The sequence below is a fragment of the Manihot esculenta genome, chromosome 18 (assembly GCF_001659605.2).
Source record: "Manihot esculenta cultivar AM560-2 chromosome 18, M.esculenta_v8, whole genome shotgun sequence".
Classification (NCBI taxonomy): Eukaryota; Viridiplantae; Streptophyta; class Magnoliopsida; order Malpighiales; family Euphorbiaceae; genus Manihot; species Manihot esculenta.
In genome coordinates, this window is record NC_035178.2 from 29,259,114 (window position 1) to 29,331,202 (window position 72,089).

Here is a 72,089-nt window from a genome sequence, read left to right on the forward strand (position 1 = left end):
AAAGAAATAATTTGTTTGTATAAGTGCCCTGTCTTAGATGATTTTTAGATCTCATTCTTGCTACGAGCTTGGACACATTATCCTTTTCAATGTAACCCTTTGACAATTAGTCCAGTCTGAGCTGCATACCCTGCTGGGATAGGGAGCTCAACCTTTCAATGTTTTCCTTTACTCAGTTCATCTTTGTTAAGAATTTGTTTATCGTGATTTGATCCGAACTGGGAGCGCGACTCTTTGCTCTCGTTCATTTTTTATATGTTCTGCATTTTTCAAGTACCTTCATATGGGGAGTTCAGCTCTTTATTATTTCTTTCACATTTTGGCTTTATTCAGCTTGGTTGTCCACATGCTATGAGTCCATCCAGCTAGTGAGCCCGTCTTCTTGACGAGTTCATGAGTTCGGATTAATGTTTTCGGTTTTTAAGTGTCTTGGGCCTTTTAATGAGGTCGAACTCGCTTTGCTGCTTAACGTGCTGAGCTAAATACAGGCTGTGCTTCAGCGCGTTTGCTCATGCTTTTGTTCTACCTTACTATTGTTATTTATCTTTGTCGAGCTTTCTCTTTCTAGCCCGGTCGGGCGGCGCTGGTGGTCATTGTCTAGGTCTAATCACCTTCTTTAGTCCAGCGTAGCTAAGCTCAGGATTCAGTCTCATTGGCCTTACTGTTGCTTCTAGGCTCTTTAGCCTTACACGAGATTCAGGCTCGTTGGCCTTACTGTTGCTTCCAAGCTCTTTGGCCTTGCATGGGATTCAAGCTCGTTGGCCTTGCTATCGCTTTGAGGCTCTTTGGCCTTGCACGAGATTCAGGCTCCTTGGCCATACTGTCGCTTCCAGGATCTTTGACCTTGCACGGGATTCAGGCTTATTGGCCTTACTGTCACTTCCAAGCTCTTTGGCCTTGCATGGGATTCAGGCTCGTTGGCCTTACTGTCGCTTCATCCACTCATCTCAGTTTTGTGGTGCTGGGGGTCATTTTCCAATGCCAGTCACTCACCTCACTGAGGCTTTGTTTGGGATTCAAGCTCTTTCGGCCTTACTGTTGCTTCGTCCATTCAGCTCGATTTTGTGGTGCTGGTGGTCATTTTTCGATGTCAGTCACCCATCTCACTGAGGGCTTCTATCCCTCTCAGCTCAATTTTTTGGTGCTGGCGGTCATTTTTCGAGGCCAGTCACTACCTCATTGAGGGCTTTTAATGCATGTTCTTCCTTTTTAAGAGATGATTGAGACACATAATTGACATAGCGGTTGTCGAGACCAGTCAAAAATAATCAATTCAGTTATCAACAATATAAATACTGTAGACAGTGGTGAAAGGATCGTATCAACAGGGAATTGACACTTACTTACCTCTCTTGTTAGGACCGAATAAAATAAAATAAAGTGCAAGTACATATAAAGTAAAAATGGGGGTTTTGAAATTGATTTGATTATACTAATAAAAAGAGCAATTAAAAAGAAAGCAGATGGTAAATTAAGGATGTAACAATAATGGTAAAAACTCTAGTTGAAGATTCAAATTCACTTTAGTTGATGGGATTGATCATTGACTCATATGTTCCTTTGCTGGTTCAATAAATTGGCCATGGAGATTGAAGAAGCTTCTCACCTCCATTATCTCTCCTTAGATTAAATCAATTAGGGAATGTCCTCCAATTAATTACTAATTAATAAGTTGCCAAAGAACGTCTTTGAGCCTTAGGCCTTTTACAACAGTCAATCGCATTAAGAAATAGAGAGAACCAAATCTAGTTACCCAAATGTATGGAGACAACACTAGATCATGCAATTCCCTTAGTTGTGCACCAAGTGTTCTTCTGTTTGAACAATTTAAGCAATTACAGACTAAAAATCATTCAAACTAACAATATATTACTTTGCATGAAAGAATCAATGTAGATCTTAAATAACAAAGCAATAATGTCTTAAAGCATGAAATCACAAGAATACTGAATAACAAAAGATTAACAATCAAGTCCAAGTCTCTCAATCCACAATACAACTAAAGCTTCACTTGTTCTTCAACTAGAATGAAAAGGTTTCAGCCACTCATGGCTGAACCAAAAACCAAAAAAAGAAAGGTAGAAGAAGAGAAGAAGAAGCCGGATGGGAGTCTTGCGCAGATGATGTTGCAAAAATGTGAGAGAGGAAGAAGTCTCTTGCGGCTGGCCTTGTGCTCTCTTTTTATAAGATTAGATGCTGCCCTAGGTCTCCCTTGCTTCCTAATTAGTGTAGAGGCTGCCCAAGTTGCTGCCCAAACTCAACTTGCTGCCCGAGTTGTTGCAGAAGAGGAAAGAATCGGACTGCAAGGCTTTCAGATGGAAGGTGGCGTGCAGATGGTCTTCAGAATAGGAAAGGAGCGTACCTTGCGCTGGAAATGGAAGGAAAAGTGATTCAAGGCTGCCAGAAGAGGAAGATGGCGCGCGTAGGTCTTCATAAGCCAGGTGTGCGCGCGGCTTGAACCGGATCAGGAAGGAGAGGCGCACAGATTGTGTTCTGCAGAAGAGGCAGGTGCGCAGGTGCTTCTGAATAGGAAGTATGAGTTGTCCAGATTTCCTATTTAGGTGGAGCCTCTTTTGAATCTTGAATCTGGACTAAATAAATGCCAAGTGCATTGAGATCTCCTTCCTGGATAGAGAGTGGTGCGCTGATCATGCTGCAGAAGAAAGTTGGCGCACAGTCATTGAATGCAGAAGGGAAAGTGCATCTATCCAGTCTTTCCTTTTTAGGTGGAGCCTTCGTTTGAATTTTGAATGGCTGAACGTAGGAGAGGCAAGTGTGCCTTCATGAGATCTTGCTGCCTAAATTGGAAGATGTGACTGCTGCAGTATGTCCACATCTTTGAACAAGGAAAGAGAGATCTGCGATTCGAATTTCAAATAATCTTCTGACTAAGCTTTCCTTATTTGCTTTTGCCTCTGCACTTTCCTCATTTGAAGACTTTCCTTTTCTAAAAACTTGCCTTATTTGAAAACTTTCCTTTCTTGGCACATGTTCTAAATAAGGTAGGAAAGATTCTGCAGTTTAAATTTCGGACAGTTTGCTAATTGTGCTTTCTGACTCTTTCCTTATTTGGCACTTTCCATATATGAAAACTTTCCTTATTTGGAACTTTCCATATATGAAAACTTTCCTTTTCTGGAACTTTCCATATTTGGCACTTTCTAGCAGTTTTAAGAGCATTTTCTCCAGATTGTCTTTTCACACCTAGTTTCTGCAAAACATGAACAAAACCACCAAATTAAGTAGAAAAGGTGCAAATAAACATCATTAAGATCATGATAATATGGCCTAAAATATGCTGTCAATAATGATAAAATAATATCTTGTATTTTATTCATGTTTTTCACAGTACAAATGTTCTCAGAGTACAGGATATTATACAATTTGTTTTTTAAGGAAAGTACCTCTTCAGATGTTGGATATTCCAAGCGTGCTGTTTCGGGTACCCTTGTAGGTCTTCAATCTGATATACTCCAGGCTTGACAACTTTAGTTATTCTGAAGGAGCCCTCCCAGGTCAGTGCTACTTTCTCCACTGTTGCTCTTTTTCCTGTGGCTTCTAATTTTCTCAGAGCTAGGTCCCCCTCCTTCCGACTCCTTTCCTTGACCTTCTGATTATAATAGCGAGTTGCCTTTTGCTGGTAAGCGGCTGTGTGGACTTGGGCCTCTTCTTTGATTTCCTCTAGGGCATCCAAATTGCTTCTCAACTTGTCATCGTTGGTGTCTTCATTGTTGAACTGGACACAGTGAGAAGGAATTTGCAGCTCGATGGGGACTACTGTCTCTGTGCCAAATGCTAGTGCGAACGGTGTCTCCTTCGTTGGTGTCTGAGGGGTAGTCCTAAATGCCCATAAGATGCTATTGAGTTCGGCTGCCCAATTCTTCTTGACCCCATCTAGTCGATTTTCTAATCCTTGAAGGATAGCTCGATTCGTGACCTCCATCCAGCCATTAGTTTGAAGGTGGGCTACCGAAGAGAACTTGTGCCAGATGCCCATGTTCCTTGTGAAATCTTTGAAGGTCTTGTAGTTGAACTGCTTGCCATTGTCTAATATAAGCACCCTCGATATCCTAAATCTGCAAATGATGTTGCCACATACGAAGTCTATCATTTTTCATGTAGTGATGGTGGGAACAGCTTCAGCCTCCAGGCACTTTGAAAAGTACTCAACCACTACTATCACAAACTTCTTTCATCCTGTGGTCTTAGGGAAATGACCCAGGATGTCTATGCCCCACTATGAGAACGGCCATGGGCTGGATATGCTAGACTAGGGTGTAGCTGGGATGTTGATGGCGTTGGCAAACCTACATACATCACATCTCCTCACAAATTCTTTTGCTTCTTTTTTAACCGTGGGCCAGTAGTAGCCCTGTCTGAAGATTTTGTTTGCCAATGTGCCTGCTCCTTCTTATGCTCCATAGATTCCCTGATGTATCTCCTCCATCACCTTGGTTGCTTATTCGGGGCTTACACATCGAAGTCAAGGACTGGATTTCCCTCTTTGATATAGGGTCCCCCTTACTGCTTGATAATTGGCAACTCGAGCTGCAATTTTCTTTGCTTCGACTTTATCTTCAGGAAGCTTCCCTTTTACTAAATACTCCAGTTATAGGGTCATCTAGTTCTGCCCTTTTTCAATCTGCATTATTGCAACAGGCCTCTGAAAGGTGGGGATGTTGATGTGCTGTATGTACACTTCATTTGAAAGTTGTTCTAACTCTTCTTCAGAAAAGCGGTTGAGCAGGTCTGCTTCTTCATTCTCTTCTCGAGGTATTCTCTGATATTGTACAATAATTCCCTGCTCATCGAGCTCAGCTTCTATAGCATTCACCTTCATTAGGTACTTCTGCATAGTGGGGTCCCTTGCCTGGTATGCCCCCGTTATTTGATTGATCACCAGCTAGGAATCCCTGCTTATTTTGAGGTCGGTTGTCCCCACTTTCATTGCTATCAGCATCTTGTTTATTAAGGCTTCATATTCTGCCATGTTATTGGAAGCAATAAACTCTAATTGCAACGTGTAATAGACCTTGAACCCTTCTGGTCCTTTCAACAGTATCCCAGTGCCACTGCCCTTAGTGCTAGATGCCCCATCTACAAACAATCTCCAGTTGAAGTACAGAGAGGGCTGCTTTTCACCCTCTTCTCTTGCCACACCTGATGACTCTCTGCTGAGCTCTATCTGCTCTTCATTGAAGGAACATTCTGCTATGAAATCAACAAGGGCTTGAGCTTTGATGGCCGTTTGAGGTCGGTATTCAATACAGTATGGACCAATTTCAACAGACCAAGCGAGCATCCGACATGATGTTTCCGGTCTGTGAAGTATTTTCTTCAAGGGCTGATTGATAGATTATAATTTAGACCATTTTATCATGATGATATTGATGTTAATTTATACTTTCTCTAGCTAATTTTGTGATTTTGATCTTATTCTACAGAAAATGATGTAAAGAGACAATTTGGTGAAAATGCCCCTAAAACTGCCTAAAATGGAGCAAATGAGAGCAAGCATGCCAAGTGCAACTTGAAAGGAGCCCAATAAGGAAAGTAATTTGAAATTAAAATTTCAAATCCTTAAGAGAATTCAAAATTTAAAATCAAGATTCAGCTCATTAAGGAAAGTGCAAAATAAGGAAAGTGGCAAATAAGGAAAGTGCAATCTGCAGAGCAGTTTGAAATTCAAGATCTTCAAGAATCCTTCTCCTTATTGAAGAAGCCAAATCTTTTGAAGATGCACATTCAAATTTGAAATTCAAATTCAAATTGCTAAGGAAGCCAAAGGAGTCACACATGTCACACATGCCACCTCAAGTCTTGCACATTCAAAATTCAAAATTCAAAGAGAGGCTCCACCTCATTAATGCAAGATATGGGCGGCATGGGCAGCATATGGTTAGCCAAGAATTCAACTTGGGCAGCAAGTAAGGACTTAGGGCAACACTTTCAACTATAAAAAGACACATAAGGAGCCTCCCCATGCTTTTTCTACTATCCCTTGGACACACATACGAGATTGCAAGTGGCATCATCTCTTCTTCTACCTTTCTTTATTTTCTTATTTTGTTTTAGCCATGAGTGGCTGGAGCCTTTAATTCTAGTTGAAGATTAGGTGATACTTTGGTTGTTTTATGGATTGTGAGATCTGAACATACATTGTTATCTTTGGTTTATTCAATATTTGTGCATTTTCATGCTTGATTCCATTATTGCTTTGTTACTATGATCAATGTGGCCACTTGATTCTTGATTGCAAGGTAATATATTGTTAGTTTGAATAATTTTGAGTCTGTAATTGCTTGGATTGTTCAAACACAAGAACACTTGGTGTAAAAACTAAGGAAGTTGCATAATCTAGCAATATCACCATGCAAGGTAATATATTCTTAGTTTGAATAATTTTGAGTCTGTAATTGCTTGGATTGTTCAAACACAAGAACACTTGGTGTAAAAACTAAGGAAGTTGCATAATCTAGCAATATCACCATGCGTTTGGTGCAAAAACTAAGGAAGTTGCATAATCTAGCACGTTCCTTGGCAACTTGTTGATTAGTGATTAATTAGAGGACGTTCCCTAATTGGTTTATGATTAAGGAGAGACATAGTTGTGAGAAGTGTCTTCCATCTCCATAACTAATCTATTGAATCTATCAAGGGAAACTAAGTGTCAATGATCAATCCCAACAACTGAGGTGGATCCAATTCTTCAACTAGATCTTTCTCATTATTGATTTCTCTTTATTTTTATTATTCGCTTTATTTTATTACTTTCAATCTTGGATTAATTGAATCAATATCAAAACCCCCCCATTTTTACTTTTAATGTCAGTTTATTCCGTTTTCAGTTTATATTGCTTTCAATTCTCTTGCTTTCAGTTAATTCTCTTGATCTTGACAAGGAAGATAGGTAAGTTTTCAGTTCCCTATGGATTCAATCCTTTCACCACTATCTGCAGTCGTAATATTGTTGATAACCATAAAGGTTATTTTTGACCGGCTTCGACAAGCGCGAGTCACTGATCCATCATCACCACTCCCTGATGGCTCTCAAGGTAGACTCTTAACTTCCTCACTACCAACAGCAGGGCAAATACCAACTTCTCAATGTTCAAATATCTGACCTCAGCATCTTTGAGTACCTTGCTGACATAGAAGACTGGCTTCTGCTCTCCCCCTTCTTCCCTTACTAGCACAACATTTATGGCTTGTTCTGAGGCCGCTAGGTAAATCAAGAGTTCTTCCTAGGCTAACGGGCTACTGAGCACATGCGGTGAGCTGAGGTATGTTAGTGTATATGCCCTAGGCCATTATCTTGGATCTTTTTGTATGTTGTTTTGGTTATTAATAAAAGAGGTTTTTATCATTATTATTTGTTTGCATGTTACATAATAATGATATCATCCCTGGTTACTTATTATTATGTTGATAATAATAAAATATAACTAGTATGATTATTGATTGATAATCATGAGATGATTATGTATATGTTGATATAATTCAATAATCATAGATACTTGTTAGAGAACAAAGTATTGGATGGACCCGAACTAAGATCACTACATGGGTTATTGTCATAAGTGAATCTCAAAGTAGTTATGTCTTAATCCTTTGACTTGAGATTGTCATAGTTTCCAACATGAGGACTATTATATTTTGACATAACCAAACATTGTCTTTAATCGGACAATCATAAAGGTTATGATTAAGCATAATAGAAATTATGTAGAGAATAATGAACGATCAATATAGGATTTGTCCTTCTCTCTGAGAGAGATATCTTCTGGGCCCCTCGATAAGTGAGACTGAGAAATGCATGGCCGTGCTCAAATGAATTGATAGTGTGATCAATATCATTTAAATTTATCAGTCTACTTAGAGATCGAGAAATCATAAGTTTGAACATTATAAGTTTAACATTAACCATGACTTATGTTCAAACTAGATATCGTGTGACAAAGGGATTAATACATGTTCTATTTATTAGGCTTTATTGGACTATTGATCCTCATATTAGTTGGGTAGTCATAATGTCTTGCTAGAGGCCACTTATGACTTATGGACCTTGTGGGACTGGGCCTATTGCCAATTAATGTGAGCGTATTGGGTCACACACAAAAGAACGTTGTTGATGTGCTATGTCATATTAATGGGCTAAAAGCCCAAAGCCCATCAATATAATTAATAATAATAAAGTGTTGTTATTATTAATCATTAATATAATTAATAATAATAAGTGTTATTATTATTATTATTAATTATTAATATAATTAATAATAATAAAGTGTTATTATTATTAATCATTTGTTATTATGAGATAATAATATTTAAAAGATCTGCAGTCTATCTGTAACTGTTACAGATAAAGGACTCTATCACATAAGATATTTGAGTATCTGTGAGATTGTGATAGTGGGATGAACACAACTCCTTTTAGGAAAAAGAGTTGTGGGATGAACACAACTCCTTTTAGGAAAAGGATTTGTCTGAAAACAAAAGACTGAAACATATAAATACTCCTTCTACGAATTTAAAAGTGATGATGTTTTTGGAAAATTCAGTCTAAAAAGGCTACAGATTGTGGAGCACATAATCTATCCATCTCTGAGAGAGCTAGCACTCTAGAAGGATAGAAGACGTTCGTGTGGATACCATAGAGGGTGTTCGTTTGAAAAAGCAGCACCATCAGTCCAATATTGTATCTTCTCGACGAGATTAATAGGTTAGTCTCATATCCTTCTTGTGAATTAAATGAAGCACTCGAATTCTGAGAAAAGGAAATAAGAGATTTTTTATTTTTCCGCTGCGCAATTTGGGTTGCAATAATCTCGGGATTTTCCAACAGTAGTATCAGAGCCTACCTGTGCTTTTCGTTTAAATTAATTATGCCATGATTGATATTATATATGCGATATATGTTTATTAGCATGGCATGATAATTATGGATGAATGATTGGATCATTTAGATAATTTTAATTTTTGTTAGAAAAATTAAATTAATAAAAAGGAAAAAAAAAATTGGATTCACGATGAATAGTCATGGTGAACCCAGAAAACGCTGAGGACCAGCCATCACATGTGAAGGCCACAGGTGAGCACGTGGTGGTCCCACCACTGTTGCATGCTCTGTTGGTCAGCTACCGAAGCAATGGTGGCCACTGAGTTCCTTGGCCTGTCTTTTGCCCGTTGATCGAGACAATAATGGTCTCAATCATCTTCCTCTCTAGCGAAAGAAAATCGAGAGGAATGTGCCTCTCGATTCCACCGGGGACTTGACTCTCTGAGTTGGCTCGAAGTCCTGACCGACGCGCAATCGTTGCGCAATCTGCTAGACTTCGACTGGCGACAGATTATGAAGCTCGCTGGTGCTGTTTGATCGCCCGGAAAACGCGCAATGGTTGCGCGATCTTCTGGTCGACGGGACGACGGCAGAGCGGGATGTTCGGTGGGCTAATGGCAGGAGCTAAAGCTTCTTCATGAGAAAGAAGAAGCTCTAAATTTCAATTTTGCCCTTGAATATATATATATATATTAATAAGAAAATAAATTTTAAAAATTATTTTCTTTTAGTCTTTAAATAAGATTTAAATGACTATGTAAAATAATTTTATTGTTTTGTCATATATTAGTATGAGATACTATGCATGATAGTTTATATATATGTATGCATACATGATACTATAATATATATATATGCAAGACAAAATAATTAAAAATTAAAAGTTGAACCCTCACTCTAAAATTTTAAGTATTAATGCCACCCATATATTAAATACCTATCAAGACTAAGATCACCAAAATGCAGACTTTGCCAAAGCAAAGTGCTTAGGTTATCTTAGTAAGGTAGGATGAGTAATAGTTACTCATTTATTTAATTTTGGTTAAGCTTAATTAGGCTATCAAAACGGTTTGGGCCTAAGGCATTAGATGGGGTATAACATGCAATTTGACATATAATGTCAAACCTCATAATCTAAGAGTTACATTAGATGTAATTGGTAAGGAAGTTACCTACCTAAATAACTTAATTCTAAGCGTCATGCCAAAGTTGACTTAGAATTAGGTGAAATATGGATCTTAGCCCACTAAAATATTATTATTTTTGAGGGTTATATTTTAATGGAAAATTATTATCACCTCAATATTAATTTACTAAATTGATTATATTTGCATATTTTGTAGACAATTATGGCTACTAATAACAATTCCACCTTATCACAACGATCCATCCTTGAGAAGGATAAACTGAAAGATAATGGGCCTAAGGGACGAGGCAAGCCTAAATGGCAATCCAAGGTAAAAGTTCCTAAGGAAATAGTTCCTAAGGAAGGAATCTGCTTCCATTGTAAGGATTCAAGACATTGGAAGAGAAATTGCAAACTCTATTTGGATGAGTGCAAGAAGAATAAGAGTAGTGAGACTACGACTTCAAGTATTTATGTTATAGATATTAATTTATCTATTTCTACTTCATGAGTATTAGATACCGGATGTGGCTCTCACATTTGTACAAATGTGAAGGGTCTCAAAAGGAGTAGAAAACTGAAAAAGGGCGATGTGGACTTACGTGTAGGCAATGGAGCATGTAATACCCGGCTAGACTCCGGTATCGAAATTTCTACCGCCCGGTGGAATCTCGGATGTTGAAAACCTCTAGAAAGGTAAAATCATGTTTTTATAAAATGTTTTAATGTATTTTATGGTTTTACGTAAGAAAGGAATTGAGTTTTGAATGAAAAAGACTATGGAGGCATTTCCAGGTTCGGCCGCCGAACCTTCAGTTCGGCCGCCGAACTTGCATGAGTTTTGGAGGCACTTTAGGCTGCCGAAGGGTGGTTTGGCCAGACCCTATATAAGGGCTCCATGGCCGAAACGGGCGAGTTTTCTCCCATTTTTGGCCAACGGTGAGTCCATGCTCTCCTATGGTCGTTTTTGATGCTTTTCCTCCAATCTTTCAAGTTTTAACAAGTTTTATCTTGGTTTGAAGATATTTGAGCAAAAAGAGCAAGTTTTGGAACTTGGAGAAATAAGGAGCGAGATCTTCCCCATCTCCGAGTTGGATCGTCTTCTCTCTCGATCTTCAAGAGGTAAGAGTAGATCCATACTTCTTTTCATGTTTTGGTTAAGTTTCATGAAGTTTCTTGGGGTAGAAATGCATGTTTAGGTTTATAATGAGTTTTTGGCTTTATGTTATGTTTATGAGCAATGTGGGTTGTATGTGTATGTTTGATGTGTATTAGTTGGGGTTTAAGTTAGTTTGAGACCCCTATGTGCTTGTTGGCTTGAGTTTGCTTGTTGTAGAATAGGTAAATGCATGATTGAATGGGTTGGGAGGCATTTGTGCATGAAAGAGGCTGAGTTATGCCCTTTGGAAGAACTCAGGTTCGGCAGCCGAAGGGACTTTCGGCGTCTGAACCTGCCTGTGGAAGCAAGCCTTTGGCTGCCAAACCCTCCCCCAGAAAGCTGACTTTCGGCTTTGGAAGGGAGTTTCGGCCGCCGAAGGTTCCGCCGAATATGCATGAGTTTCGTCTCTAGAGGGAACCTTCGGCCGCCGAAAGTACCGCCGAAGGTGCATGACTTTCGGCTCTGGAGGGCCTTTCAGCCACCAAACCTGCCGCCAAAAGTGCCCTATTTAGCCCTCCTTTGCATGTTTTCTATGATGGTTTGAAGGTGTTTTAGGGGATTTTTGGGGAGTATTTTAGAGTCATGTTCATGTATGTTTGGTCCCTCATTTGAGTCCACCAGTGTAGGTTCGGACTCGAGGAACCGAGGACCCCAGCAGTGAGATAGCTGCTCTAGTGTCTTGTCAGAGCTAGCCTAAGGTGAGTGGAATAACTCTTTATACTTTAAAGTAAATAAATCAGTTCTTAGCATGATTCACGCATCATGAATGCCATGAGATATATTAGGGTGCTTGCATTAGAATTCACGAATATGTTGCATTGCATAATATGTTGATGATGTGGATGAATGTTGGATGATCCTTTGCCCTCACTATGATATGACATGTTATGAGATGGTAATGATACGGTGAAAGACCAGTGAGGCCCATTCTACGCCCCTGGCACTACGTAAGAGAAAGACCAGTGAGGCCCATTCTACGCCCCTGGCATTAATGGAATGCTATGTTATGTTATGCTATGTAAGATAAAGACCAGTGAGGCCCATTCTACGCCCCTGGCACTATTGGAATGTGTAGAGGGCTATAGGTGACAAATTCATCCTTGATGTGATTTGTCTGTGATGTGATGCATTCCATGATACCATATGTTTTAAATATAATGTTTTATTATTCTGCTCACTGGGCTCTAGTAGCTCACCCCACTCCCTTAATTCCCCAAGTTTGCAGGTACGGGATAGACCAGGAGGTTAGCTAGAGTAAAGTCATGGTCATGTAATAGCTAGAGGTGGACATAATAAATATTGAAATGTAATGTTTAGTACAGTAATGTAATGAATATCATTAAATAGTTATGTAATGTAATGGTGTTATTGAGGATAGAATTGTGCTTGACCCTAGTATGTTGTTAATCCCTTTTGAATACATTATTTCAATGATGTTTATGTAAACCAAACTTAATAAATATTATGTTACCCCATTGGAGCATTGTTGAGGACTCCAGTGTGGGGTTGATGTTTATGTATATGAATAGTGCATGCACAGGTTGAGTTTGGTAAATGAATGAGAAAATTCAATTTTTTTATGTAATTGTTGATCATGTATGGGATTAAATAGGTTTATAGGAAGTATGTCAGGCTTGCTACGGGTCTCGATGGCCTTATGCCGATCTGGATCCTAGCGCCGGTAGCAGTCCAATTTCCGGGTCGTTACAGATTGGTATCAAAGCCCTAGGTTCATATGGTCGGACCTAGAGTGTCGGGCTCACAGATGTTCTAGAAGGTCAAGCACAATAGGAAAATCATGTCCACTAGGATAGGATGTAGAGTCATGTCTTGAATGATGATGTGAAATGCCATGATTATATGCATGTGCATTAATGATATGCTATGTATCTTATGCGGGTTCATGTGTTTGCACATGAACCATTTGATGCTAATGTTTATGTGATGGGTGTTGTTTTTCAGTAAGCATGATGAGAGAAACTCGTCGATCTACACGATTGACTGGAGTACCACCCCAAGATGAGGGCACAGATGCCCGTCCTCCCGCATTGCCTAGGGCAAGGTCCTGCAGGTCTAGTAGGGAGAGAACATCAAGGGACCCTAGAAGGTCTTTTGATGTGAGCAGAAGAGGAACAGTGCAAGGAGGAATGTCAGAGGATGTGGGGGATGAAATGGATGTGGATTAGAGGAGGGATGGCAGTCTTGGAGTGAGTATGTCGGAAGAGGATATGGGAGAGTCCCAAGGAGGCACTCAGGCCTTGGGATTTGTTCGGCCACCCTAGTACCCACCCTTTTCACAGAATCCCGGGTATTCGATGGGAGGTACATCGGATTACCCCAGCTTTAATCCTTACCCTTCTCACATGCCATACCCACCTTTCTACCCACCATACTCGCAGTACCCTATGTACCCACCCCCATCTTTCTATCCAGGTACAGTAAACCCTACCCCAGGGGATATTGCACCTCCTCCACCATCAGCAGAACCTACTGTCCCAGAAACCCAAATGCCTAAACCTAGCTCATCTGGAGGGAGCAAGGTCAAGATGACTGATTACATGAAGCTGGGTGCTCCCCAGTTTGAATCTGGTGATGACCCGTTTGTGTACCTTGAGAGGGTCAAGATGATTACAGATGAGATAGGAGCTGATGATAGTAGAGCCATTCAGATGGCTGGGTTCACACTGAAGTGCAAGAAGGCCCGAGAGTGGTTTAAAAATTATGTGAACCCGAGGTTGGATAGCCTATCATGGGAGGAGTTTGCGAATGAGTTTGCAGGATGGGCTTTCCCTGACAGTTCAAGAGAGTTGAAGATGATTGAATTTGAGCAGTTGAGGCAGACAGATGAGATGAGTGTGGATGAGTATACATACAGGTTTTTGGAGCTATTGCCGTTTGCCGGGCAAAATCTGGACACAGATCAGAAGTAGTCAATGAGGTATATCATGAGGCTCCATTCCAGGTATTCCTCCTTGATCCAATCAGTAGAGAGGGAGAGTTTCTATGCCATAGTGGATATGGCTCGGAGGATGGAGGCTAGTGAAATCATCGAAGGGAAAGTCAAGCAGTCAGTAGCACAGCCTTCTGGTTCCAAGACCCCAGGTGGGGGAAGGTTAGACCCTTCTTCTCTGAGTTCAGGCAGTAAGAGGTGGGGCAGTACCACCAAAAAGTCAAAGAAGAACAAGTTCTAGAACAAGATCAAGTCAGGTCTGGGATTAGGAGTGGCTCGAGCTCAGGTGCAGATAATGCAGCATGTGTGAAATGTGGGAAGCCGCACAAGGGAATATGTCGGTTTGGGATCACAGCCTACTTCAGATGTGGGCAGGAGGGACACATGACACGGGAGTGTCCTAGAGCTGCTTTTGTAGCACAGTCCCAGCAGACAATTTCTGGTAGTGTGGCTCAGCCAGCAGCTCCAACCGCGACTCAGGCTAGTGGCAGAGGTAGAGGGAGAGGGGCAGCCTCTTCTTCAGCAGGTTTCAGGGGTGAAGGTCCATCAGCTCCAGCACGGATCTTCACGATGACTCAGCAGGAGGCAAATGCATCGAACACAGTGGTGTAAGGTAATCTCATCATTGGTTGTTCTGATGTTTATGCCTTAATGGACCCTGGTGCATCACATTCTTTTATTGCTCCGAGAGCCGTTGAGAGGTTGGGGTTGATGGTCTCTGGGTTAGAGTGTCCCCTATGGGTCAGTGGACCCAAGTGTGACCCGTCAGTGGCAGAGTCAATCTGCCAGTGTAGTGCAATTTTTGTGGAGGGAAGATGCCTTTTTGCTGACCTTGTGGTTCTAGATTTGACAGATTTTGATGTCATTCTAGGGATGGATTGGCTATCTACCCATGGTGCTACCTTGGATTGCAGAGACATGGTAGTCAGGTTCAGATGTCAGGATGGGTCAGAGGTTGTCTTCAGAGGAGACAGGAGGGGTACACCTAGAGGTTTGATATCAGCCCTACAGGCTCGTAGGCTGCTCAGGAGGGGTTGTTAGGGTTTTCTAGCTCATGTGAGAGAGCTGGATAGTCATGTTAGAGAGCCCGCCGCAGTGCCAATGCTCAGAGAGTTTTTAGATATTTTCCCAGACGAGCTGTCAGGTCTACCACCTGCTAGGGAAATAGAGTTTGAAATTAAGTTAATGCCTGGAACTAGACCGATCTCTATCCCTCCCTATAGGATGGCACCAGCAGAACTGAAGGAGCTTAAGGAGCAGTTGCAAGAGATGGTAGATAAGGGCTTCATCCGACCGAGTACCTCACCTTGGGGTGCTCCAGTGCTATTTGTGAAAAAGAAAGATGGATCCCTTAGACTTTGTATCGACTACAGGCAGTTGAATAAGGTCACTACCAAGAATAAGTATCCGTTGCCAAGGACCAACGATCTATTCGACCAGCTAGAAGGAGCAGGTTGTTTCTCCAAGATAGATCTGAGATCCGGGTACCATCAGCTGAGGATAAGAGAAGAGGATGTACCGAAGATAGCATTCAGGACCAGATATGGGCACTATGAGTTCCTTGTGATGCCGTTCGGGTTGACCAATGCCCCTGCAGCATTCATGGATCTCATGAACAGAGTTTTCAGTTAGTACCTGGATCTCTTTGCTATTGTCTTCATAGATGATATCTTAGTGTATTCCAGGAATGCAGAGGAGCATGCCCATCATCTGAGGTTAGTTCTGCAGACCTTGAGGGAACATGGCTTGTATGCCAAGTTCTCCAAGTGTGAATTCTGGCTAAGGAGCATTTCCTTCTTGGGGCATGTAGTGTCAAAAAATGGAATCGAGGTAGATCCCAAGAAAGTGAAAGCTGTAGCTAACTGGCCTAGACCCACTACAGTGACAGAGATCAAGAGCTTCTTGGGTTTGGCAGGTTACTACAGGAGGTTCGTTCAGGACTTCTCTAAAATTGCAGCTCCCATGACCAGATTGACTAAGAAGAACCAGAGATTTGTGTGGACCGACCAGTGTGAAGAGAGCTTTGTAGAGCTAAAGAAGAGGTTGACGTCGACACCAGTGTTAACTCTGCCAACGAGTAATGAAGACTTCACGGTTTTCTGCGATGCGTCCCGTGTGGGACTAGGTTGTGTACTGATGTAGAATGAAAGGGTGATTGCTTATGCTTCTAGGCAGCTGAAGAAGCACGAGTTGAATTACCCTACACACGACCTAGAGATGGCAGCAGTAATTTTTGCACTCAAGATGTGGAGGCATTACCTCTATGGGGTAAAATGTGAGATCTTCACAAATCATAAGAGCCTGCAGTACATCCTGAGTCAGAGAGAGTTGAACCTAAGGCAGAGAAGATGGGTAGAACTGCTTAGTGACTATGATTGCAAGATTCAGTACCATCCGGGTAAGGCGAATGTTGTGGCAGACGCCCTAAGCCGAAAATCACTTGGCAGTCTATCTCATATTTCAGCAGAGATGAGACCAATAGTGAGGGAGTTCTTTGAACTCATCAATGGAGGGTTGCAGTTGGAGTTGTCTGGTACAGGTGCTTTGATAGCCCAGATGAGAGTAACACCTGTGTTTCTGGAGCAGGTGGCTCAGAAACAGCACGAGGACCCAGAATTAGTGAAGATTGCCAGGACTATTCAGTCAGGCAAGAATCAAGAGTTCAGATTTGATAGCAAGGGGATCCTCCGCTATGGGAATAGATTGTGTGTACCAGATGACGTAGGGCTGAAGGGAGACATTATAAGAGAGGCTCATAATGCCAGATACAGCGTTCACCCTGGAGCCACCAAGATGTATCAAGATTTGAAGAGAGTTTATTGGTGGCCAGCTATGAAGAGAGAAGTTGCACAGTTTGTGTCAGCCTGCGAAGTATGTCAGAGGGTGACGCTGGAACATCAGAAGCCGGCTGGAATGCTTAACCCACTACCTATTCCAGAGTGGAAATGGGAGAATATAGCTATGGACTTCGTGGTGGGGTTACCGGCAACGTCCAACAGATTAGACTCCATATGGGTGATTGTGGACAGACTGACCAAATCTGCTCACTTCATTCCTGTCAGGAGTGGCTATTCCATGGACAAGTTGGCGCAGGTGTATGTTGATGAGGTTGTCAGGTTGCATGGGGTCCCTGTTTCAATAGTGCCTGATAGAGGACCCCAGTTCACCTCCAGGTTTTGGCGGAGTCTGCAAAATACTATGGGTACCAGGTTGGATTTTAGCACTGCTTTCCATCCACAGACGGACGGACAGTCAGAGAGGACCATCCAGACAATAGAGGATATGCTTAGAATGTGTGTGCTAGATTTTGGCGGTTCTTGGAGGCAGCATCTACCTTTGGTGGAGTTTGCCTGCAATAACAGTCATCATGCTAGCATAGGGATGGCTCCATATGAAGCTTTATATGGAAGGAAGTGCAGGTCGCCTATCTGATGGGAAGAAGTTGGAGAAAGGGCCTTGGCAGGGCCTGAGCTAGTAGAGATTACCAGCAGAATGGTGCCCATAATCAGAGAAAGAATTAAGACTGTTGTGAGCAGGCAGAAGAGTTATGCAGATATCCGCAGAAAGCTGGTAGAGTTTCAAGAGGGAGATTTGGTATTGCTCAGGGTGTCTCCAATGAAAGGGGTGATTCGGTTCGGGAAGAAAGGTAAGCTAGCTCCACGGTACATCGGACCCTTTGAGATCTTACAGAAGGTCGGGAATGTATCGTATAAGCTGGATTTACCTACTTCAATGGAGAGAAATCATCCGGTTTTCCATGTTTCTATGTTGAGGAAATTCGTGTCAGATCCGGGCAAGGTTCTTAGTGAACCTGATGTGGAGATCTAAGAAGATCTCACTTATGTTGAGCAGCCAGTGCGGATCATAGACACCCATATCAGAAAGCTAAGGAACAAGGAAATCCCGATGGTGAAAGTCCTTTGGAATCACCACAACATTGAGGAGTGTACCTGGGAGACACGGGAGTCCATGCTCCAGTAATATCCTCACCTCTTCTAAGGTGTGTTATATGTGCTTTGTATGTGTGTTGATGTTTTATGCTATGCATGTGTTGTTTGATGAACATTCGGGGATGAATGTTCTTAAGGGGGGGAGAATGTAATACCCGGCTAGACTCCGGTATCGAAATTCCTACCGTCCGGTGGAATCTCGGATGTTGGAAACCTCTAGAAGGGTAAAATCATGTTTTTATAAAATGTTTTAATGTATTTTATGGTTTTACGTAAGAAAGGAATTGAGTTTTGAATGAAAAAGACTATGGAGGCATTTCCAGGTTCGGCCGCCGAACTTGCATGACTTTTGGAGGCACTTTAGGCTGCCGAAGGGTGGTCTGGCCAGCCCCTATATAAGGGCTCCATGGCCGAAACGGGCGAGTTTTCTCCCATTTTCAGCCAACGGTGAGTCCATGCTCTCCCATGGTCGTTTTTGATGTTTTTCCTCCAATCTTTCAAGTTTTAACAAGTTTTATCTTGGTTTGAAGATATTTGAGCAAAAAGAGCAAGTTTTGGAACTTGGAGAAACAAGGAGCGAGATCTTTCCCATCTCAGAGTTGGATCATCTTCCCTTTCGATCTTCAAGAGGTAAGAGTAGATCCATACTTCGTTTCACGTTTTGGTTAAGTTTCATGAAGTTTCTTGGGGTAGAAATGCATGTTTAGGTTTATAATGAGTTTTTGGGTTTATGTTGTGTTTATGAGCAATGTGGGTTGTATGTGTATGTTTGATGTGTATTGGTTGGGGTTTAAGTTAGTTTGAGACCCCTATGTGCTTGTTGGCTTGAGTTTGCTTGTTGTAGAATAGGTAAATGCATGATTGAATGGGTTGGGAGGCATTTGTGCATGAAAGAGGCTGAGTTCTGCCCTTTGGAAGAACTCAGGTTCGGCAGCCGAAGGGACTTTCGGCCGCCGAACCTGCCTGTGGAAGCAAGCCTTTGGCTGCCGAACCCTGCCCCCGAAAGCTGACTTTCGGCCGCCGAAGGTGCCGCCGAACATGTATGAGTTTCGTCTCTGGAGGGAACCTTCGGCCGCCGAAAGTGCCGCCGAAGGTGCATGACTTTCGGCTCTGGAGGGCCTTTCGGCCGCCGAACCTGCCGCCGAAAGTGCCCTGTTCAGCCCTTCTTTGCATATTTTCTATGATGGTTTGAAGGTGTTTTAGGGGGTTTTTTGGTAGTGTTTTAGAGTCATGTTCATGTATGTTTGGTCCCTCATTTGAGTCCACTTGTGTAGGTTCGGACCCAAGGAACCGAGGACCCCAGCAGTGAGATAGCTGCTCCAGTGTCTTGTCAGAGCTAGCCTAAGGTGAGTGGAATAACTCTTTATGCTTTAAAGTAAATAATCAGTTCTTAGCATGATTCACGTATCATGAATGCCATGAGATATATTAGGGTGCTTGCATTAGAATTCACGAATATGTTGCATTGCATAATATGTTGATGATGTGGATGAATGTTGGATGATCCTTTGGCCCTCACTATGATATGACATGTTATGAGATGGTAATGATACGGTGAAAGACCAGTGAGGCCCATTCTACGCCCCTGGCATTAATGGAATGCTATGTTATGTTATGTTATGCTATGTAAGAGAAAGACCAGTGAGGCCCATTCTACGCTCCTAGCACTATTGGAATGTGTAGAGGGCTATAGGTGACAAATTCATCCTTGATGTGATTTGTCTGTGATGTGATGCATTCCATGATACCATATGTTTTAAATATAATGTTTTATTATTCTGCTCACTGGGCTCTAGTAGCTCAGCCCACTCCCTTAATCCCCTAGGTTTGCAGGTACGGGATAGACCAGGAGGTCAGCTAGAGTAAAGTCATGGTCATGTAATAGCTAGATGTGGACATGATAAATATTGAAATGTAATGTTTAGTACAGTAATGTAATGAATAGCATTAAATAGTTATGCAATGTAATGGTGTTATTGAGGATAAAATTGTGTTTGACCCTAGTATGTTGTTAATCCCTTTTGAATACATGATTTCAATGATGTTTATGTAAACCAAACTTAATAAATGTTATGTTACCCCATTGGAGCATTGTTGAGGACTCCAGTGTGGGGTTGATGTTTATGTATATAAATAGTGCATGCACAGGTTAAGTTTGGTAAATGAATGAGAAAATTGAATTTTTTATGTAATTGTTGATCATGTATGGGATTAAACAGGTTTACAGGAAGTATGTCAGGCTTGCTATGGGTCTCGGCGGCCTTATGCCGATCTGGATCCTAGCGTCGGTAGCGGTCCGGTTTCCAGGTCGTTACAGAGCAAGAGTTGCTGCCATAGCTGTAGAGACATATGAACTGGTATTGCCCAATGGGCTTTTGTTATTTTTGAACAATTGCTTTTATGTTCCTACTTTGAGTAGGAATATTATTTCAGTTTCTGTTTTGGACGATGAAGGTTTTTCATTTCTTATTAAGAATAAGAAATGCTCCATTAATAAAGATGATTTGCTTTATTGTATTGCAAATTCATGCGATGGCCTTTATGTCCTTAATCTAGATAATTCTAGAGACAACAATATCTATAACATAACTTCTAAGAAAACTAAACTAAATGAGTTAAACCCAACATATTTATGGCACTATCGTCTTAACCATATAAATGAGAATCGCATATCTAAGCTCCATAAAGATGGTTTATTAGATTCATTTGATTTTGAATCATTTGAAAATTGTGAATCTTGTTTGCTTGGTAAGATGACAAAGAACCCTTTTACTGGACAAGGTCAAAGGGCTTCAGACTTATTGGGCTTAATACATACAGATGTATGTGGCCCACTAAGCATTAGTGCCAGGGGAGGTTATCAGTACTTCATTACATTCACTGATAATTTCAGTAGGTATGGCTATGTCTACCTAATGAAACATAAGCATGAATCTTTTGAAATGTTTAGAACTTTTCAAAATGAAGTACAAAATCAACTTGGTAGAAGTATTAAAATGACTTCGATCTGATCGAGGTGGTGAATATTTGAGCCAAGAGTTTGATGAATATCTTAGAAATTGTGGAATTGTTTCACAATTGAGTCCTCCATGAACTCCACAATGGAATGGTGTTTTTGAAAGGAAAAATCGAACTTTATTAGATATGGTTCGATCTATGATGAGTCAAACAAATCTCCTTTTATCATTTTGGGGTTATGCCTTGGAAACAGCTGCATTTATTTTAAACCGAGTACCATCAAAAGCGGTTGAAAAGACACCATATGAGTTATGGATTGGCAAAATGCCCAGTTTGTCTTTTCTTAAGATTTGGGGTTGTGAGGCTTATGTGAAACGCCCAATTTCAGATAAGCTAGCTCCAAAATCTACCAAGTGCAATTTTGTGGGGTATCCTAAGGAAATCAAAGGATATTATTTCTATATTCCCTCAGAGAACAAAGTGTTTGTTGCTCGAAATGGTACCTTTTTGGAAAAGGAATTTATCTCTCAGAGATTCATGGGAGTGCAGTGCGACTTGAGGAAACTCAAGCACCACAAGAGAGCATTGAACTGCTTGTAGAACCGCTTCCGAAACCACAAACAGTTGCGGAAATTGAAAGGGTGACACAAGTCCCACACAGATCTGATAGGACACGTCATCAACCTGAGAGATATGGATTTCTCATGACTGATACTCGTGAACTTTTGCTCATTGATCAAGATGAGCCTACTACCTATCAAGAGGTTGTGTCAGGTCTAGATTCTGAGAAATGGCTTTCTACCATGAAATCTGAATTGCAATCCATGTATGACAATCGAGTTTGGTCATTAATTGATTCCCTTGAGGGTGTTAAGACCATTGATTGCAAATGGGTTTTCAAGAAGAAAACTCACATGGATGGAAATGTGCATACCTACAAAGTAAGGCTTGTTGCAAAATGTTTCAAGTAAACTCATGGTATAGACTATGATGAGACCTTTTCGCCAGTAGCAATGCTTAAGTCGGTTAGAATTCTCATTGCCATTACTGCGTACTATGATTACGAGATATGGCAAATGGATGTCAAAACAGCTTTTCTTAATGGAAACTTGCTCGAGGATGTGTATGATAGAACATATTTTAGTCCTTTTTATCTTGATATTATTGATGATTATTTACATGATTTCTGATTATTTCAGTACTCTTGACATTATTTTGCAGAAAATGGTGAAAAAGGACATTTTGGAAAAAATACCCTTTAAACTGCCTTAAATGGAGCAAAGGAGAGCAAGCCTACCAAGTTGAATTCAAGTGAAGCTAAATAAGGAAAGTTCTAAATAAGGAAAGTGGCAAAGAAGGAAAGAACATTCAGCCAAAGCAATTTGAAATTCGAATTTCAAATCTCCAAGTAGTCTTTTCCTTATTCAAGAAGCCAAGTCTCGAGTTGCCACATATGAAGAGCCAAATAAGGAAAGTATTTTGAATTTCAAATCTTCAAGATTTATATTCAAATTTTGAATTTCAAAATCCAGCTTATCAAGGAAGCCAAATCCAAAGATCACATGCTTGTTACCTCATGCCTTGCACATTCAAAATTCAAATTGCAAAGGAGGCTCCACCTTCCTTATTAGTGCATGGGCAGCAAGGAGAGTGTGAAGGCAACTCTTGGGAACCTTGGGCAACATCTTGAAGACATTTGGGCAGGAAACAAAGACCAAAAGACCCACTCTTGCACAAATCACACATGCCCCACGTTTTTCCCTTCACACATGTGCATGGATGGCACATCTTGGACCAAGGGCATTTTGGGCAGTCTCTGAAAATGTGGGCAGCCTCTTGAAACCCTAAGACAGCACCTTAGAACATATTTAAAGATCTCAAAGAGGCCATCCATAGCAGATTGGACAGCAACTCCTTCTCCCCCATCCGGCCAAGCAAGGCACACCATCTCCATCTCCAATTTGGTTCATCTTCCCTTGTGTTCTCCTTTTATTTTCTGTTTTGTTTCAGCCATGAGTGGCTGAAACCTTTTATTTTAGTTGAAGATTGGTTGAAACTAAGGTTATTTTATGATTGTGAGATCTGAACATAAACTATTTGTCTTTGATTACTTCAATATTCATACAATTTGGTGCTTGAATCTATGATTACTTTGTTGTTATGATCAAATTGGCCACTTGATTCTTGATTGCAAGGTAATTGATTGTAAGTTGGGATAATTTTCAGTCCGTAATTGCTGGAATTATTCTAACATAAGAACACTTAGTGTAATAACTAAGGAATTGTATGATCTAGCAACATCTCCATGAGTTTGGGTAGCTAGGATTGGATCTCTCTATTTCTTCATGCAATTGACAATTGTTTTGATGCCTAAGGCCCAAGGACGTTCCTTGGCAATTTGTTAATTAGTAATTGATTAGAGGACGTTCCCTATCATAAGGATAGATACGGTGGTGAGAAGCATTTTTCATCACCATAACTAATCTATTGAATCAATCAATAGAACATAAGTTTCAATGATCAATCCAAACAACCAAAGTGGAGCCATCTCTTCAACTAGACTTTTCTCATATTGAATTTCTCTTTTATTTTAATTATTTGCTCATTTAATTGCTTTCAGTAGTTTGCTAATCAAATCAATCTCAAAATCCCCCCTTTTTACTCTTATTGCACTTTACTTTTGTTCCGCTTTCAGTTACTTACTTTCAGTTGCGCTTTCAGTTAATTCTCTTGGTCTTGTTGAGAAAGATAGATAAGTTTACAATTCTCTGTGGATTCGATCCTTTACCACTATCTGCAGTTGTAAAATTGTTGACAACCGGAAATGTTATTTTTGACCGGCTTCGACAACCACGAGTTAAAAATTGGCGCCGTTGCCGGGGAATTTAACTCATTTATTTTTCTTTCAGAACCTGATCTGTAACCCGAAGAACACCATATCGCAGATCTGAACAAAAATAAAAAATAAAAAAAAGGCACCACCGAATCTGCCTCTGAAGAAGTCACGATCACAGATCTGAATCATGGATGAGGTAAGTACACATGCCACTTCTGTAACAGCCCGGAAACCGGTACCCTGCCGTAACGGCTCCAAACTGTTCGGCGCTAGGATCCAGATCGGCTTAAGGCCGCCGGGACCCGTAGCAAGCCACTAAACATGCTAAACCTCGGGTCTAATCCCATACATGATCAAACTTTTCGTACTAATCTTTAAAACTTGTTTTACCTAACTTGGCTTGATCTATGCGCGAGAACATAGAACCTCATACCCGATGGGTCATCAAGCTAACCTTAAAACCACGTCCGCTTGGGTCAAGGGATTGAAACCCTTTCCTCCCTCACGGCCGTTCAAACTCATAGCATAAAACAATTCACATCATGAAAACCTTTCATAAATCGTTTTAGAATGATCATGCATAAACCAAGGGATTCAACCAAACACTAGGGCAAAGCACTACTCTATCCATTCATGACATTCACATGACATTACTAAGCTTTTCTTAACTTTACTCTATCTCTATTCAACATAGTTCTTTCCATTCATAATCTTTATATACATCATGACTTTCTCTTTACAATCATGTCCATTAACTAAACTAGTCAAGCATACAAAACAAAGCATAACATCTCTTTATATCCATAAACATATACATACCACTATAACAAAACTAAGCTAAGCTATTACAACCAAGCCCATGCTTATACTCTGATACTTCCCATAGATGACTCTGACTTGACTTTAGCCCTGCAAAACTGGGATTAGGGGAAAGGGATGAGCTAAAAAGCCCAGTGAGTAGAAACAGAGAAAACAGTTCATTAATTACATGCTTTCATGAAATGCGCCATATCACAACTACTGCACAACAATCCTTTTCACTCCCGCTTGAGTTCACGCTAGCAATCTCTTCCTCTCGCGGGTGATTTTAGAGGGTTCTCGAAACGTCCTTCCCCTCAGGGTTAGACATGACCCCAACATTCCCTCTGTCATAACTCGGCTCCGAAGGAGCTCTCATTGGGCTTTCCTACATGTACTCGCCCGACTAACAAGGACTCAATGATAGACTTACAGGCTATTGAGGTCGCCTTGGTCCACCCATCTTATCATATAATCAACAATTTATGCAATGCATCACATTCGTGAAACTAGTGCAATCATCCTATTACATATAAACATGATGCATGAGCATGTTTTAGGCATTTGATTTTATTAAAATAAAAGATTAAGTTAGTTCTACTCACCTCTGGCAGACACTGAACTGACTCTGCAACTGCTAACACTGATGGCCTCCTCGATCCCTCGGGTCCGATTCTACACAGGTGGACTCGAATGAGGTGCCAAACACACTCTAAACAACTCATAAACAACTCCCCAAAAACCCTCTAAAACATCACTTAAACATGCATAGAAAACAACCTTGAAAAGGCTGGACAGGGCACTTTCGGCGGCACCTTCGGCGGCCGAACCCTCCCTCCAGAGATGAAACTCGGGCACTTTCGGCTGCACCTTCGGCGGCCGAAAGTCCCACTCCAGAGACGAAAGTCAGGCACTTTCGGCGGCCGAATCCTTCCTTCGGCGGCCGAAAGTCTGCTTTCAAGCCAAAACTCAGCTTTCGGGGGCAAGGTTAGGCGGCCAAACCATGCATCCAAAGGCAGGTTCGGCGGCCGAAACCACCTTCGGCAGCCAAACCTGAGTTCTTCCCAGAAGGGCAGAACTCAGCTTCTCATGCATTCAAGCCTCCCAAACCTTCCAAACACCCCAAACCTTACATACTCTCTCCCAATCATGCATACTCACTCCCACATGCATAAAGGAGCATAAACTAACATAAACTCCTCAACACAAACATATATAAACATACATTATCATACATTGGGCATAAAAACCCACATAAACCTAAACATGCATATCTACCCATACTCAACCATCAAATCTCTTTAAAACTTACTTAAAACTTCATTAAACATGAGGGAAAACAAGGATCTACACTAACCTCTTGAAGATCGAGGGTTGGTGCGACCCAAAGCTTAAGGTGTGGAGAACCCAACTCTTCAAGTCTTCAAGCTCTCCAAACCTTGATCCAAGCTTGAAAACTCTTCAAAACAACCATGGAACTCATGAAAACATGAAGGAGATGAAGAAAAACATGAAAACGGCCAAGGGAGGACAAAAACTCACCTGAGCTCGAGAATGGGGAGAAAACTCGCCCATTTCCGATCTGAGGGCCCTTTATAGGTGGCCTGCTGAACCACCTTCGGCAGCCTAACATGCCCCCTAAACTCATGCATGTTCGGCGGCCGAACTTGAGGTTCGGCGGCCGAATCTTGGCTCGTTCAAACAAGACTTTCGGAGGCCAAAAGCGCTCCCGAAGCCTTCCCATGTTCGGCGGCCGAACTTCACTTTCGGCGGCCGAACCTGGCAAACGCCTCCTTGGTCTTTTCTTTTCAAAACTCAATTCATTTCCATTTAAAACCATGAAATCAGTAAAAACATTTTAGAAAGCACATTTTACCCCTCTAGACGCCTCTGGCATCTTCAGAATTCCATATTCCAATGGAGATTCCGCCGGAAGGTAGGGATTCCGATGCCGGAATCTAGCCGGGTATTACATTCTTCCCCCCTTTAAGAACATTCGTCCCCGAATGTTCCACAAACAAATAGGCATTGCATAAAACATAACAACAGCATACATAACATGCAAGCGACAAGCAAGCAAAACTTAAAAACCTCTCTCCTAAAAGAGAGACACAGGTACTGCTGGAGTAAGAACTCCCGGGTCTTCTGGGCACACCTTTTCCCAAAAGAAACACCTTAACAATACCCCAACCTTCTCCTGAACTCCACACGCTTCTACTGCGCTACTCTGATCCTTACTCTTCTCTTCATCTTAACCAACTGGCTTCTTCTCACTGCTAACCCAAAACTAACTCTAACTCTCACAGGTAGTACCCGGATTTAAGATCTATCTTGGAAAACAAACAGCCTCTGCTAACTGTCCCAATAGATCATCCATCCTGCATGGGAATACCTGCCCTTGGTAGTGACCTTGGTCAACTGCTTACAGTTATTACAATGTCTCAAGGATTCATCCTTCTTTTCCCACCACCACACTGGAACAGTCCAGGGTGAGGTACTAGGTCGGATAAAACCCCTGTCTACCAAGTCTCACCTCTACTCTGACTACTACCTCTCTCTACGCAGGCGCCATCCTGTAGGGAAGGAAAGAAATGGTTCTGGTTCCAGACACCACTCCTACTCCAAACTCTAACTTCCTGACAGGTGGTAAACCTGACAACTAGCCTGGGAAAACAACTAAGAACTCTCTAACTACTAACACTGAGGCTGGTTCCCCGACCTGACTGCTAAACCCTCAAACAAGAGCTAGAACCCTCTGACAACCCCTCCTATGTACCCTACGAACTTGATAGGCTGACATCAGACCTCTAGGCATCCCTACTGTGTTCCCTCAGAAGAAAACCCTTGACCCATCCTGTCCTATGAACCTGACTACCTTGTCTCTGCAGACCAATATAGCACTACGAGTAGAAAAACCCAGTCCAACCCTAAACTGACGTCCAGACAGTCAAGTCTAAGACCTCAAATTCGGGTGGAAGGCATCTACCCTCAACTGTCACAGAACTGAATCGGCAGACTGACTCTGCTCCAGATGAATCACACTCGAGTCCACTGACCCAAAGAGAACACTCTAGCCTAGAAGCTATCAACTCAACCTCTCGATGGCTCCTAGAGCAACTAAAGAAAGAGAACCACCAGAGTTCACAAAAACACACATCAGAACATTCCAAAGTGAGCATACCTGGCACCACTGTGTTCGATGTGTCTGCCTCCTGCTGAGCTTGGGTGAAGATCCGAGCTGAAGCTGACGGACCTTCTCCACGGGAACCTGAGGAATGAGGGGCTGACCCTCTTCCTCTGCCTCGACCACCAACCTGAAACATGGCTGAAGCTGCTGGCTGAGCTGCTCTACCTGAAGCTGCTTGCTGGGACGGAGCCAACCTGGGCGCAGTGGGACACTCACGTGCTATGTGCCCCTCCTGTCTGCACCTATAACATAGATTAGTCCCATAATGGCAGACTCCCTTGTGCGGCCTTCCGCACCTCAAGCATTTTGAACTGTCTGAGCCAGAGCTCGAACCACCACCTAATCCCAGACTAGACTTCAACCGACTCCACAACTTCTTCTTCTTCCCCTTCAGGGTTCTGCCCCACTTCTTGCTTTTCGTGGAGGCTGTACTCAAAGTGGAGGGATCAATCCCTCCCAAACCTGAGATTCTGGAATCCCGAGTCTGAGCATCCTCCTGAAAATCTCCCAAACTGACATCCCTTCTCTGAACATCCATCTCCACTTCCCTCACACTAGCTGACATCCTTCTTGGAGCCATGCCTTCTCTGCTTGCATCAAAAGACCTCCCCGGGTCCCTTGATGTTCCCCATCTGCTGACTCCCCACGACTGCGCTCTTGGCAGAGCAGGGGGAAAGGTGTCCATACCTTCCCTCTCAGATGGATCTCCAGTCGATTCCACAGATCGACGAGCACCTCGCATTCTGGCTCCTCTGAAGAACAACACACAAACATACAAACAAGCATTAGCATCATACGGTTCATATGAAAACACATGAACCTACACATACATAGCATATCATACATAACGTAACATTAATGTACATGCATAACTCATGGCATTACACATCATCAAACAAGACGGGACTCCTCATCCGATCCTAGTGGACATGATCTTGATCTTTCTTAATGTGCTTGCCCTCCTATAACATCTAGCACAACCTCCTTCCGATGTGCAACACACCGTACTCTTGAGGCCCTAAGCTCTGATACCAACTGTAACAGCCTGGAAACCGGTACCCTGCAGTAACGGCTCCAAACTGTTCGGCGCTAGGATCTAGATCAGCTTAAGGCCGCCGGGACCCGTAGCAAGCCACTAAACATGCTAAACCTCGGGTCTAATCCCATACATGATCAAACTTTTCGTACTAATCTTTAAAACTTGTTTTACCTAACTTGGCTTGATCTATGCGCGAGAACATAGAACCTCATACCCGATGGGTCATCAAGCTAACCTTAAAACCACGTCCGCTTGGGTCAAGGGATTGAAACCCTTTCCTCCCTCACGGCCGTTCAAACTCATAGCATAAAACAATTCACATCATGAAAACCTTTCATCAATCGTTTTAGAATGATCATGCATAAACCAAGGGATTCAACCAAACACTAGGGCAAAGCACTACTCTATCCATTCATGACATTCACATGACATTACTAAGCTTTTCTTAACTTTACTCTATCTCTATTCAACATAGTTCTTTCCATTCATAATCTTTATATACATCATGACTTTCTCTTTACAATCATGTCCATTAACTAAACTAGTCAAGCATACAAAACAAAGCATAACATCTCTTTATATCCATAAACATATACATACCACTATAACAAAACTAAGCTAAGCTATTACAACCAAGCCCATGCTTATACTCTGATACTTCCCATAGATGACTCTGACTTGACTTTAGCCCTGCAAAACTGGGATTAGGGGAAAGGGATGAGCTAAAAAGCCCAGTGAGTAGAAACAGAGAAAACAGTTCATTAATTACATGCTTTCATGAAATGCGCCATATCACAACTATTACACAACAATGCTTTTCACTCCCGCTTGAGTTCACGCTAGCAATCTCTTCCTCTCGCGGGTGATTTTAGAGGGCTCTCGAAACGTCCTTCCCCTCAGGGTTAGACATGACCCCAACAATCCCTCTGTCATAACTCGGCTCCGAAGGAGCTCTCATTGGGCTTTCCTACATGTACTCGCCCGACTAACAAGGACTCAATGACAGACTTACGGGCTATTGAGGTCGCCTTGGTCCACCCATCTTATCATATAATCAACAATTTATGCAATGCATCACATTCGTGAAACTAGTGCAATCATCCTATTACATATAAACATGATGCATGAGCATGCTTTAGGCATTTGATTTTATTAAAATAAAAGATTAAGTTAGTTCTACTCACCTCTGGCAGACGCTGAACTGACTCTGCAACTGCGAACACTGATGGCCTCCTCGATCCCTCGGGTCCGATTCTACACAGGTGGACTCGAAAGAGGTGCCAAACACACTCTAAACAACTCATAAACAACTCCCCAAAAACCCTCTAAAACATCACTTAAACATGCATAGAAAACAACCTTGAAAAGGCTGGACAGGGCACTTTCGGCGGCACCTTCGTCGGCCGAACCCTCCCTCCAGAGACGAAACTCGGGCACTTTCGGCTGCACCTTCGGCGGCCGAAAGTCCCACTCCAGAGACGAAAGTCAGGCACTTTCGGCGGCCGAATCCTTCCTTCGGCGGCCGAAAGTCTGCTTTCAAGCCAAAACTCAGCTTTCGGGGGCAAGGTTAGGCGGCCAAACCATGCATCCAAAGGCAGGTTCGGCGGCCGAAACCACCTTCGGCAGCCAAACCTGAGTTCTTCCCAGAAGGGCAGAACTCAGCTTCTCATGCATTCAAGCCTCCCAAACCTTCCAAACACCCCAAACCTTACATACTCTCTCCCAATCATGCATACTCACTCCCACATGCATAAAGGAGCATAAACTAACATAAACTCCTCAACACAAACATATATAAACATACATTATCATACATTGGGCATAAAAACCCACATAAACCTAAACATGCATATCTACCCATACTCAACCATCAAATCTCTTTAAAACTTACTTAAAACTTCATTAAACATGAGGGAAAACAAGGATCTACACTAACCTCTTGAAGATCGAGGGTTGGTGCGACCCAAAGCTTAAGGTGTGGAGAACCCAACTCTTCAAGTCTTCAAGCTCTCCAAACCTTGATCCAAGCTTGAAAACTCTTCAAAACAACCATGGAACTCATGAAAACATGAAGGAGATGAAGAAAAACATGAAAACGGCCAAGGGAGGACAAAAACTCACCTGAGCTCGAGAATGGGGAGAAAACTCGCCCATTTCCGATCTGAGGGCCCTTTATAGGTGGCCTGCTGAACCACCTTCGGCAGCCTAACGTGCCCACTAAACTCATGCATGTTCGGCGGCCGAACTTGAGGTTCAGCGGCCGAACTTGAGGTTCGGCGGCCGAACCTTGGCTCGTTCAAAGAAGACTTTCGGAGGCCAAAAGCGCTCCCGAAGCCTTCCCATGTTCGGCGGCCGAACTTCACTTTCGGCGGCCGAACCTGGCAAACGCCTCCTTGGTCTTTTCTTTTCAAAACTCAATTCCTTTCCATTTAAAACCATGAAATCAGTAAAAACATTTTAGAAAGCACATTTTACCCCTCTAGACGCCTCTGGCATCTTCAGAATTCCATATTCCAACAGAGATTCCGCCGGAAGGTAGGGATTCCGATGCTGGAATCTAGCCGGGTATTACATTTGCCTTTTTATGTAACAACCCGGACGTGATCCCCGGCACTGTTACCGTTCACGGCCCAGGGCTATCCCTCGCCTGGCCCTCTCGCCACCATAAAGCATAGGACATTGATCAGTTGGGCGTCCTACATATGCATAGGTCCCATATGGCCTTGGTGGCTGAAATGCTTGAACCTGTTGAACTAGTCCTATGGCCAAATCTTTCATAAAAGATGTCAGTTCAGAAATCTGAGAAGAAGTTGTAACAGCCCGGACGTGATCCCCGGCACTGTTACCGTTCACGGCCCAGGGCTATCCCTCGCCTGGCCCTCTCGCCACCATAAAGCATAGGACATTGATCAGTTGGGCGTCCTACATATGCATAGGTAGGGCTGAGCAGATTTCGGTTTAAACCGAAAAAACCGACCGAACCGAACCGATTTAAAATTTTGGTTCGGTTTTTTATATATTTTGGTTCGGTTCGGTTTTTCATTTTAGAAATTTCGGTGATTTCGGTTCGGTTCGATTTTAGATTCAAAAATTTCGATTAAACCGAACCGAACCGAAATCACCTATACTACGTCATTTTGAAATATACTCTTATAAGCGTTTGCCCTAAATCTAAAAGATGTGCCATTGAGAGTAGAGACGCAGAATCCACGCCGCCTCACTCACCCCTCCCGTCACACCTGTGCCTCTTCTTCTCTGAGCACTGAGCTCCACCACTTCCAGCGGGTCCACCGTCCACCGTCCAACCTCCACTCTCCTCCCGACATCGACCGATTAACCATCGCGGCTAACTCGGGTCATCGATCTTCACTTGCAACGCTGAGTCGCCGACTGTCGTCGCTCTCCACTGTAGCTCTCTATTCTCTCTCTCTAGTCTCCACACAATCTTCGGCCGTCGCTCTCCACGCAATCTCCGGCCGTCGCTCTCCACGCAATCTTCGGCCGTCGCTCTCCACACAATCGTCGGTCGTCGCTCTACAGGTTAACATATGCCTTAACTATCTGCTTGTAGCATATTACATTGTTAAGAGTGTTGGCCAATTAAGGGATAGCTTGCTTCTCTTAAGACCTGTTCATATGTTTTAGATTTATGGTTCCCTCCTTTAAGTTCAACTAGCTTTGCATGGCTCAAATTCTTATTCTCCCATGCCAATCATTTTCTGTCCATAACAAACGCTTTTGTGTTATGCTACATTATTTTCAGAATTATAATTTAAGAGATGATGATGGTGCTACAGTGGGCAGAAATTTGGAGTGTTCTTCTGGTTTTTAATTTTTATGGTAGCTTGTTTTCTATTTTGATGAGCTTATTCATATGTTATATCCTTTTCAAACGCTGGGGTTCGCATGAATATATGAGTTGTTTGATTTTTTATTTGTAAAATTTAAAATTAAAATATTTTAATAGAATTTTAGAATGAATTTAAAAAAAAAATTGAAAATTGGTTCAACCGATCGAACCGACCGAACCGAACCGAACCAAATCGGTTCGGTTCGATTCGGTTATTCCTCTTATTCGGTTCGGTTCGGTTTTTGTAAAATTCTACAATTCGGTTTTCGGTTTTTTCGGTTCGGTTCGGTTTTGAACCGAACCGACCGAATGCTCACCCCTATGCATAGGTCCCATATGGCCTTGGTGGCTGAAATGCTTGAACCTGTTGAACTAGTCCTATGGCCAAATCTTTCATAAAAGATGTTAGTTCAGAAATCTGAGAAGAAGTTGTAACAGCCCGGACGTGATCCCCGACACTGTTACCGTTCACGGCCTAGGGCTATCCCTCGCCTGGCCTAGTGGCGAGAGGGCCAGGCGAGGGATAGCCCTAGGCCGTGAACGGTAACAGTGCCGGGGATCACGTCCGGGCTGTTACAACTTCTTCTCAGATTTCTGAACTGACATCTTTTATGAAAGATTTGGCCATAGGACTAGTTCAACAGGTTCAAGCATTTCAGCCACCAAGGCCATATGGGACCTATGCATATGTAGGACGCCCAACTGATCAATGTCCTATGCTTTATGGGAATAGTCAGCCTAGACATACATTTGGAGGATTCAATGACCAACCAGTTCATGCATTTGGAGGATACTATGAACAGCCGAGACATGATCCCTACTTTAACACATACAATCCAGATTGGGGAGACCATCCGAACTTTAGTTATGCATGGGATAACGACTGCCATAATTATCAAGGATATCAAGCCCAACCAGAACTTCCAAATTCCATCCAGCACCTTGAAAAGATGATGGAAACAATGGTAAGTTCCATGCAAAGCATGTGAAAGGACATAGGACAATTGGCCACCTCAATGAAAGCAAATATGTTAAGAAGAGAGCAAGAGCTTCAAGATGTCGAGGATGATGATGAAAATTGGCAAGTACAAGAACAAGCTGCTGAAGAAACACAACTAGAAAACTGTTTGTCCACATAAACTGGTCAAACAGAACCTGTTGATAGTTTAGATATCATTGATTGTTTGAGTAAAGATGTTTGTTATGTAAATCAAGATGATATACTAAATGATGATCTTTGCAGGAAAGAGAGCCAGAAAGAGCCAGAATTGAAAGAAACTATTCGTTGCATCCAACAGGTGGACTGCAGCCATGCACAGAATGAACAGAAGCAGATCGCACCACTTCAGCTTGGTGCGTAGATCAACCTTGCATAGTCAGAGAGCATTCTAGGCACGCCTCTTCAGCTTGAACCGCAGGACAGTCATCCCTTTCAGGTAAGTCTTGCGCAGAAGGAGGAAACTTAATCCAATTCTACCATTCATCCAATGCAAACAGCCCATGCTCACAAGGAACAAGTGGAAGTTCAATAGCCCAAACCAAAGGACCATGCAAACCAATGCCTTCCCAAACCTCCAAATAAGGTAGAGTTTGTTTTGCCTGAATTAAGTACTAAATTACAGCCACCTATGGAGAAATATGAATTGAATTTGGAAGTGCTCAAAAATGCAAACATGAGAGCTAGAGGCACACCGCATCTGAAAGAGCATAAGCTAATCATGTTACTTCATGAGTACATGGAAAAAGTAGGATGGGTTATGACCAAATCAAAAGGAGTGCTACACTTTTCACTCAATGCAATTGGGACCCTTTTTCCTTCCCCAATTACTTGAGCCTTGATCAAGTGGATCACACCATGCACACCACACCCAGGGGAGTACTCAGTTTCTTTTGCATTTTAATATTTCCTATACATTGAGGACAATGCATGATTTAGGTGTGGGGGTGCATATCTGAACTTTTATTTTCAGTCAGTCTTTCAATTTTAGTTCCATTTTTGCATTTTTCTTTCTATCAATTCTATTTTTGCGATTTTCTTAGTTCTGAATAGCCACAGTTGAAATTTTTTTCATTTTTTGCTTTCAATAACACACAACCACAGTCTTCTTCTTTTTTATTTACTCTACTCAAACTAATGAACTATGTTGGATGAGCTTTTCTTTCCATGACCCCATTGATGTGATGACTCTTTAAACTTATGTTGAATCAATTGCAGTGAGTTATATTCATGTTTGAGAATTGCCTTTTGAATTGAATCTTTGAGTTTGCCATGGTGAAAAATATATTGATAACACTCATTAGAGAGAATGAATTGAAAATTGTGTGAATGAACTTAACATGACTTATTTTAGTAATTGGTGTTGATTTACCCAAATCATTGAGAGAAAGAAAATTCAGCAAAGGCAAAGACCTCATGAGCACAAATTCATAACTATTCCAATGGTTGAAAGACTATGAACAGAGCTAGTAGCCACTTGGACAGGTAACTGGGGGTGGGTATCACCAATATGTACCTTCACGTCAAAAGGTTGGTGACTTTTTCAAGCAAGATATAAGTGCAAAAGACTGAATAAAGTACTTCAAGGTAAGGGCAAGTCAATCCGAAAGCTAAAAAGAGTCTTATCTGAACAAATAATATGTGCATGTATGATCTCTCTCTTGAGTAAAACAAATCCTAGCCATGGTAAGTAAAGGGAGACAAGGAAAGAAGGTGAGTAATCTTCATTCATGTATTCTTCACTGCAATGATTCAAAATAGGTATCTTGAGTAAGAGCTAAGTGGACATAAAGGACCTAGAGTAAAGAAAGCTTATTTAACTATGTTTATTTGCTTGAGGACAAGCAAAAGGATAGGTGTGGGGGTATTTAATAGAACATATTTTAGTCCTTTTTATCTTGATATTATTGATGATTATTTACATGATTTCTGCTTAATTTAGTACTCTTGACATTATTTTACAGAAAATGGTGAAAAAGGACATTTTGGAAAAAATACCCTTAAAACTGCCTTAAATGGAGCAAAGGAGAGCAAGCCTGCCAAGTTGAATTCAAGTGAAGCTAAATAAGGAAAGTTCTAAATAAGGAAAGTGGCAAACAAAGACCAAAAGACCCACTCTTGCACAAGCCACACATGCCCCACGTTTTTCCCTTCACACATGTGCATGGATGGCACATCTTGGACCAAGGGTATTTTGGGTAGCCTCTTGAAACCCTAAGACAGCACCTTAGAACATATTTAAAGATCTCAAAGAGGCCATCCATGGCAGATTGGACAGCAACTCCTTCTCCCCCATCCGGCCAAGCAAGGCGCACCATCTCCATCTCCAATTCGGTTCATCTTCCTTTGTGTTCTCCTTTTATTTTCTCTTTTGTTTCAGCCATGGGTGGCTGAAACCTTTTATTCTAGTTGAAGATTGGTTGAAACTAAGGTTTTTTTATGGATTGTGAGATCTGAACATAAACTATTTGTCTTTGATTAGTTCAATATTCATACAATTTGGTGCTTGAATCTATGATTACTTTATTGTTATGATCAAATTGGCCACTTGATTCTTGATTGCAAGGTAATTGATTGTTAGTTGGGATAATTTTCAGTCCGTAATTGCTGGAATTATTCTAACATAAGAACACTTGGTGTAATAACTAAGTAATTGTATGATCTAGCAACATCTCCATGCGTTTGGGTAGCTAGGATTGGATCTCTCTATTTCTTCATGCAATTGACAATTGTTTTGATGCCTAAGGCCCAATGACATTTCTTGGCAATTTGTTAATTAGTAATTGATTAGAGGACGTTCCCTAATTGATTTAATCATAAGGAGAGACATGGTGGTGAGAAGCGTTTTCCATCACCATAACTAATCTATTGAATCAATCAAGAGAACATAAGTTTCAATGATCAATCCAAACAACCAAAGTGGATCCATCTCTTCAACTAGACTTTTCTCATATTGAATTTCTCTTTTATTTTAATTACTTGCTCAGTTAATTGCTTTCAATAGTTTGCTAATCAAATCAATCTCAAAACCTCCCCTTTTTACTCTTATTGCACTTTACTTTTGTTCTGCTTTCAGTTACTTGCTTTCAGTTGCGCTTTCAGTTAATTCTCTTGATCTTATTGAGAAAGATAGATAAGTTTACAATTCTCTGTGGATTCGATCCTTTACCACTATCTGCAGTTGTAAAATTGTTGATAACTGGAAATGTTATTTTTGACCGGCTTCGACAACCGCGAGTCAGTGTACATGACACAACCTGAGGGTTTTGTAATCCCTGAGAATTCTGGAAAGATTTGCAAGCTTTAGAGATCCATTTATGGATTGAAGTAAGCTTCTCAGAGCTAGAATCTTCGTTTTGATGAGACAGTCAGGGACTTTGGATTCATAAAGAATGAAGATGAACCTTGTGTTTACAAGATGGTTAGTGGGAGTGCAGTTGTGTTTCTAGTCCTATATGTGGATGACATATTACTCATTGGAAATTGTAATACCCGGCTAGAGTCCGGCACCGGAATTCCTGTTGTCTGGTGGAATCCGGGGTGTCGGAATTCTATAGTTCTGTTTTACTCCGTAGTGTGATTTGTGTTGATGTGTTAAGGTTAATGGAAATGAGTTTTGAGGTGAAATGAACCAAGGCAGAGGAGCCAAGTTCGGCCGCCGAAGATAAGTTCGGCCGCCGAAAGTGCCCAAGGTTCGGCTTCTGAAATTCACGTTCGGCCCCCGAAGGTTGCATGGTTTCGCATGCGTTTGGGCAGCCGAAGCTGAGTTGGCTAGTGAGCTTTTTGCCAAGTGTTGGCCTCAGATTCTTGCCATGGAATGACCACGTCTCTTATGACTCATCTGTACATGTTTTTGGTTGTTCTTACAGCAGTTTGAGGTGCTTGCAAAGGTGTTGAGAGTTGAGAGAAACAAAAGTTACGCTTTTGAGATTTTGAGAGGTTGAAGAGAGGTTGATCTGTTTTTCCTTTGTTCAGTGTGTGTATCTTCCTGTTTCCAGAGGTAAGGGCAGTTTTAGACCCTGTTTATATGGTTTTTGAAGAGTGAAGAGTGAAAGGAAGGAGAAGCATGCTTAGGTTATTCATGGTAGTTTTTGATGATTTATGTATGTATACATGTTGCTGTGTTATGTTTGTTTTGTTGTTTGGGGTTATTAGCTAGTTTTGGACCCCTGTGAACATATACTTGAGTATATGTGTGTTGAATACGTGAAGGATGCATGTTAGAAAGTGTTGAAGGGAAGGAGGAGATGGTTTGCCGTTGAAGCTGAGTTCTGGATGAACTCAGGTTCTGCAGCCGAAGGTTCATTCGGCCGCCGAACCTCCTGCATGGTGGCTTAGGCTGCCACAGCTTGCCCCCGAGTGTTTTTGCATGTTCGGCTCTGTTTGGGGGATTCGGCCGCCGAAGGTGCCGCCGAAGGTGCTTGAGGTTCGTCTCTGGAAAGGACATTCGGCCGCCGAAGGTGCCGCCGAAGGTGTCCTGTCCAGCTTTCTTTTGCATGCTTTGCATGGATAGTTGAGTGAGTTTCAGGGGATTCTTGGGGAGTTTAAGAGAGGTATGTCTACGCTTGTTTGGTCCCTCATTTGAGTCCATCTGTATAGGTACAGACCAGAGGAACCAGAGAGAGCAGCAGTGAGTACTGCTCCAGAGGTTCAGAGCCTGCAGAGTCAGTCAGTCCAGATAGCCAGAGGTGAGTGGAACTAAACTTATGACTTTTAATGAACCACAAACTACTTTTAGCATATCTCATGCATCATGTTTATGCCATAGGTTGATTGCATTAGTATTCACGAATATGTTGCATTGCATCGTTATTTGGTGATGTGAGTGAATGCTGAATGATCCAATAGTCTCAGACAGGAAGTCCAGGAGCCTTTGACTACGTCCTGGCAGGTATAGCAAGTCCAGGAGCCTTTGACTACGCCCTGGCAGGTATATAGTAAAGACCAGGAGCCTTTGACTACGCCCTGGCAATGGTAAGTACACTGGTGTTATATACACATATACATATATGACAGGAAGACCAGGTGCTCGATTCTACGCCCTGGCACAGAGTTACTGGGACTTTGTGGTGACAGGTTTACTCTTGATGTGGCTTGTCTGTGATATGGTGCATTCCATGAGATCATAGTTTACTGAGATGTTTTACTGTTCTACTCACTGGGCTATAGAGCTCATCCCACTCCCTTAACCCCAGTTTTGCAGGTTCAGTGTACAGTGTACAGGGACAGTCCAGCAGAGTACAAGAAAAGTAAAAGAGATCTGTAATAGCTTAGAGTGGACATGTAATATTAAAGAGGTGTAATAGTTGTTGCTTGACCTAGTGATGTATGTTTTGTACATGATCTGTATATGTATGTATGTTTTCCTGTATGTGAAAACCAGGCTTAACAGGTATGAGTTAACCCATCTAGAGCAAGCTCTAGTCAGGGATACAGAGTACAGAGTACATGAGTACAGAGTACAGAGATAGTGCATGCACAGGTTAAGCCTTAGTTCAGCAAAGAGTTTTATTTTTACAGAAAATGTATGATCATGTATGAGATTTACAGGTACACAGAGAGTATAGCAGGCTTGCTACGGGTTCTGGCGGCCTTAAGCCGACCTGAATCCTAGCGCCGGTGACGGTCCATTTTGGGGTCGTTACAGATTGGTATCAGAGCCCTAGGTTCATATGATCGGACCTATAGAGACAGTGTTGGGCTCAGACAGGGTAGAAGTGGTCAAGCACAATAGGAAATCATGTCCACTAGGATAGGGTCTTGAGTCCTATCTGCTATGATATGCCATGAGTGTTGTATGTGTATGATTGTTATGTGATGTTTATGTGCTAAAGTGGTATGTTATATGTTGTGTTTCCAGAGTAAAGATGCGAGGAACTCGTCGATCAGCTCGATTGACTGGAGTCCCACCAGAGAGTGAGAGACCAGCTGCTCGTCCTCCTGCATTGCCAAGGGCAAGGTCTCAGAGATCTAGCAGGGAAGGTACGTCAATAGACCCTAGAAGGTCTGTCGACGAGAGCAGAAGAGGAACAGCTAGGGGAGGAAGATCAGAGGAAGAGAGGGAGGCTATGGAGACTGATCCGTCTATGGATGAAGGTATGGGAGAATCTTTAGGAGGTGTTCAGGCCTCAGGATTTGATTATCCAGCTGTGTTTCAGGAGCCAGAGTATCCGATGGAGGGTATGTCGGAGTACTCTCGCTTTGACCCATATCCTACATACATGCCATATATGCCATATCCTCATTATTACCCAGCACATCCACCATATCCTATGTATCCACCTTCCCCTATACATCCAAGTGCAGCACACCCAGAAATAAATGAACCAGCACCTCCACCACCACAAACAGAACCAGTAGCCCCTGTTGTTGACAGACATGAACCTAGCTCATCTGGAGGTAAAGTCCAAATGACGGAGTACTTGAAATTGGATGCTCCTAAATACAACACAGGAGATGATCCATTTGACTACCTCAGAGCAGTTAGGATGATAACTAGTGAATTGGGAGCAGATGATAGGAGAGCCATTGAGATGGCAGGTTTCACAATAAAATGAAAGAAAGCTAGAGAATGGTTTAAGAATTATGTGGAGCCTAGAATGGACAACATGTCATGGGGAGAGTTCGCCAATGAGTTTGCAGGGTGGGCTTTTCCTGATAGTTCGAGGGAGATGAAAGTAATTGACTTTGAACAGTTGCGACAGACAGATGAGATGAGTGTTGATGAATTTACAGATAAGTTTCTGGATCTGCTTCAGTATGTGGGTCAAGCCTATGATACTGATCAGAAGAAAGCAAGAAGATATACCATGAGACTTCATCCTAGGTATTCTTCTTTGATCCTTCCAGCTGAGAAGGAGAGTTTTCACTCGATAGTGGACGCAGCCAGGAAAATGGAAGCTAGTGCCAATATTCAGAAACAGTCAAAGGCACAGGCTTCGAGTTCTAAAGCCCCCACACCAAGCAGTAAAAGATGGGATAGAGCAAAAGGAACAAAGAGTAAGTTCTGGAGTAAAGTCAAGTCAGGTCTGGGAATAGGTAGTGGCTCAAGCTCTGGCACAGCTCCAGTCTGCAGACGATGCGGAAAACCACATGGAGGAGTTTGTCGGTTGGGATCTACAGCTTGTTTTCGATGTGGACAGGAAGGGCATATTGCTCGGGATTGTCCGCAGATGACTTTTGCACCATCCCAGCAGATGAGTTCAGGCAGTGTGGTACAGCCAGTTGTACGGCCAGCAGCTCCAGTCATGCCTCAGACTAGTGGCAGAGGTAGAGGGAGAGGGGTAGCCTCTACGTCAGCAGCAGGTTCCCGAGGTGGAAATCCGGTAGCCCCAGCACGGATTTTCACAGTGACACAGGAGGAGGCTAACACGTCGAACACAGTGGTGTCAGGTAATCTCATCATTGGGTGTTCAGATGTGTATGCTTTGATGGACCCCGGTGCTTCTCATTCCTTTATTGCTTCGAGAGCCATAGAGAGATTGGGTTTGATCAGTGCTGAGTTAGAGTATCCTCTCTGGGTCAGTGGACCCAAATGTGACCCATCAGTGGCAGTGTCAGTCTGTCGTTTCAGTCCAGTGGTCATAGAGGGTAGATGCCTTCCAGCTGACCTTGTGGTTCTAGATTTGACAGATTTTGATGTCATTCTAGGGATGGATTGGCTATCTGCATATAGTGCTACGTTGGATTGTCGAGAGAAGCTAGTGAGTCTCAGAGACCAGGATGGGTCAGAGTGTGTCTTCAGAGGAGACAGGAGAGGTACACCCAGAGGTATGATTTCAGCCTTTCAGGCTCGTCGTTTGCTTAGGAGGGGTTGTCAGGGGTTTCTAGCTCATGTGAGAGAGCTAGACAGTCAGGTGAGGGAACCAGCCACAGTACCAGTCGTCCGAGAGTTTCTCGATGTGTTCCCAGACGATTTGCCAGGACTACCACCTGATAGGGAGATAGGGTTTGAAATTGAATTACTGCCAGGTACTAGACCTATCTCTATTCCTCCCTACAGGATGGCGCCAGCTGAGTTAATAGAGTTGAAAGAACAGTTGCAGGACTTGGTAGATAAGGATTTCATCCGCCCTAGTACCTCACCTTGGGGTGCTCCAGTGCTCTTTGTCAGAAAGAAGGATGGATCCCTCAGACTTTGTATCGACTACAGACAGTTGAACAAGGTCACTATCAAGAATAGATATCCCTTACCTCGGATTGATGATCTATTTGACCAGCTAGCTGGAGCAGGTTGTTTCTCGAAAATAGATCTGAGATCTGGGTATTATCAGTTGAGAGTCAGAGAGGCAGATGTGCCTAAGACAGCTTTTAGGACCAGATATGGGCATTATGAGTTCTTAGTGATGCCGTTCGGGTTGACTAACGCCCCTGCAGCATTTATGGATCTCATGAACAGGGTATTCAGTGAGTTTCTGGATCACTTTGTCATTGTGTTTATCGATGATATCTTAGTGTATTCCAGAGATGCAGAGGAACATGCCCAGCATCTGAGGATAGTACTGCAGACACTGAGAGAGCATGGTTTATATGCCAAGTTCTCGAAGTGTGAGTTTTGGTTACGGAGCATTGCCTTCTTGGGACATGTGGTATCAGCAGAGGGTATTGAGGTAGACCCCAAGAAGATAGAGGCTGTAGCTAACTGGCCCAGACCCACGACAGTGACTGAGATTAAAAGCTTTCTGGGACTGGCAGGTTACTACAGGAGGTTCGTTCAGAACTTCTCAAAGATAGCAGCTCCTATGACCAAACTGACTCAGAAGAACCAGAAATTTATCTGGTCAGACCAGTGTGAAAAGAGCTTTGAGGAGCTCAAGAGGAGACTGACTACAGCACCAGTGTTAGCTCTGCCTGTCAGTAATGAGGATTTCACAGTGTTCTGTGATGCATCTCGAGTGGGATTGGGTTGTGTATTGATGCAAAGTGATCGGGTAATCGCTTATGCTTCTAGACAGTTGAAGAAGCACGAGTTGAATTACCCTACCCATGACCTAGAGATGGCAGCAGTTATCTTTGCACTTAAGATATGGCGGCATTACCTCTACGGGGTTAAATGCGAGATCTTCACTGATCACAAGAGTTTACAGTACATCTTAAGTCAGAGAGAGCTGAATTTAAGGCAGAGATTGGTCGAATTGCTCAGTGATTATGATTGTAAGATCCAATATCATCCGGGTAAGGCGAATGTTGTCGCAGACGCCCTAAGCCGGAAGTCACTAGGCAGTTTATCCCATATAGCAGCAGAGCGGAGACCAGTGGTGATGGAGCTTTATAAGCTCTTTGACGAGGGAGTACAGCTAGAATTGTCTGGTACAGGAGCGTTGATCGCACAGATGAGAGTGACACCTGTGTTTCTGGAGCAGATAGCTCAGAGACAGCATGAGGACCCTGAGTTGATGAAAATTGCCAGGACTGTTCAGTCAGGCAATAATGCAGAGTTCAGATTTGACAGCAAAGGGATCCTTCGCTATGGGAGTCGACTTTGTGTACCAGATAGGGGCAGTGTGAAGGAAGACATTATGAGGGAAGCTCATAATGCGAGGTATAGTGTTCACCCAGGAGCCACCAAGATGTATCAGGATCTGAAAAGGGTCTATTGGTGGCCAGCCATGAAGAAAGAAGTGGCGCAATTCGTGACAGCCTGTGAGATTTGTCAGAGGGTGAAATTAGAGCATCAGAAACCAGCCGGAATGCTTAACCCATTACCGATTCCAGAGTGGAAATGGGAGAACATAGCCATGGATTTTGTAGTGGGTTTACCAGTAGCGTCCAACAGGATAGACTCGATATGGGTGATTGTGGACAGACTCACGAAATCTGCTCATTTTCTTCCAGTACGGAGTAACTATTCTGTGGATAAGCTGGCACAGGTCTATCTGGATGAGATAGTGAGATTACATGGAGTTCCAGTGTCTCTAGTTTCAGACAGAGGACCTCAGTTTACTTCCCGCTTTTGGCGGAGTCTGCAAAGTGCGATGGGCACGAGATTGGATTTTAGTACTGCTTTCCACCCACAGACTGATGGACAGTCAGAAAGGACCATCCAAACCATAGAGGATATGCTTCGCCTTTGTGTGTTAGACTTTGGCGGTTCTTGGAGGCAGCATCTACCTTTGGTGGAGTTTGCCTACAATAACAGTCATCATGCTAGCATTGGGATGGCTCCTTATGAAGCTTTGTATGGGAGGAAGTGCAGATCCCCTGTTTGCTGGGAAGAGGTAGGAGAGAAGGCTCTTGCAGGGCCAGAGTTAGTAGACATTACCAGTAGAATGGTGCCCATGATCAGAGAGAGAATCAGAACAGCGCAGAATAGACAGAAAAGTTATGCAGATGTTCGCAGAAAGCAGTTAGAATTTCAAGAGGGTAATTGGGTATTGCTGAAAGTGTCTCCAATGAAAGGAGTGGTTCGTTTTGGAAAGAAAGGTAAACTGGCTCCACGGTACATTGGACCCTTTGAGGTATTGCAGAGGATCGGAAATGTGTCATATAAGCTGGATTTACCTGCTTCTATGGCGAGGATTCACCCGGTATTTCATGTTTCTATGCTACGACAGTTTGTGTCAGATCCGAATCAGGTTCTGAGTGAGCCTGAGGTGGAGATTCATACAGATCTCACCTATATAGAGCAGCCAGTGCGGATTCTGGACACGCAGATCAGACAGCTAAGGAACAAGGAGATTCCGATGGTGAAAGTTCTATGGAACCACCATAATCTAGAAGAGTGCACCTGGGAGACGCGGGAGTCTATGCTCCAGCAGTATCCACATCTGTTTTGAGGTTAGGTTCCTCCTTGTGTTTTGTTTTTGTTGTTTTAGGAACATCCGAGGACGAATGTTCTTAAGGGGGGGAGAATGTAATACCCGGCTAGAGTCCGGCACCGGAATTCCTGTTGTCTGGTGGAATCCGGGGTGTCGGAATTCTATAGTTCTGTTTTACTCCGTAGTGTGATTTGTGTTGATGTGTTAAGGTTAATGGAAATGAGTTTTGAGGTGAAATGAACCAAGGCAGAGGAGCCAAGTTCGGCCGCCGAAGATAAGTTCGGCCGCCGAAAGTGCCCAAGGTTCGGCTTCTGAAATTCACGTTCGGCCCCCGAAGGTTGCATGGTTTCGCATGCGTTTGGGCAGCCGAAGCTGAGTTGGCTAGTGAGCTGAGTCATGTTTTTTTTGCCAAGTGTTGGCCTCAGATTCTTGCCATGGAATGACCACGTCTCTTATGACTCATCTGTACATGTTTTTGGTTGTTCTTACAGCAGTTTGAGGTGCTTGCAAAGGTGTTGAGAGTTGAGAGAAACAAAAGTTACGCTTTTGAGATTTTGAGAGGTTGAAGAGAGGTTGATCTGTTTTTCCTTTGTTCAGTGTGTGTATCTTCCTGTTTCCAGAGGTAAGGGCAGTTTTAGACCCTGTTTATATGGTTTTTGAAGAGTGAAGAGTGAAAGGAAGGAGAAGCATGCTTAGGTTATTCATGGTAGTTTTTGATGATTTATGTATGTATACATGTTGCTGTGTTATGTTTGTTTTGTTGTTTGGGGTTATTAGCTAGTTTTGGACCCCTGTGAACATATACTTGAGTATATGTGTGTTGAATACGTGAAGGATGCATGTTAGAAAGTGTTGAAGGGAAGGAGGAGATGGTTTGCCGTTGAAGCTGAGTTCTGGATGAACTCAGGTTCGGCAGCCGAAGGTTCATTCGGCCGCCGAACCTCCTGCATGGTGGCTTAGGCTGCCACAGCTTGCCCCCGAGTGTTTTTGCATGTTCGGCTCTGTTTGGGGGATTCGGCCGCCGAAGGTGCCGCCGAAGGTGCTTGAGGTTCATCTCTGGAAAGGACATTCGGCCGCCGAAGGTGCCGCCGAAGGTGTCCTGTCCAGCTTTCTTTTGCATGCTTTGCATGGATAGTTGAGTGAGTTTCAGGGGATTCTTGGGGAGTTTAAGAGAGGTATGTCTACGCTTGTTTGGTCCCTCATTTGAGTCCATCTGTATAGGTACAGACCAGAGGAACCAGAGAGAGCAGCAGTGAGTACTGCTCCAGAGGTTCAGAGCCTGCAGAGTCAGTCAGTCCAGATAGCCAGAGGTGAGTGGAACTAAACTTATGACTTTTAATGAACCACAAACTGCTTTTAGCATATCTCATGCATCATGTTTATGCCATAGGTTGATTGCATTAGTATTCACGAATATGTTGCATTGCATCATTATTTGGTGATGTGAGTGAATGCTGAATGATCCAATAGTCTCAGACAGGAAGTCCAGGAGCCTTTGACTACGCCCTGGCAGGTATAGCAAGTCCAGGAGCCTTTGACTACGCCCTGGCAGGTATATAGTAAAGACCAGGAGCCTTTGACTACGCCCTGGCAATGGTAAGTACACTGGTGTTATATACACATATACATATATGACAGGAAGACCAGGTGCTCGATTCTACGCCCTGGCACAGAGTTACTGGGACTTTGTGGTGACAGGTTTACTCTTGATGTGGCTTGTCTGTGATATGGTGCATTCCATGAGATCATAGTTTACTGAGATGTTTTACTGTTCTACTCACTGGGCTATAGAGCTCATCCCACTCCCTTAACCCCAGTTTTGCAGGTTCAGTGTACAGTGTACAGGGACAGTCCAGCAGAGTACAAGAAAAGTAAAAGAGATCTGTAATAGCTTAGAGTGGACATGTAATATTAAAGAGGTGTAATAGTTGTTGCTTGACCTAGTGATGTATGTTTTGTACATGATCTGTATATGTATGTATGTTTTCCTGTATGTGAAAACCAGGCTTAACAGGTATGAGTTAACCCATCTAGAGCAAGCTCTAGTCAGGGATACAGAGTACAGAGTACATGAGTACAGAGTACAGAGATAGTGCATGCACAGGTTAAGCCTTGGTTCAGCAAAGAGTTTTATTTTTACAGAAAATGTATGATCATGTATGAGATTTACAGGTACACAGAGAGTATAGCAGGCTTGCTACGGGTTCTGGCGGCCTTAAGCCGACCTGAATCCTAGCGCCGGTGACGGTCCATTTTGGGGTCGTTACAGAAATGATATCCATACCTTGCAAAAGGTTAAGACTTGGTTAGAGAATTCTTTTTCAATGAAGGACTTAGGTGAGGCTGCATATATCCTTGGTATTAAGATCTATAGGAATAGATCCAAGAGGATAATCGATCTGAGTCAAAGTACTTATATTGACAAGGTGCTGAAAAGGTTCAGCATGCAAGATTCCAAAAGCGGATTCTTGCCCATGTCTCATGGTATTCATCTCAGCAAGAATCAATGTCCTATGACATCTGATGAGGGAGAACGGATGAATAAGATTCCTTATGCTTCTGCTATTGGATCTATCATGTATGCCATGTTATGTACTAGACCAGATGTCTCATATGCATTAAGCACAACAAGCAGATATCAGGCAGATCCTGGTGAAAGTCACTGGATAACTGTTAAGAATATCCTAAAGTACCTTAGAAGGACTAAGGATGCATTCCTAGTTTATGGAGGTTTGGAAGATGAGCTAGTTGTAAATGGTTACACAGATGCTAGTTTCCAAATCGACATAGATGACTTTAGATCGCAGTCAGGATTCATATTCACTTTAAATGGTGGAGCTGTTAGCTGGAAAAGTTCCAAGCAGAGCACTGTAGCAGATTCTACAATAGAAGCTGAGTATATAGCAGCATCAGATGCAGCTAAGGAGGCAGTCTGGTTGAAGAAATTCATCTCAGAGTTGGGAGTGGTTCCCAGCATTGCAAATCCTATGGACCTTTATTGTGATAACAATGGTGCCATAGCACAGGCAAAGGAGCCCAGATCTCATCAGAGATCTAAACACATACTCAGACAATATGACCTTATTCGGGAGATCATTGATAGACGAGATATCAAAATATGCAAAGTAGACACAAATGACAATATTGCAGATCCACTGACCAAGCCTCTTTCACAGGTCAAGCATGATCAGCACACTAGGTCTATGGCTATTAGATACTTGTATGATTAGGCCTAGTGCAAGTGGGAGATTGTTAGTGTATATGCCCTAGGCCATTATCTTGGACCTTTTTGTATGTCGTTTTGGTTATTAATAAAAGAGGTTTTTATCATTATTATTTGTTTGCATGTTACATAATAATGATTATCATCCCTGGTTACTTATTATTATGTTGATAATAATAAAATATAACTAGTATGATTATTGATTGATAATCATGAGATGATTATGTATATGTTGATATAATTCAATAATCATAGATACTTGTTAGAGAACAAAGTATTGGATGGACCCGCACTGAGATCACTACATGGGTTATTGTCATAAGTGAATCTTAAAGTAGTTATGTCTTAATCCTTTGACTTGAGATTGTCATAGTTTCCAACATGAGGACTATTATGTTTTGACATAACCAAACATTGTCTTTAATCGAACAATCATAAAGGTTATGATTGAGCATAATAGAAATTATATAGAGGATAATGAACAATCAAGATAGGATTTGTCCCTCTCTCTGAGAGAGATATCTTCTGGGCCCCTCGATAAGTGAGACTGAGAAATGCATGGCCGTGCTCAAATGAATTGATAGTGTGATCAATATCATTTGAATTTATCAGTGTACTTAGAGATCGAAAAATCATAAGTTTGAACATTATAAGTTTGACATTGACCATGACTTATGTTCAAACTATATATCGTGTGACAAAGGGATTAATACATGTTCTATTTATTAGGTTTTATTGGACTATTGATCCTCATATTAGTTGGGTAGTCATAATGTCTTGCTAGAGGCCACTTATGACTTATGGGCCTTGTGGGACTGGGTCTATTGCCAATTAATATGAGCCTATTGGGTCACACACAAAAGAACGTTGTTGATGTACTATGTCATATTAATGGGCTAAAAGCCCAAAACCCATTAATATAATTAATAATAATAAAGTGTTATTATTATTAATCATTAATATAATTAATAATAATAAGTGTTATTATTATTAATATTAATCATTAATGTAATTAATAATAATAAAGTGTTATTATTATTAATATTAATTATTAATAAAGTGTTATTATTATTAATCATTTATTATTATGAGATAATAATATTTAAAAGATCTGCAGTCTATCTGTAACTGTTACAGATAAAGGACTCTATCACATAAGATATTTGAGTATCTGTGAGATTGTGATAGTGGGATGAACACAACTCTTTTTAGGAAAAGGAGTTGTTGGATGAACACAACTCCTTTTAGGAAACACAACTCCTTTTCGGAAAAGGATTTGTGTGAAAACAAAAGACTGAATCATATAAATACTCCTTCTATGAATTTAGGAGTGATGATGTTTTTGGAAAATTCAGTCTAAAAAGGTTGCAGATTGTGGAGCACATAATCTATCCATCTTTGAGAGAGCTAGCACTCTAGAAGGATAGAAGACGTTCATGTGGATACCATATAGGATGTTCGTTTGAAAAAGCAGCAACATCAGTCCAACATTGTATCTTCTTGACGAGATTAACAGGTTAGTCTCATATCCTTCTTGTGAATTAAACGAAGCACTCGGATTCTGGAAAAAGGAAATCAGAGATTTTTTATTTTTTCGCTGCGCAATTTGGGTTGCAATAATCTCGGGATTTTCCAAAAAGGTATTGTTTGAGGCTCTTGAAAGCTTGCTGGCAATCCTCAGTCCACTCAAAATTTGGAACTTTCCACAGCTTCTTGAAGAATGGTAGGCACCTTTCTACAGACTTCGACATGAAATGATTAAGTGCTACCACTCTCCCTGTGAGTCTCTGCACATCTCTTACGCAGGTCGGCTCAGGCATCTTCAGTATGGCTTCTACTTTTTTGGGATTTGGCTCAATGCCCTTTCCACTGACCATGTAGCCTAGGAACTTTCCTCCTCTGATGAAGAAGGCACACTTTGTTGGGTTCAGCCTCATTCTATACTGCTCCAATACTCCAAATACTTCTTTCAGATCTGCCAAGTGCTGCTGGAAGGTCAGACTCTTTACAACCATGTCGTCCATATATACCTCCACATTCCTCCATATCTGACCTTTAAAGATCTTATTCATCAGTCTCTGATATGTCGCCCCTGCATTTTTCAGCCCGAAGGGCATGGCCCTATAACAATAAGTCCCGTCTTCAGTTATGAACAAGGTCTTCTCCTCATTCGACCTGTCCATTGAAATTTGATGATAACCAGACATCGCATCAAGGGACGACATATAATCAAAGCCGGCCATAGAATCGACCATTTTCTTAATGTCAAGGAGTAGATAACAATCTTTGGGACAAGCTTGATTCAAATTGGTAAAGTCTATACACATTTTGTATTTGCCATTGGCTTTTTTGACTAGCACAGGGTTTGCTAACCACTGTGGTTACATGACTTCCCTAATGAACCCTGCCTCCTCTAATTTTTGCACTTCCTCCTTAGTAGCTTACTGCTTCTCCTTCCCAAACACCCTCTTCTTTTGTTTTAATGGTTTTTCTCCTGGAGGACATTGAGCTTGTGAGTCATCACCTCAGGGTCAATTCCTAGCATGTCAGAGGGTTTCAAGGCGAAGCTTGAGGCATGTACTCGGATCAGGGCCATTGCCGCTGCTTTCTATTTTTCGCTTAGGTTTACGTTGAGACTGAAGACCTTGTCTGATTCTTCTTCAAATAGTGGAAAGGTCTCCAGTTCTCCAACAGGCTCTGTCCGGGCTTCTTTTTTCTCATTCCTGACTTCCATGACCTCCGGGTTTATCCCCTCAGCTGTTGTGCTTGGTTCTGCCACTGTGGCCAGATACACTGCTCTTGCTTCCTCCTGTCATCCTCGAACTACTCCCACCTCTGCCTCAGTTAGGAATTTCATGGCGAGGTATCTGATGCTGGTCACCACTTCAAAGTCGTACAGCACAGGCCTTCCCAAGATTGTGTTGTAGCTTAACAGGAGTCTCACCACCAATAACACTGCATAATGAGTTTGAGACAGGGGCAGTTTTCACAAAGTCAGGGCTACCTTCACCTTCCCTTCCACGGCCACTGGGGTTCCTTGAATCCCCTTCACCGGGGCTTGATCCCTTACTAGTTGCTCCTCTAGTATCCCTATTTGCTGGAAAAACCATGTAGGGCAGCAAGTTCACCTTGCTCCCATCATCGACTAGGATCTTCCGGACTCAATAGTTGTGAATGACGGCCTCGATGACCAGAGCATCATCATGAGAAATTTGGATGCCATGAGCATCTTCAGGGGAGAAAGAGATGGTCACTGGGAAGTGCTCTACCACTTGCAAGACTTCGTTACTGCTCCCCTCCCTACTTCGGCTTCTCTTCCTTCCTCTTCTACTCATCCAACCTCCAATCCCTCCCATTATCATATTTACGGTTCCGCTGGAGCCGTCATTCACGGGCCCTGCCCCCTGTCTATGGGGCCTCTCTACTGTGGTGTTCTGCTGGGGCCTCTCCCCTTTAGGTTTCTTCACAAAGTTTTGGAGATGCCCCTTCTTGATTAGCCTCTCGATCTCACTAATTAGCTGGTAGCAGCTGTTGGTGTCATAGTCATAGGTGCAGTGGTATTGGCAGTACTTGTCAGGATCTCTCCGGCTTACATCTGCTTTCATGGGCTTAGGCCATTGGAGGAAATCATTATCTTGAACTGCCATGAGCACTTCGACTCTAGATGCGTTAAGGGGGGTTATTACCTCAGGGACCCGAGGTGGATATGCCCTCTGCTCCCTCCTGTCCCATGGCTGCCTATACACCTCTGGGCCTTTATTTTGTCTTTTTTTAGGTCTTTTTGACCTCCTTTCTTCTAGTGCCTTCCCTCTGTCTGCAGCCTCCCTGGCGAACTTGCTGGTTATCAAGGCGTCATCTTGCTTTATATATTTATCTACTCTCTTCATCAGTTTGGCTAAGGTAGTGGCTTTCTGCACAATGACCCAAAGAACTCAGAGGACGTGGTCCCTGTCTGCATGGCCTCCACAGCCCGGCTTTCATCCAACTCCGAGATCTGCAAGGCTTTTGTATTAAAATAGGCTACATACTCCCTCAAGGACTCGTTCTTCCTTTGTCTAACTGTCTCCAAATAACTGGTATTCTTTTCAACCGGGACCCTTGCTATGAACCAGCTGATGAAGATATTAGCAAGGTCCTCGAAGCTCTTAATGCTTCCCGCCTCCAGACTATTAAACCATGCCCTCGCTAGTCCTGTGAGCATTGTGGGGAATACCTTGCACACCAAGGCATCCGATAGAGTTTGGAGCTCCATTAATGTTTTGTAGTTAAGAATATGCTCCCTCGGGTTCCCAGCTCCATCATATGTTGCCATAGGTGGCATCATAAACTTCTTAGGGATGGTCTCCTGTTGGATCCACCTTAAAAATGGTGAGGATGTGGGTAAGAGGGTCTGGCTGTGATCTTTTTTCCCCCCAGCTCGGCCAAGAGTTGCTCCTTCATTTTCTGTAGTTTATGATCTACATCTGCCTCCTCTTGCCTCGGCCTCTTCTCTAGGCGATATCTGTCTCCCCATTCTTCGCTCTCCGTCCTCCTGGCTGTTCCCACAGAGTAGCTCTCTGCCTCATCATTCTCAATGAGTTCTCTCACCCTCCTTCCCCGAGTTCTAGCTGTTGGCTCTTCTTCTCCACTAGCTCCTCTACTTCCTTCTCTGGTCCTTCTACTACTTTGTTGAGAGATCTGGTGATTGAAAGTGGGTTGAGGCTCGGTGGTATGGACCCCATTAGCCACATAAGGTATGTTTAATGGGGTATTGAGACCCCTCTGCTGCAGTATTTGCCCTAGCCATTGGGCAGTGTTCTGTAGTTGAAGTGTCATGGTTTGAAGTTCTTGATTGGATATGGTGGTTCTAGGGACATTCCTTGCCGAGCTCGGCGAGGGACTAAACACCACTGGTGGTTGGTTGGAGGGGGTTGTAGCACTGGAAAAAGAGAACTATTGCCCTTCTTGAGCAAAACTCAGGTCGTTTGGGATGTTATTGGTATGGTTTTCGTTAAGGTTTGCCATGTGGATCTTAGTGGGTATTACGAGAACGGAACTCCGGTGATGAAAAGATCTCCTTCGTTTCCATAGATGGCACTAATTGATGTCCTGAGATCTAGAAAAAAGGAGTTTACAGTAGTTGTGTAAGCTTAGATGGAGAGGAAGACGTTCCTCCCTTTTTATTCCTTTTTCTTTTGTCCGCTAGTGACGTCTAACCACCTCTCTGCTATAGTGCCACCTGTCTCTGTCACTCAGACCCATACGTATGAATGTGTCAGAGTCCCTCTTCACGCCAAGAGGCCATTTAATTCCCCTCGGCGCGCATGCGGGCAGAGCTGCAAAGTGACTAGGCCTGCTCTCCTTCCTCTGGTCACATCACCAAACTGGGCTTCCTTTAGAAGGGTCTGCGTGTGAGGTCTGTCCGGCCTGATTCCTCGACTGGGCTGGGACATGCAATCTGGGCTGGTTTGCTTCAGGAAGGGCTTAATGGACTTTGGGCCTGCCTTTCGTATTAGGGTCTGGCCTTGCCCCCGGATGTAGAAGGCCCGTCGGTCGTCATCATTAAATAGCAAATGTATTATAATTGATAGTAGAATTTAATAATTAAAGTATTTTAAAGCTAAAATAATTACATTAATAAATAATTATCAATTAATTAAATATAGAAGGTAAAATGAAGAGAGAAAAAGGATAAAGGTGTTGATAATATGAATATCTGCTATAGCAAATTAAAGTAATCTTATATAAAGTAAAATTAGATTTTAGTGATGTAAATAAAATAAATTTTAAAATTAAATGATTATGGATAAGAATTACTCAATTTTTTATGAATATTATTATGTTGTATATATATATATATATATATATATATATATATATATATATATATATATGCACTCTTATTCGTAAAAAATATTACTTACATTAATTTTAAAGTTTAAATAATTTAAATTTTTTAATCCTATTTATAACTAAATTACGTTATTACGATTTAAAAAAATATTAAAACAAATAAAATTGTTATAAAATATTTTTTAAAAAATACATTTTACATTAGTGGTTAATTTAACTTTAGTGCGACAACTTTTATATTAAAACATAAATTTAGTTTTAAAATTTATTAATTAAAATTAATGCACATCTAATTAAATATAAATTATGTATCCTGACACGGAGCAACTAGTCTTAGACTTTATGGCAGACTTGAACCGGATCTAACTTTTGCTGCCAACGTCCGATGGAGACCCATGATAGCTTTTCGGAAAGGAAATTCCATCGTTTAAGGGTCAATTTTGAATTTTAATTATTTTTTTGGATGTTTTTATAATTTTATATATTAGGGTTTTTTTTTTCTATTTAAATAGCATTCTTTAGCTATTAGAGACTCACTTTTCAATTTTTAAAGGATTTCAATAAGATTTTTTTTTTTGCTTCTAGCCTATCTTTCTCTTTTATTGTTTTAGCCAAGTAATATTGGTTAATACTCCTGACAGAGTCTAAATAGTCCTTTCTCATATTGGTATCAGAGCAAAGTTCGACCATAGCAGACAACTAAGAGGCGCGACTTGATGCAATTGAGGCATCTTTGGCAAAATTGAGGGAGATCATCGGATAGCTAGCCCTGCAGCAGGAAATCCACCAACCAGCCACCGTCGTACACCCCCAGCCAGTTGCTAATCCTGTGGCCGCCAATCCTATGGTTGCCAATCCTATGGCTGCAAATCCCTAACAGAATTATCAGGAACGTTACAAGATCAAGATAGACCTTCAAAACTTTTCAGGCTTGTTGAACGTGGAATCTGTTCTTGATTGGCTGGCAAAGGTTGAACATTTCTTCAAAATTTTGAACGTGGAAGAGGATCGCAAGGCTCCGATTGTGGCCTATAAGCTAAAGGGGGTGCAGCAGCCTGGTGGAACTCTATTCAAAATGAATACTATCGGAGGAGGCTGGACCCATACGAAACTGGGTGTTGATGAAGCAGATGATTGAATAGTGGTTCTTGCTTAAAGATCACTCTCAAGTTTTGTATAATCGGTATCATGACTATGTACAGGGGAATTTTAATTACAGAAATTCTGGTTTGACAAAGGCACAATAGAATAGAGGCAATTACAATGGGCAACATTCTAAGGTTGTAAATTCTGGCAATCCTCAGAATACTATGGAAGAAAGGGGAGGTAGTAAAGGAAAAGCAGTCACCACTACAGCAAACAAAGGAGGCAAAACCAATCCTTATCAGAAGCCAACGGGAGACATATATTACTACTGCAGGCAACCTGGTCATCGATCGAATGATCAACCAAAACATAGAGGAGTTAATAATGATCGCCGACAGGTTAATATTATTGAGCAAGTGGATGAATCTGAGGAGGAAGTGGATGACAATAACGGATCTATTGCTGGTTCTGAAGATGAAGAGGTCACCTATGTGGTCAAGAAAATCTCATGCTCGACAAAACAGGAGGATGAGACGCAAAGGAGGAAGATTTTCCAAGCAAAGTGTCGAGTAGGAGAGGCAATTTGCAGGCTAATTATAGATAGTTGCAATTGTGAGAATCTGATAGCTAAGCAATTGATGGAGAAATTGCAGTTGCCTACATAGCCGCACCCTTCGCCATACAAAGTCGGGTGGATTACGGAAGGTCCAATAATTGAGGTCACATAATCTGAAGTCGGATGAAGCAGATGTGAATAAGGTGCATGCTCGATGGGCAGCTTATTTTGGAGCCTTTCATTATATCATAAAACATAAACCTGGCTATAGTAATAAGGTGGTAGATGCTTTGAGTAGGAGGGCTGCTCTGTTGATTACAGTTAATCAGGAGGTTGTAGGTTTTGAATTTTTGAAGGTTTTATATGCTACAGATGATGACTTTACTGATATATGGGCTAGAGTCCATGCTCACCAGCCTGCTGATGGTTTTTTGATACATGATGGCTTTCTGTTTAAGGAGAACAAATTATGCATTCCTCGATCTTCTTTGCAAAAAAAATTGATTCGGGTGGTCTATAGAGGAGGTTTGAGTGGTCATTTAGGGCGTGATAAGACTGTTGCCGGGTTGGCGGAGTATTTTTACTAGCCATAATTAAAAAGGGATATAGGTCGGATGGTCCAAAAGTGCCCAGTTCGTCAAACTCATAAGGGACATTCACAGAATACGGACTTATACACTCCACTGCCTATTCCAGTAAATCCCTGGGAGGACTTGTCTATGGATTTGGTTCTTGGTCTTCCATGTACTCAACATGGATCTAATTCCATTTTTGTTGTTCTTGATAGGTTCTCTGATGTAACGACCCCAAAATGGACCGTCACCGGCGCTAGGATTCAGGTCGGCTTAAGGCCGCCAGAACCCGTAGCAAGCCTACTATACTCTCTGTGTACCTGTAAACCTCATACATGATCATACATTTTCTGTGAAAATAAAAACTCTTTTCTGAACCAAGGCTTAACCTGTGCATGCACTATCTCTATATCTCTGTACTCTGTACTATGTACTCTGTACCCCTGACTAGAGCTTGCTCTAGATGGGTTAACTCATACCTGTTAAGCCTGGTTTTTCACATACAGTAAAACATATATACATATACAGATCATGTACATAACACACATCACTAAGTCAAGCACATGGCTAACGTTATACACAACTAGTACATCTCTTTAATATTACATGTCCACTAAGCTATTACAAATCTCTTTACTCTTTCTGTACTTTGTGTATCTCCTCTGTATACTGTATACTGAACCTGCAAAACTGGGGTTAAGGGAGTGGAATGAGCTCTATAGCCCAGTGAGTAGAACAGGAAAATATCTCATTAAAATATGATCTCATGGAATGCACCATATCACAGACAATCCACATCAAAGGTAAACCTGTCACCACATAGTCCCGGTAACTCTGCTGTGCCAGGGCATAGAATCGAGCACCTAGTCTTCCTGTCACATATGTATATGTGTATATAACACCTCTGTACTTACCATTGCCAGGGCGTAGTCAAAGGCTCCTGGACTTTACTATATACCTACCAGGGCGTAGTCAAAGGCTCCTGGACTTCTCTATACCTGCCAGGGCGTAGTCAAAGGCTCCTGGACTTCTCTCAGAGACTATTGGATCATTCAGTATTCACCCACATCAACAAATAACTATGCAATGCAACAAAGTCGTGAATTCTAAGGCAAACAAACTACTATAGACTCATGATGCATGAACGATGCCAAAAGCATTGCATTATTCACGTAAAAACATTAAGTTAGTTTAGTTCCACTCACCTCTGGCTAACTGGACTGACTCTGCAGGCGCTGAAAACTCTGGAGCAAAACTCACTGCTGCTCTCTCTGGTTCCTCTGGTCTGTACCTATTCAAATGGACTCAAATGAGGGACCAAACTAACTCAAGAATAACTCTAATAAACTCCCCAAGAATCCCCCTTAAACTCACTCTAACATCCATGCAAAGCATGCAAAGGAAAGCTGGACAGGACACTTTCGGCGGCAGGTTCGGCGGTCGAAAGTCCTCTCCAGAGACGAAACTCATGCACCTTCGGCGGCCGAATCTCTACTTTCGGCAGCCGAACCCTTTCGGGGGCATGCTTCGGAGGCTGAAAGGCACTCCAGAGATGAAAGTCTCACACCTTCGGCGGCACCTTCGGCGGCTGAACTCCCCTCCAGAGCCGAAAGTCCAAAAGCTCGGGGGCAAGCTTGGGCAGCCGAAGCCACCTCCTCATGGGTTCGGCTGCCGAATGTACCTTCGGCGGCCGAACCTGAGTTCATCCGCAAGGCAGAAACGTGCTCTGCCTCTCGCCAAAAGCACCAAAACCCTCTCACTCTCAACCACCTCAATTCCTCAACTTGCATATACCCAAGTATATGCTCACCCTGCAAACTCATTGGCGAACTCTCCCCAAGACATCCTGTCCATCCTGGGTTCCACATAATTCTTAAACCATTCTCTGGCCTTCTTGCATTTAAGTGTAAACCTCGCCATCTTAATGGCCCTACTATCATCAGCTCCCAACTCACTGGTTATCATCCTAACTGATCTGAGGTATTCAAATGGATCATCTCCCGTGTTGTATTTAGGAGCATCCAATTTCAAGTACTCTGTCATTTGCACTTTACCTCCAGATGAGCTAGGTTGATGTCTGTCAACAACAGGGGCTACTGGTTCTGGTTGTGGTGGTGGAGGTACTGGGTCATTTAGCTCTGGGTGTGCTGCACTTGGATGGGTAGGGGAAGGTGGATACATAGGATATGGTGGATAATAAGGAGGATAAGGCATATATGGCATGTAAGTAGGATATGGGACAAAACTAGAGTACTCCGACATACCTCCCATCGGATACTCTGGGTCCTGCGGAAAGGCTGGATAGCCAAAACCTGAGGCCTGAGTGCCTCCCTGCGACTCTCCCATACCTTCTTCAAATCTGCCTATACCCATGCTGTCATCTCTAGACTGGTCAATCTCCATAGCCTCCCTCCTTTCCTCTAATCTTCCTCCCCTTGCTGTTCCCCTTCTGCTCTCATCGACAGACCTTCTAGGGTCTATTGACGTACCTTCCCTACTAGATCTCTGAAACCTTGCCCTTGGCAATGCAGGAGGACGAGCAGTTGGTCGCTCACTATCTGGTGGGACTCCAGTCAATCGAGCTGATCGACGAGTTCCTCTCATCTTTACTCTCTGGAAAACAACACAGAAGATAGCACTTTTAGCACATAAACATCACATATCACTAAGGCACATGCATAACTCATGGTAGTAAACAGATAGGACTCACCAGCCTATCCTAGTGGACATGATCCTATTGTGCTTGACCTCCTCTAACCTCTATGAGCCCGACACTTTCTCTATAGGTCCGACCATGTGAACCTAGGGCTCTGATACCAATCTGTAACGACCCCAAAATGGACCGTCACCGGCGCTAGGATTCAGGTCAGCTTAAGGCCGCCAGAACCCATAGCAAGCCTGCTATACTCTCTGTGTACCTGTAAACCTCATACATGATCATACATTTTCTGTGAAAATAAAAACTCTTTTCTGAATCAAGGCTTAACCTGTGCATGCACTATCTCTGTATCTCTGTACTCTGTACTCTGTACCCCTGACTAGAGCTTGCTCTAGATGGGTTAACTCATACCTGTTAAGCCTGGTTTTTCACATACAGTAAAACATATATACATATACAGATCATGTACATAACACACATCACTAAGTCAAGCACATGGCTAACGTTATACACAACTAGTACATCTCTTTAATATTACATGTCCACTAAGCTATTACAAATCTCTTTACTCTTTCTGTACTCTGTGTATCTCCTCTGTATACTGTATACTGAACCTGCAAAACTGGGGTTAAGGGAGTGGGATGAGCTCTATACCCCAGTGAGTAGAACAGGAAAACATCTCATTAAAATATGATCTCATGGAATGCACCATATCACAGACAATCCACATCAAAGGTAAACCTGTCACCACATAGTCCCGGTAACTCTGCTGTGCTAGGGCGTAGAATCGAGCACCTGGTCTTCCTGTCATATATGTATATATGTATATCCTCTGTACTTACCATTGCCAAGGCGTAGTCAAAGGCTCCTGGACTTTGCTATATACCTGCCAGGGCGTAGTCAAAGGCTTCTGGACTTCTCTATACCTGCCAGGGCGTAGTCAAAGGCTCCTGGACTTCTCTCAGAGACTATTGGATCATTCAGTATTCACCCACATCAACAAATAACTATGCAATGCAACAAAGTCGTGAATTCTAAGGCAAACAAACTACTATAGACTCATGATGCATGAACGATGCCAAAAGCATTGCATTATTCACGTAAAAACATTAAGTTAGTTTAGTTCCACTCACCTCTGGCTAACTGGACTGACTCTGCAGGCGCTGAAAACTCTGGAGCAGAACTCACTGCTGCTCTCTCTGGTTCCTCTGGTCTGTACCTATACAGATGGACTCAAATGAAGGACCAAACTAACTCAAGAATAACTCTAATAAACTCCCCAAGAATCCCCCTTAAACTCACTCTAACATCCATGCAAAGCATGCAAAGGAAAGCTGGACAGGACACTTTCGGCGGCAGCTCCGGCGGCCGAAAGTCCTCTCCAGAGACGAAACTCATGCACCTTCGGCGGCCGAATCTCTACTTTCGGCAGCCGAACCCTTTCGGGGGCAAGCTTCGGAGGCTGAAAGGCACTCCAGAGACGAAAGTCTCACACCTTCGGCGGCACCTTCGGCGGCCGAACTCCCCTCCAGAGCCGAAAGTCCAAAAGCTCGGGGGCAAGCTTGGGCAGCCGAAGCCACCTCCTCATGGGTTCGGCTGCCGAATGTACCTTCGGCGGCCGAACCTGAGTTCATCCGCAAGGCAGAAACGTGCTCTGCCTCTCGCCAAAAGCACCAAAACCCTCTCACTCTCAACCACCTCAATTCCTCAACTTGCATATACCCAAGTATATGCTCAAAGGGGTCAAAACCTACCTAACAACCCCAAACACACAAAACAAATAACACATATACAGGGTGTTCTCACAAAATCATCAAAACATCCCAAATAACCCTATTCATGCAACTCTCCCCCAAAACCGCATAAAACCTTCAGAAAACATAAAAACAAGCTCAGGATCTTCACTTACCTCTTGAAACCAAGAAGTTGAACGATCCTAACGTGGAGTTTTGGAGCAACTCCCCTTCAAACTCTCCAAACTTCACAACTTTGAGTTTTTAGCTTAAAACCTTCAAAATAACATAAAAACTAATCAAATCTTTGCAAGATTGGATGAAAACATGAAAGAATACTCACAAAGGACAGGGTCTCACCTCAGAACGTGAAAGAAATGGCGAAGCTTATCCTTTCAACCGACTGAGGGCCGTTTTATAGGTGGCTGGCCATACCACCTTCGGCGGCCACACGTGAAACCGAAAGCCATGCATGTTCGGCGGCTGAACCTCAACTTCGGCGGCCGAACCTGGCTTTTCTGCCTTGGTTCAATTCATTCAAAACTCATTTCCTTATGCTTTAAAACTATGTACTATACCAAAACAGGATAGAAAAACATAAATTTCACCCTTCTAGAGATTTCCGGCATCCGAAACTCCATCGGACAGTAGAATTCCGATGCCGGACTCTAGCCGGATATTACATCTGAAATGGCGCATTTCATTACTTGCAAGAAAACTAATGATGCTTTTCATGTGGCAAAACTGTTTTTCCAGGAGATTGTTCGCTTACATGGCATCCCCAAGACCATTACTTCTAACAAATATATGAAGTTTCTAGCTCATTTCTGGATGACTTTATGGAAACATTTTGGAACTGAACTTCAATATAGCAGTGCTGCCCATCCCCAAACTGATGAACAAACCGAAGTGGAGAACCGCACGCTTGGCATTCTTTTGCGCTGCATCTGCAGTAACAAGAAAATTGCTTGGGATCTTGCTCTTGTCCAAGTAGAATTTGCTTACAACAGTGTTGTCCATAGCTCAACAAAGATATCACAGTTTGCAGTTATGTACAGGAAAGTCCCAACGCATACAGTTGATCTTATTGCCCTTCCTATAGGTTCTCACAACAGTATTGCAGCAAGCAACTTGGAAAAAAAACATGTGGATGTTTTTAAACATGTACAACAATGTCTCACAGAAGCCAATGACAAATATAAAACTATAGCTGATAAACATAGGCATTTCAAGTCCTTCAATGTCGGTGATCAAGTTATGGTGTATTTACGCAAGGAGCGTGGTGGAGGACAGAAAAAGTTTGACGTCAAGAAAATTAGTCCATTTCGGATCATTACGAAGATTAATGACAATACTTATATTCTTGACCACCCAAATGAGATTAAAATTTCCAAGACGTTTCACGTGACGGATCTGTTTCAATACTACCCTGCTGACAATAACTCGAGATCGAGTTCTTTACAAGTGGAAGGCAATGACATAGAGCAACTAGCCTTGAACTTTACAGCAGACTTGGATCGGCTCTAACTTTTGCTGTCGACGTCCAATGGAGACCCATGATAGTTTTTAGAAAAGAGAATTTTGGAAAGGAAATTCCATCATTTAGGAGGTCAATTTTACATTTTAATTATTTTTTAGATATTTTTATAATTTTATATATTATAATTTCTTTTCTATTATAAATAGTTTTTCTTGACTATTAAAGACTCACTTTTCAATCTTTAATGATTTTCAATAAGATTTTTCGGTTTCTAACCTATCTTTATCTTTTATCGTCTTAGCCAAACGATATTGGTTAAAACTTTTGACGAAGTCTAAACAATCCTCTATTATATTTTATCCTATTACAAAAAATTAAAAAAAATAATTTATAAAATATCATGTCACATATATTACGAATATAATTTCTCATAACTATATAGAAATTAACGCTTTAAAAATTAGTCATTTTCTCAGCTTATAAAATATTAAACATTATTAAATAATATAAATGTTATTATCAAATATTTATTATCAAATATACGAAATATATTTATTTTTAATAATAAATTTAAATTGGAGGCTATTTTAATTTGTTAAAATAATAAAATCTTGAAAACTTATAAAACTTATTAAATTTAATAAAAATTTAGATAAAAAAATGGATAGAAAGACTAATTTGTGTATATACTAAAAGTGAGTAATTAAATTATTTGATTTTAAAAATATAGAAATTAAGCTTTAGATCTATATTTGTAATTTATCAAGAAACTTATTTTAAAAAATCACAATGTATTTTTACAGATTTGAAAAACAAACTTGTATAACTTTTTTAACACTACATTACAAATATATTATTTTTAAATAAAAATAAATTTCAAATATTAGATATGTATGACAACGTTCACTAAATTTTCATTTTTATTAACATAAACTTGCTAGTAATAATAAAATTGTTATTAATGATTTACATGTTATTGAGAAAAAAACATGTTTTAATGAATAAAATAATATAAATGATCAATGGGACTAAATTGATATTATTGTTTATATGCATTGCAATTCGATTCATATGAAAAACATCAAGATTAAAATATTGAAAAATATAAATTGAAATACATGAAATAAGAAAAGTAAGATTAACTTCCATATAAATAAATAAAATTATATATATATAATTTTTAATTTAATTTTTATTCATAAAATACTATAAATTAATTATCGTTCTATACTAAATAATAATTACATCTAACGGTTAAAAAATCAATTTAGTCTAAGATTACACATTTTTATCAAGTCATACAATGAACATTTTTCATACTGTAAACGATAAATTGAGCTATAAAATTACTCTTCTCTCTCTTTATATACCAATTAGTAATTAGAAAAATTTTCACATTATCATTTAAAATTATAATTAAATCATATACGGATATGAGGGTTTTCGTCTTTATAGTTTCTTCTCTTTTGTTTACTTCCTTTTGGCTTCCTACTTCAGCCGAACAATGTGGAACTCAAGCTGGGGGTGTTGTGTGTCCTGGAGGCCTGTGTTGTAGTAAATGGGGTTGGTGTGGTACGACAAGTGATTACTGTTGTGAGGGTTGCCAAAGCCAATGTAATTGTCCCAGTGGACGTAGAGCCGGCATTCTCCGAGGAGGTGGTGGAGATATGGATGAGATAAATTCAGAAAAGGCATTTGATAAGATACTCGGTCAAAAGCCATATGGGCTTTAGACTTAGTAGATACAACGTAATCAGTTTCCATCTCATATGGAAAATAGTAAACTAAATAAAAATATGTGCCTTATATTTCTATAATCTTATTTCTTTATCGAATGGATTATAGAAATTACTGTGTGTACGTTAAGTGCAAGCATATGCACTTGTTTCGATAATAATATGGATGTTGGTTTTCACTATTTTATAATTTACTATGTGTAATTGTAACATTCCAAAACCTACAGATAGAAATAGAGCAACCATTAGCTTTAAATTGTACCATTTTAAAGTTAGAGTAATTAGCTTTAGGGGAGGTGCTAGCTTGACCTCGAGCTGATTAGGGGAGGTGCTAGCTTATCCATAGCCGTCTGACACACAATTCGTTTAAAGATAGAGCACTAAAGTTGTGTTTAGAGGTCTAACTTGCATTTCATATAGAGTTATACGTCCAAAGGTAGAGTTAAAATAAGAACGACCAGTACTAGTATTTTAACATCTTCAAACTGTAATAACTGAATCATAGAAAACCCAAATAAGAAAACAAATATATCTTAAAATAAAGTATCTAACGTGATAAGCAGGTCGGAATCAAGTTGCTATTGGGAGGTGCTGAAGGGTTTCCCGACGTGCTAGCTTGAGGTGCTTCCTAAAACCGACATGCTTGCTTAAATGAAATGAACTTCTAAATATTAAAAATGTAAGTTTAGTAGGTCAATCTATGAATATTGAAAGTTTAAAAACTAAATTGAAACATGTGGAAAAGTTTAGTAGGTGAAAGTGTGAATATGGAAAATTTAAAAGTAAAATTCCAAGTTTGCCCTCCACCTTTTTCTATATTTACACCTAACCCACCATTTGACACCTAGCCATGCATGACTAAGCATGAAATGGAAAGTTGTCTTCATTTGGTCCATCCTTGCCGTGGCTACACCAAAAGGAAAGAGAAAAAGGCTTTTGCTTTCTTAACTTTCATCTCCACCATATTTCTCCAAAAAGACAAAGCTTTCACCCATGCACAATCTGTTCTTAGGTGTTCTAACCAGCAAAGGAACCATAGAAAGAAAGGAAAGAAGAAGAGAAGTTAAGGTGCTTAAGTGGTAAGTGATGAAATTGAAAACTAGGTTAGGTAAACATATTCTTTCATGTTTCAATTAATTATATGTTGTTAAATGAATTAAAGCTCCTGTTTTTCTTATTCTTTGTAAAGAACAAACTCAAAGGGAGGAAGGTACATCAAAGGGGAAAGGCAAGGAAAAAGAGTAACTAAGGTGTACCTAAAGATTTTGAAAAGAATTGACAAAAGGTTGAAATTTTATGACTAGTTTTCACAGGGATAATTGCTAATAAACAGGGGAGACTTTTGCGGTTTCTCCATTTAAAATTATTTTGTGAATCAACATGCATTTAAACAAACTAAGGAACAATTTATAATGTCAAAGCTATCTTAAGTCCACATATGTAATTGCATATAGTATAGTATGTGGCATCCTTTACTAAGTTATTTTATAGACGGGTAAGGGGTGTTACAGTAATTTTCATTCATGGTCACTTGCCTTTGAACTTCTTCTCTTTTTTTAATTTTTTTTAAATACTTAATTTTAATTTATTTTAAAAAAAATTTCAAATTTTAATTTTATCTAAGTCACAATATTATGGTACAATATGTTCAAGTTTACCAAAACAAAAAAATAAATCATTTTAGATATTTTTTCTTTATATCTCTTTTTTACTTTCTCTATTTTTCTCATTTTTATGTCTAAAAATAAATTAAAAATTAATTGTTAATAAAATTATCTTTTTTCTTAAATAAATATTTTATTTGATAAATTTATTGATAATTTTGTTATTATTTTATAGTTCATCCTATTTTTCTAATTAGTATAACATTATACTTATTAAGGTTTAATTTATTAGATACAATGAGTTATTGAAAATTTTACATTAGAAAGTGCAATAGCACGTAGAGACTAAATTTTCAGATATTATAAATACAAAATTAAAAATAAAAAATTATATGCAACAAATCTTGATAAATGCAAGATTATACTCTTTGGAAAAATACGTTTCTTTTTTTAATTATAATTATTTTAATTTCTAATATATTATTTAATGAAAATTCAACCTAAATAAAAATTAATATTAAAGTTTTAATGTATTTTTTATACTATAAAAATAATTGAGTATCAAAATAAAAGTATGAAATACTTTTCATAATATGTAAATAGTATTTGTTTTAAAAATATTTTATTTAATTAATTTTAAGTATAATTTTTTCTTCCCTCAAATTAGTGATAAATAATTATTTTAAAAAATAATAACCATTAATTAATATTTAAACAAAGATTTTATATATATATATATATGAAACTATTTATGCAATTAAATTGTAGCTTTCAAATATTTAACATGATTTATAAAATTAAACTGTCAGCAAAAATAAATTTTATTAATTAATTTATTTTATCAAATTTCTAATCATTTATTTACAAAATTAATTTTTAAATTTTTAAAAATAATTTTACTACTCTCTACCTAAACCTAAAACATATGTAATGAAAGTTTATCTCTAAAAAAATTGCTCGAAAGAGTTGAGGGAAAGAAAGAAGAGAGAAAGAGTTGTTAGAAAAAAGAAAGAGATATTAGTCAGGGACGCAAAAAAATGCCTTTCCTTTATCCTTTACTCTTGCCTTTTATGCAATAATGTGGAAATATATTTTTCAAATATTCTTCTATTGAGTCTATTATTTAATTTAAATTATTTAATGTTTATATCTATATATAAACCTAATGAATTAGTTAATCCGTTAATTTTAGTATAAATTCTTCAATTTTTAGTGTACATAAATAAAATATTTTTCAATTCTAAATTTGAATTCAATTCCAAATTTGAATTCAAATTATCATTAAAATAGCAAATGTATTGTATAATTGATTGTGCAATTTAATAATAAAAGTATTTTAAAGCTAAAATAATTGCATTAGTAAATAATTATTAGTTAATTAATGTATATGATTAAAGTTTTTAATATAATTTGGCCATGTGGATCTTAATGGATTAGTTTGAAAACTCGAGTGACAATAAAATCTCTATTATTTTCATAGACGATACTTTTTTGATAAATAAATGTTTTGTTATAGCTTCACCATGATAAGGATCCACAGATCTTAATCCTCCATAGGACTTGTAGAAAATGTATAGGATTCCTCTTGGACTACTCGTGGGGAGAACCCTCCAATAATTAAACTAAACCTGGAAAGTTTGTAATGAAAGTTTATCTCTAAGAAAGTTGCATAAAAGAGTTGGAGAGAAAGAAAGAAGAGAGAAAAAGAAGAAAGAGACATTGGACTAAGGACCCAAAATGCTTTCCCTATGTACTTCCCTCCTATCTTTTTATGGAGGAGTATAGGAATATTTTTCACATATTCTTAGGTTGAATCTATTTTTAAATTTAAATGATTTAATGTGTTATATATATATATACCCAATAAATATATTAATAATTAACCATTAATTTTAGTATAAATTTTTAAACTTTTAGTTTACGCAAAGAGAATGTTTTTCAATTCTAAATTTATATTTAAATTATCATTAAATAGCAAATGTATTATAATTGATTGTAGAATTTAATAATAAAAGTATTTTAAAGCTAAAATAATTACATTAATAAATAATTATCAATTAATTAAATATAAAGAAGATAAAATGAAGAGAGAAAAAGGATAAAAAAGTTGGTAATTTGAATATCTGCGATAGCAAATTAAAGTAATCTCATATAAAATAAAATTGAACTTGAGTGACGTAAATAAAATAAATTTTAAAATTAAATGGCTACGAATAAGAATTACTTAATTTTGTATATTAGTTTTTTTTTCTAGTATAAATAGTCTTGCTTGGCTATTAGAGACTCACTTTTCAATCTCTAAAGAATTTCAATAAGATTTTTTGGCTTCTAGCCTATCTTTCTCTTTTATCGTCTTAGCCAAGCGATATTGGTTAAAACTCCTAACGGAACCTAAATAGTCTTTTATCATATTGGTATCAGAGCAAAGTTCGGCCATGGCAGACAAGCAAGAGGCGCGACTTGCTGCAATTGAGGCATCTTTGGCAGAATTGAGGAAAATGATCGGACAGTTGGCCCTACAGCAAGGAATCCACCAACCAGCCTCCGCCGCACACCCCAGCTAGTTGCCAATCTTGTGGTCGCCAATCCTGTGGCTGCAAATCCCTAACAAAATTATCAGGAAGGTTACAAGATGAAGATAGACCGTCAAAACTTTTCTGGTTCGTTGGACGTGGAATATGTTCTTGATTGGCTGGCAGAGGTTGAACGTTTCTTCAAAATTATGAACGTGAAAGAGGATCGCTAGGTTCCAATGGTGGCCTATAAGTTAAAGGAGGGTGCAGCAGCCTGGTGGAAGTCGGTTTCGAACGAACGCTATCGAAGGAGGCTGGAACCTATAGGAAACTGGGTGTTGATGAAGCAGATGATTGAATAGCGGTTCTTGCCTAGCGATCACACTCAGGTTTTGTATAACCGGTATCATGACTATGTACAAGAGAATCGAAGGGTGGATGAATATACAGAGGAGTTTTTAAGGTTTCAGACGAGGTATGAAAACAGTGCGAACGAAGCCCAGCATGTTGCTCATTATTAGAGTGGCCTAAATCATGAAATTTGATGTATGATGGGAGTAGCTGCGATTTTCGCTTTGGCATATGCCATTGAGATGGCTAAAAGGGCAGAAGAGCGTGTTGATTGGTAGCCACGACAGCAGTATAACCTGAATTTTAATTACATAAATTCTGGTTCGACAGGGACACAGCAGAATAGAGGCAATTACAGCGGGCAACCTTCCAAGGTTGTAAATTCTAGCAATTGTCAGAACATTATGGAAGAAAGAAGAGACAGTAAGGGAAAAGCAGTCACCACTACAGCAGACAAAGGAGGCAGAACCAATCCTTATCAAAAGCCAACGGGAGACATATGTTACCGCTGCAGGCAACCTAGTCATCGATTAAATAATTGTCCAGAACGTAGAGGAGTTAATAATGATCGCCGACAGGTTAATGTGGTTGAGCAGGTGGCTGAATCTAAGGAGGAAGTGGATGACGATGACAGATCTATTGCTGGTTTTGAAGATGAAGAGGTCACCTATGTTGTAATACCCGGCTAGACTCCGGTATCGGAATTCCTACCATCCGGTGGAATTTTGGATGTCGGAGACCTCTAGAAGGGTAAAACCATGTTTTCATGAAATGTTTTAATGTTTTTGATGATTTTAAGTAAAGAGGAAATGAGTTTTTGAATAAAAACACCCTTGGAGGAAACTCAGGTTCGGCCGCCGAAACTCAAAGTTCGGCCGCCGAACATGCATGCACTTCGGGAGTGCTTTAGGCCCCCGAAGGCATAAGTGAGGAAAGTCCAGGTTCGGCCGCCGAACATGGCATGCATGCGGAGGCACTTTCGGCCCCCGAACGTGGCCTGGCCAGCCACTATAAAAGGGACCCTTAGCCGAAAACGGGCGAGCTTTTTCCCCATTTTCGGCCAAGGTGAGTCCTTCCGCCATTCTTCACCATCCTTGAGTTCTTTCCTTCAAATCTTTCAAGATTTTCACAAGTTTTTACGTTGTTTTGAAGATTTTCGAGTTTAAAGCAAGTTTTGGAGCTTTGAGGTTCAATAACTCAAAAACCTCCCACCTCCGAGTTTAGGACGTCTCTCTCTCGATCTTCAAGAGGTAAGAGCCGATCTTAAGCTCATTTCATGTTTAAAGTAAGTTTTATGCAAGATCTATGGGGTAGAATGCATGTTTAGCTCATAGTTAGGTTTTTGAGTTAATGTTATGTTTTGAGCAATGTATGTTGGATTTGTGTTGTTGTTGTGTGTTGTAGTTGGGGTTTAAGTTAGTTTGAAACCCCTAGGATCCAATGTATGTATATTTGCATGTTTTGGTTGAGCTAAATGCATGATTGGAAGTTTTAGAGGCAAGTGTGCTTGAAGGAGCCAAGTTTCTGCCCTTTGGCAGAAACCAGGTTCGGCAGCCGAAGGAACTTTCGGCCGCCGAACATGGCTGGGGAGGCAGGCCTTTCGGCTGCCGAAGTTGCCCCCGAAAAGAGACTTTTGTCTCTGTCTGGGACTTTCGGCCGCCGAAGGTGCCGCCGAACCTGCCCTGTTAAGCCATTTCTTGCATGTTTTTCTATGATTGTTTCATGATGTTTTAGGGGGTTTTTGGGGGATATTTTTAGAGTTATATTCTAGTTGTTTGGTCCCTCATTTGAGTCCACCTGTGTAGGTTCGGACCCGAGGAACCGAGGACCCCAGCAGTGAGTTGGCTGCATCAGTCTTTGTCAGAGCTAGCCAGAGGTGAGTAGAATAAACCTTTATGTTTTTAAAGCAAATGAATTATAAAGTTGAGCATGTTCATGCATCATGAATGCCATGTGATGAATTAGGTTGTTTGCATTAGAATTCACGAATATGTTGCATTGCATTTATGATGTTGATGTGGATTGGTCATTGAATGATCCTTTAGTCCTCATATGGTATGATGATGCTACGGCATGAGATGGTATGGAAGTCCAGGTTGTACCCATTCTACGTCCCTGGCACTATGTAAGAGAAAGTCCAGGTTGTACCCATTCTACGTCCCTGGCACATTGGTATGTTATGATATGTTATGTTAAGAGAAAAACCCGTTGTACCCATTCTACGTCCCGGCACTTTGGAATGTAGAGGACTATTGGTGACAATACCATCCGAGATGTGATTAGTTGTGATGTGTTGCATTACATAATGGCATGAGATTTAAATGTCGTTTTCTATTATTCTGCTCACTGGGCTCTAGTAGCTCACCCCTCTCCCAATTTCCCCAGGATTGCAGGTGCAGGGTAGACCAGGAGATCCATTAGAGTAATGAAGTCATGTGTATGTAATATATAGTGTGGACATGATAAATGTATTAATGTTATGTAAAAGTACAGTTTTAGTCATGTAATGATATTGAGGATTAGAGATTGTGCTTGACTTTATGTATGAGGTATTCCTTTTAATACATGATCTTAAATCTTGTTATGATGTTTATGTAGACCAACTCAACATATGATGTTTTGCCCATTGGGGCATTGATGAGATCCCATAAAGGGGTCATGATTATGTTTATGTTATGATCAGTGCATGCACAGGTTGAGTTTGGTTGATGTATGTCAAAAGAAAAGTTTTAAATTCTTATGTATGTTGTTGATCATGTATGGGATTAAACAGGTAAACAGGATGCATGTTAGGCTTGCTACGGGTCCCGGCGGCCTTAAGTCGACCCGGATCCTAGCGCCGGTAGCGGTCCAATTTTCGGGTCGTTACAGAATGGTATCAGAGCCCTAGGTTCATATGGTCGGACCAGAGTGTCGGGCTCATAGATGTTATAGAAGGTCAAGCACAATAGGAAGATCATGTCCACTAGGATAGGATGTGGAGTCCTGTCTTGTTTGATGATGTGAAATGCCATGATTTTATACATGTGCATTAATGCTATGATATGAATGTTATGTATGTGATGAGGGTTCATGTGTGCCCACATGAACCATATGATGCTAATGTTTGCTTGTTATCTGCACTGTTTTTCAGAAAACAGGATGAGAGGAACTCGTCGATCTGCACGATTGACTGGAGTGCCACCTGAGGATGAGGGCATGGGCGCCCGTCCTCCTACATTGCGTAGGGCAATGTCTAGTAGGTCTAACAGAGAAAGAGCAGTAAGAGACCCTAGAAGGTCTTTGGATCTGGGTAGAAGCAGATCAGTCAGAGGAACAGTTCAGGGAGGAATGTCAGAAGGCATGGGGGATGATATGGATATAGAGCAGAGGAGGGATGGCAGTTTGGGAGTTAGTATGTCAGAAGAGGGAATGGGAGAGTCCCAAGGAGGCACTCAGGCCTCGGGATTTGTTCAGCCACCCCACTACCCACACTTCTCACAAAATCCCGGGTATTCGATGGGAGGTACATCGGATTACCCTAGCTTCACCCCTTATCCCACACAGATGCCATACCCACCCTACTACCCACCATATTCACAATACCCAATGTATCCACCCCCACCTTACTATCCAAACCCTACTTCAGAAAATATTGCACCACCTCCACCACCTACAGAACCAGCAGCCCCAGTTACTCAACCTTCTAGACCTAGCTCAGCCAGTGGGAGCAAGGTCAAGATGACCGACTACATGAAACTGGGTGCTCCTCAGTATGAAAAAGGGGATGACCCGTTTGTGTATCTTGAGAGGGTTAAGGTGATCACGGATGAGATTGGGGCTGATGCTAGTAGAGCCATTCAGATGGCTGGGTTCACTCTTAAGTGCAAGAAGGCACGAGAGTGGTTCAAGAATTATGTGAACCCGAAAGTAGACAGCATGTCATGGGAGGAGTTTGCAAACGAGTTTGCAGGATGGGCTTTCCCAGATAGTTCAAGGGAGCTAAAGATGATAGAGTTTGAGCAATTGAGGCAGACTGATGAGATGGGTGTAGAGGAGTTCACAGACAGATTCTTGGAGCTGTTGCCATTTGCAGGGCAAAATCTTGACTCAGACCAGAAAAGGTCAAGGAGATATATCATGAAACTCCACTCTAGATATTCCTCCTTGATCCAGTCAGCAGATAGGGAGAGCTTCCACGCCATAGTGGATATGGCCCGGAAAATGGAGGCCAGTGCCATCGTTCAGGGAACAGTTAAGCAGTCAGTGGCACAGCCTTCTGGTTCCAAGACCCCAGGCTCTTCTTCTTTCAGTGCAGC

The 72,089-nt window shown here is 41.2% G+C and overlaps 3 protein-coding genes and 1 long non-coding RNA gene across 4 annotated transcripts; 1 reads left to right on the forward strand and 3 right to left on the reverse strand.

Annotated features, from left to right (window-relative positions):
* Positions 1-3,391: 3,391 nt before the first annotated feature.
* On the reverse strand, positions 3,392-4,840 carry LOC110606305. Its single transcript, XM_021745052.1, has 2 exons — positions 4,698-4,840; positions 3,392-4,076 (listed from the first exon to the last, which is right to left on the reverse strand). The coding sequence occupies exons 1-2, from the start codon at positions 4,838-4,840 to the stop codon at positions 3,392-3,394; spliced, it is 828 nt and encodes a 275-aa protein (XP_021600744.1).
* Positions 4,841-50,830: 45,990 nt separating this feature from the next.
* Positions 50,831-51,316, reverse strand: LOC110625603. The gene has a single exon (XM_021771238.1). The coding sequence runs from the start codon at positions 51,314-51,316 to the stop codon at positions 50,831-50,833; it is 486 nt and encodes a 161-aa protein (XP_021626930.1).
* Positions 51,317-51,564: 248 nt separating this feature from the next.
* On the reverse strand, positions 51,565-51,981 carry LOC110625604. The gene has a single exon (XM_021771239.1). The coding sequence runs from the start codon at positions 51,979-51,981 to the stop codon at positions 51,565-51,567; it is 417 nt and encodes a 138-aa protein (XP_021626931.1).
* An 11,003-nt stretch (positions 51,982-62,984) lies between these two features.
* LOC122722533 lies at positions 62,985-64,610 on the forward strand. Its single transcript, XR_006349482.1, has 2 exons — positions 62,985-64,402; positions 64,513-64,610. It is a non-coding gene; the product is annotated as an uncharacterized LOC122722533 (long non-coding RNA).
* The last annotated feature ends 7,479 nt before the right edge of the window (positions 64,611-72,089 follow it).

What these genes read in the sequence shown, in the direction of transcription:
- LOC110606305 (XM_021745052.1), bottom strand. Translation starts at nt 4,840, where the DNA reads ATGAAGGTGAATGCTATAGAAGCTGAGCTCGATGAGCAGGGAATTATT. An exon ending in GAACAACTTTCAAATGAAGT is followed by an intron (nt 4,077 to 4,697) that starts GTACATACAGCA and finishes CATCATTTGCAG; the next exon opens with ATTTAGGATATCGAGGGTGC.
- LOC110625604 (XM_021771239.1), bottom strand. Translation starts at nt 51,981, where the DNA reads ATGGCAACATATGATGGAGCTGGGAACCCGAGGGAGCATATTCTTAAC.
- LOC110625603 (XM_021771238.1), bottom strand. Translation starts at nt 51,316, where the DNA reads ATGGCAGTTCAAGATAATGATTTCCTCCAATGGCCTAAGCCCATGAAA.